Here is a 72089-nt window from a genome sequence, read left to right as displayed (position 1 = left end):
GCACCGCAGCCCCGCCAACACCTCGTCTGCCCTGTGGGGCCACCGCAGCCCCACTAGAACCGCCCTTGCCCTGGGCGACATCCACAATCCCACCAGGAGATGGAGTCACCAAAATGGCAATGACCCAGGTCACCCAAAGTTTACCCCTATATCCCCTGTGAATGCAACCCCCCTCCCCGCCATGCACCCACCAATCACTGCACACTCATACATGTGCCCTGTACATTAATAAAAAAATACCCAATGATTCTACAGCAGAATATGGTTTAATACTACAGATCTAAAGCACAAGGAGCATTTATATTCTAATACGTGTAGACATGTCATCATATAGTTCTAGGCACCAGTGGGAAATAAAATAGTTTGTGGGTGAAGTATTGGCAAAAGGTGGGAAAAATATAAGTGAAAGTAGGGAGGGTTTTTTAGCCCTTTCCTTAAATACAAAATGCATGCATAAATGTATAACTTCGTTCCCCAGTACGCTTGTCTTTTTATGGAAGCATATATTGAATTAGCATAGTTTGTCTTTATGTAAATGTGGTAGTTCATTGCACTCGTACATAAGATCTTCCTTTACATTCAGCAGGTTATATATTGGCAACAAAAAAGAATTTCACTCTAGCAGCGTTTTTCTGATCTCGTTTATGCATATATCAGAAGATTATGACTGCACACATCTAAAAGGCTGGTGGCAAGAGACACTACATATTTTATAAAAGTAGTTATGCTTCAATTATTTTTCGGGCATCATTTCCATTTAAACAGCTGTGACTGCTTTGTAAATACCCTGGCATAATCTCGAGTTGCTGTTATAAAAAAAAAACTGTGAAATTATGATATGCCCTTTCTGGATTCATGAAATAGCCCTTCATTGTTATATTTATGACTGACTGAGCGTAATGTGGTGAAGAAGTTCAGCTTGCATTTTGGCATCTGTTTCTGGCATTGCAAAGGTCACTTCTCCTTGTTTTGGATTATTTCACATGCCAGCTCTGGTAAAACAGACCTAGTGTAAATGCCATACATGTACACACACACTCCCTTACCCGTACATATACACTAACTATCCTTTACCTATACAGACACTCACTCCTGCCTTCTGCATTGACATCAACTAAATGCCGCCCTCCACAGTCTCAAATTCAACCTTCCACAACCTCCACTAACACACACAAAAATACAAACACACAGCAACACTCACACTAACACACACAGACCTAGACACTTACATTACCAGACACTCACGGCAACATGCCCACATACACATGCTAACGTACCCAGACACACACATGATAAGCTACTGAGACACACACATGCTAATGAACCCAGCCTTTTTTATTTACTTTATTTATACATTTACATCATTTATTTCTTTATTACATATTTGTTGGCTGGTCCCACTTTGATTGAGAACATAATTTGGGACTACATCATGTAGCACTTTAAAAAGGAGCTACCTTGGAAACAGCCCTAGTGGGATCCAACATACTGCCCTTTTGCACATACATTTATGTGCAATATATCCTGTAGGTGCAATTTATACCTATCTTCAATGCTGCTGCCTATATACGGTGCCATTGTATTTTAAGATATCATGGAAGTACTGAACATTGTTTTATTGAGGTAAGACTGCCTTTACAAGTTTGTTTGAGTGCATTCTATACCTTACACTATTATACTGTTTTATTTGCACGAGTGCCCCATTCTTTTTCTGCTGTTTGGATTGGACATTGGAGCGTTTCAAAGTGGGTTGCAGCTGTGTCTGTTTTGGCAAGTATGCATAAATAATGATATCATCTATTCCATAATAAATAATTTTACCAATAATACTATATTCACTATTTGTTGCCAGGGGGTCTGCAGGTGAAATGGCGGCAGTATGTCATGCATGGTATTTGTTTCTGTTATTATCTGTTATTTTATCCATATATCCATTCTAGATGTATAAGTAGCAAGTGTGTTATCAATTGAAAGAAGAATCAAGGTAACAGGGCTGGTCTTTAATATGAGGCAAAAGGGGTAGCTACTCTGGGCTGAGGCTTATCCTAAGGGACCATGGCATCTGTCCTTTCAACAGCCATCGTAGAATGGAGGTGGAGGTATGTGCAGCCCAATCTTACCTGAGTGTGAGGAAGTGGCGTGGACCCCTCCATTTACAGTCCCCTTCCCAATCAGTGTACCATATGCCTGTTGATAGTGAGTACTGGGTATAATGTAGGGTGACCTCAATATAATAAACTGCAAAAAAAGGTACACATTTCTTAATGAATGAATAAAATATATATTGGTGTAAATACATTCTTGAAAATAATTGTTTGCTCGATTATAAGACGAGGTTTTTTTCAGAGCAAATGCTCTGAAAAATACCCCTCGTCTTCTAATCGGGGTCGTCTTCTAATCAGACCTCAAATAGAGGTCTGATTAGGAGACTAAGATCCAGATCCCCCGCACCGCTGCAGGGGACCTGGATCCTCCTGTCGTCGCCGCCCCCCCCCCCCAATTTAACGCCCCCCCACACACACACACACACTTACCGGTGCTTCCGGAGGTGAAGTTGGCAGCGGGGGTTTGTATGCGTCCGTCGCAAATACCTTCCCCGACTGTCAGAGATCGGAGTTCCCCGCACCGGTGCGGGGAACTCTGATCTCTGACAGCCGGGGAAGGTATTTGCGACGGACGCATACAAACCCCCGCTGCCAACTCCACCTCCTTCCGGCTGCCGCGGAATGAGACGTCAACCCGCTGCCCGGCAATACAGCAGGAAATTGGAAGCACCGGTAAGTGTGTGTGTGTGTGTGTGTGTGTGTGTAGGGCATTTCTGGAATGCCTTATACCCCTATATGCCACTCTGGCACTTAGGGGGTTAAAAGGCATATTATGGGGCAGAGTGGCATATAGGGAGGTATAAGGCATTTCAGGAGGCAGAGTGGCGTTAAGGGGGCATTTAATAGAGCACTCTGCCTCCTGAAATGCCTTATACCTCCCTATATGCCACTCTGCCCCATAATATGCCTTTTAACCCCCTAAATGCCAGAGTGGCATATAGGGGTATAAGGCATTTCTGGAGGCAGAGTGCTCTATACAATGCCTTTTAACTCCCTTAATGCCACTCTGCCTCCTGGAATGCCTTATACCTCCCTATATGCCACTCTGCCCCATAATATGCATTTTAACCCCCTAAATGCCAGAATGGGATATAGGGGTATAAGGCATTTCTGGAGGCAGAGTGGCATATAGGGGGTCAAAAGGCATACCATGGGGCACAGTGGCATATAGAGGGTTAAAAGGCATATCATGGGCCACAGTGCCATATTGGTGTGGCAAGCCTGGGGGCAGATGTGCGTAACTGGGGGACAGGTTGGAAAATACAAGAAATAAAAACAAAAAAAAAATCTTTTTCTCAATCATAGCTTTTATTAAAAAAAATTGTTTACATGAATTAACATTTACTGGTAAAACTTTTTTCCTTTAGGGTCGTCTTATATTCAGGCTTTTTCTTTTTTTCCTAAGTTAATATTCAGATTTTGGGGGGTCGTCTTATAATCAGGGTCGTCTTATAATCGAGCAAATACGGTACTAACAATATAGCAAGTTCTAAATATAATCTATCTTCCAATTCCCAACCTTGTTTCAAAAAGCAGGATCTCATTGGTAACCATGTCCCAAAGAAAAACACCTTTCCATTGCCAACCTTGTCCAAAAAACAGCTTTCTATTGCCAACCTTGTCCCCTGAGAGCTTCCTGGTACTAACTGTAACCAAAACAGCTTCCCAGTGCCAACTTTGTCCCAAAAAACAGCTTCCAAGTGCCAACTGTCCCCAGTTTGCCAGCTTACTTGGCTCACGGTCCCTCCACACAGCCTGTCATTTAGTTGTTTTTATGGCTCCCACTGCTTCACCAACGCCACCGATGAAGATTATTGAGTGGATGGGCTCAATCCTATTTTTTTGTAGGGACCTAAACTTTATGTCCGTCTGAAAGTGAATTAACCCCATCGGCTCAATAATTTTCAATGTAGAGCCCCAGTCGAGAGCTGCCATTGAGGCTGCCCTATTGCGGGACTGTTCCAGGCAATCCAGGACATGTGGTCACCCTAGTATGATGTATACCAAGCTTTACCAGGATTTTTTTATGTGACTTTGTAACCTCTTTTATATGATACATTTAAAAGAGTAATTATGTATTAAATGTACATCATTTCATTTCTAAAGATATTTTTGCTGCTTCTGTATATTATTATTGTAACTTATTGTAAGTTATATAGAACACTGGGATGCACTTATACCCACCAACAATTTTAAGGCAATAGAAAATACATTAAAAGGGGAACACTTGGGAGCTTCCTTCATGCTTAGGTAAGACTGGGCAAGAGGTTACCCAAGGAGAAAGCTTTCAAGGTGTGAATTTTATTGGCTGAGTAGAATCAGGGTGCAATTTTCATGACAACTTAGCTCTCTTATTGAAGTATAAGAAGAACATGACTGAAAAAGAGACCTAACTTGGCTTGAAAGCTTGCACTATTAATTCTACTCAGCCTATTAACGTATCATCCTGGCCGTTTGTTTCTTGTATTCTAGGTATATGCACTAGTACCAAACAATGAGTTTATCTAAAGTGTATATAGCTTCATTTTTTTTCAGTCAATGTAATAATTTTTGGAAATATTTAGTTATAAGCAAGATACTAGTTGAGGTCTGTGTCAGAAAAAAGGGACACCTCAGTGTCCAAGGGAGCCCCGTTACCAATGAGTGCTTATATACTTTGTAAGTACGCTGAATGTGTATCAGCTGAGCAGCACAAATATGCCCCTTAAATATTTACAGCGAAGTTAAAACCTGCATACTCATGCTTTGTGTCTTCATTTTCTCTTATCTCTGTGTGCGCTATATTCACAATCAAGTCATACAATATTTAATGTAATATGTCATTTGCAGAGAGGAGAGAATACTTAAGTCTGCAAAAAAAAAAAAGAAGACGGACTGGCCATCTGGCAAAATGGGCAAATGCCCAGTGGGCACATGGCCGATTTAGCTGCACCCTTACCATTATTGCCACCCAAACTGCAGATCTGGTCTTTTAGTTTGCTGGATTCAAAGTATGAGCTCGTATGTAAACATATGGTGACCGCACACATGTCATTTATAGGCTGCTGTCCTTAAAGGGTCAGGGCCATTTTGTGCTGAACGCAAAAAAGGAAAAGTGAGTGAGAGTTAAAGCAGTGAGTTGAAGCTGATGCAAACTGCAGGTTTAATGAAAACACCACTTAGAGCATTGGAGTCTCCATCTCCTCCCTTCTAATTCTCCTCCAGTAGCAAAGAAAAATCCAGATAAGGTTAAAGCCATCAACATATCTAGTTCAAGGATACCATAAGACTGTTCAGCTGCAAATAAGTTTTATCACATGGTCATTTCGGACAACATGGGGATATGGACAGAATAGCAACCACCTAAGGTGACCTAGACATTGCATATCCATATCACACCTGTGAGTGTTACAACTGGCAGTTTTTACTCATGATGTCCTCAAAACAGATGGTTTATATTCCAACACACTCTATAACATAGGTATCTAACTAAAATGTGTGCAGATAGATGTATGTATGCTTTAGTCTCATGTTATATTGCAATGACCCATTATGTTTTGTCTTTTTACTTGCTGTCTGCTTCACTATATTTTCAGTCTACAATGTCTGTATCATCTAGCAGATTTAACCTTGAAAGAAAATGAATCTGCCATGTGTTTGTGTGTGCTGTATTGATTTTTGCTTTCAGATGGCAATGTTCATGCATTACTGCATCTAATAAGCCTTCTATGTGTACCACTGTAACTAAATTGAAGGTTTAGCAAGACATTTGATGGACTGCACAGCTCTTAAAAACAAGCACAAAAATACTTTGCTTTAAAAAGTTCACAAAATATCAATATTTAATTATTTTTGACATGTATTGATCAATGTGTCCAATAAAAACAATCATACGGAGCAATTATGTGAGCCTAATAAATCAGATGTTAAAAAATAAAATGTATTGGAAATAATATTTTAAAGTATCAGTGTTTTTTTTTTCTAGGAACAAACCTCCTTTCCGTGCTCTAACTCGTTTTTAATTGATTTACATTATTTCTAAGCGATCAATAATTTGCAGCAGAGCAGCCCTCCGCAAACATATTATTATTTTTCAGTTTTAATCCAGCTATGCATATGCACGGTGTGACCAGCGCTAAACTCCACTAGGGGGCGCTCCGGTGACAGAGAAAATATCCACAGACTACAATCGCAGTGTAATAGTGTAACAAGCTCATACTTACAGAACGCAGTTATCGCATCTTCTATGCCTCGTTTACCCAGAACGCTGTAGAACTGCTTTTAAAAAACAGCATACTGACGATAAACGATGGGATCTGGAATCTACTTCGGACTTCTAATTACCTAATTAATCCGATCTTATTTCCCGATTGTTTATGGCTCTGGTTTTCATGGCGTATTGCTGAAAAAATATAGGTGAAAAGCTACAAAGAGATCCTAATTCATGGGAAGGAGTACAGAGGGATTTCTTCCAGATTCTGATTAAGATTGTGATTAAGTGCTGGAGAGTGTTGGAAAGGAGCTGCCAGATGACGATGGTGCAAAGTGCCCATCTCTCAGAGGAAGCAAAGTCAGTTGATGTCTGGAAGGAGCCCTGACTCACCACAATGCAGCTGGCAGAGGCTAAGTGCCTGTGGCCCCATAGGCAATAACTACACCTGACTGAGGACCTGCTCTCAAATGAACGAAGCATGGGTACGTCTGCTTAGACACACACAACTCCACTTAAACACATGTAAACCTGCACATACATGCAGAACATAAACACATAGCTGTTCACAGACATGATTATATATGCACCAACACATACATGTAAACCAAAAATCACTAGTACATATACATATTAAATTAATTGTGCATTGTATGTGTATAGGGAAATGCAACAACAGACATGACACACACACATATATATATATATATATATATATATATATATATATACATACAAATAGATAACTAGGTAGCTAGATAGATAAAGATGATAAGACATTTGTTAATTACAAATCATGCATAATAGATCATGCATCTTGTAATATGGGGAGTAGGACAATCCTTGGAGTCCAACAGGGCATTAGATGCATGTAACCCCTCTGGAACTCATAGGATCAATTCTATTTAAATTGATTTGTGTGCATGTGTGTGTACTATGTTTTGTATAACCCTGAAAATGACATGTAGGCTTTTATTTGTAGGTGTCAACCCTTATCGGTATCTAAGTGGATCTGCTGTATTTGTGCTAATAGCTCTGTTGGTTTTCATGGTAATGCTGTCATCTGCTGAACGCGGGTGCCCTACAGGATGTAGGTGTGATGGCAAAATGTTTTATTGTGAATCTCAGAAACTGCAGGAAATCCCATCAGCTTTATCTCCTGGCTGCATAGGTTTATCTCTCCGATACAACAGTCTGCACATCCTGAAGTATAATCAATTTAAAGGTCTTAATCAGCTCACTTGGTTGTACATAGACCACAACCATATTAGCGATATTGATGAGAATGCTTTTAATGGAATTCGCAGGCTGAAAGAATTGGTTCTGAGTTCTAACAGGATCTCCCACATCTTAAACAATACCTTCAGACCTGTAACTAACCTAAGGAACTTGGATTTATCTTACAACATCATGCAGACATTGAGACCTGGGCAGTTTAAAGGCTTGAGAAAACTACAGAGTTTGCACCTGAGGTCAAATTTACTGAGGACAGTCCCTGTGAGGATATTCCAAGATTGCAGAAACCTAGAACTTTTGGATTTAGGATATAACAGGATCAGAAGTTTGGCCAGAAATGTGTTTACGGGCATGATCAGATTAAAAGAACTCCACTTAGAACACAACCACTTCTCTAAACTCAACCTAGCTCTTTTCCCAAGGCTGGTGAGTCTTCAGAATCTTTATTTACAGTGGAACAGAATCAGCTTCATAGGACTGACCATGTCATGGACCTGGACCTCTTTACAACGGCTGGATTTGTCTGGCAATGAGATAGAAGCCTTCAGTGGACCAATTGTATTTCAATGTGTGCCAAACCTACAGCGTCTCAACCTGGATTCCAACAAACTCAGCTTCATAGGTCAAGAAATCCTGGACACTTGGATATCTCTCACAGATATAGGTCTTGCAGGAAATATTTGGGAGTGCAGCAGGAATATATGTTCCCTGGTAAATTGGTTGAAAAATTTTAAAGGCTTGAGAGATAACACAATTCTCTGTGCTGGCCCGAAAGATCTCCAGGGGGAAAATGTGATTCAGGCAGTCAGAACCTATAATATTTGCAGTAAGGGTATTACAGAAAGCAGAGAACTGAAAAACAGTGTACGAATTCCAACCATAAAACACAAAAGTGTCAGAACTAAACATGAGAGCAACAGTTCAATGCCACCACCAACTGTTGGAATGACAGGATCTGTTTTTGAGAGCAGTGGGGATTCAGAGATTGTCTCTTTACATAAAATCATAGCAGGCACTGTAGCCCTGGTCTTGTCAGTGCTAGTGATATTCTTGGTGATCTATGTTTCATGGAGAAGATCTCCAGTAGGTATAAGACATCTGCAACAGGGGTCTCTTCTAAAAAATCAAAGACACTCTAAAAGGTCACCCATAACTCAAATGCCTTCGTCCTCGCAGGAATTTTACGTAGACTACAAACCTGCAAACAGAGAAGCTTGTGAAATGGTTATAAATGGTGCACTGCCCTGTACATTCACTAAATCAGGTTCCCGGGAATGTGAGGTGTAACATATTAAAATAAAATGTTTTTAAAGCTCCGAATCATTATTTTCTTCTTTTATTAAACACATATGACGACTAATATTTTCCTTGCTCCTTTTGTAAAACACTGTAGAGTAAATATACATCCTGAAATCTATAATCTTTTTACATTTCTTAATCACATTACTGAGGTCTCTGCCCTGATTTGATTTCAGATAAGTGTTTTGTGTGCTAGTAATTTCAGAAACATATTGTCTAGCAATATGTCAGTGTTATAACCAGCTATATCCTTGATTTAGGCTTGTTTTATTGCTCTTTATATTCTACTGATTTTAACACTGTTATAAATAAATACAGTATTATTATCTTTTATTTATATAGCACCAGCCAAGCACGGACTGGCCATCTGGCACACCTGGCAAATGCTCGGTATGCCGGTGGCCATCAGTGCCACACGGTCACCCGATCTTCCACTCCAGCTGCAGTGTGCAGGCGATGACCGGATATGCCCGGCCGCATTCTATGCAGGCATAAAAATGTTGCATGCCGTTAGCGATTAGCCGCACTTATGTTTTCAGGGAGCCGCTGGCCTTAAAGTGCCAGGTCACGAGTCTGGCCCTAGTGCCAACAATCTACACCGTGCTATCTTATTGTTTCTAGTGTGTGTATGTTGTTTTGAGCAGTTAGTGTTAATGATTTGTATTTGTGCCTTGGCAATTCGATTGTGTAAGTTGGATTTTAGCGTGCATTCCAGATGTATCATTAAATCACGTCTATTATTTCAAATAGTAATGAATCCCTTTACCCTTTCCATAGATAATGAGTTAACTCCTGTATAGAGTTATACCGTATATAGTTGTAGCATGTTAGCTGTAAAAATAGAGCAAATTTGGTAAATATGATACCTTTATTGGCTAACTGAAGTATAATAAATTGCAAGCTTTCAAGACTATGTAGGTCTCTTCTTTAGGAGTATCACACATTTGTAGCAGAAATTGCTCATATATTTTAAACAGTAACATACAGACAGTCACAGCAATAGACAAAGATTGTGAATCAAGATAACATTTATGTAGTGATTTGTTGTTAATTTGTTAATGTGAAATGTAGCATTTGGCACCAGCAGTTTCTTTTGGTTTTGTAGACTGCCCTAGACTGAGTCATTGCCATAAGTTCTTTATCATAATTAGAGGCGTCAAATTTTAGCATTTAGCGTTTGAATTTCTATATCTTCCTTCTTCTTTGTGTCTAGAGATACCCCATTAAGATTAAGACCCTCAGATCTCTGAAACTATGTCCATTTTGGCAGAAGTGGCCTCCTACAGGAGTCTGTGTCTTTTTCCTGTTCACATTATGTCTATGTATACCACAACCTTTATGACAGGAGACGGGGAGGTGTCGTTTGTTGTTGGTCTGTCTATGGCGCCCCTCGCTACCAGTTGTTTTAAGTTTGAGGGTTGTCTGCAACAGATCAACGAGGGAGTAGAAATCCACCAAGGGGATCCAATTATTCCTCCGTGGTTCTTTGTATTTCAGGAGTTCTCCCCTCTGTAGGTTTGGTGCTCTTTTTAGTTAACCATCTGCCAATTTAGTATTATATCCATTAACAATAAAGTCATTCCTTAGGTCTTTTAGTTATTCAGCTCTGTCTCTATGGTGAGAGCAAATGTGGCTGTATTTTATGGCCTGGCTGTAGATTATAGATTTTGTGTGTGTTGCGGATGGAAGCTGTTGCTGTTGAGGTTGCTGGGCCTGTCTGTTGGTTTGCGGTATAGGGAGGTTTGAGTGGTGGTGTTGTTTTGGACCCACTGGTGTGGGTACAGGAATAACTGAGTTGCAGTTTCCTTGGAGAGTAAAAGTAGTTTTGTGGGACCATATGGGTTCTTTGCTGACTGTCTAGATGATTAGAATGTTGTCTATATAGCAAAGGCACATTAGAGGTTCGGGATCACAGGAAGCCAGGAATTGTTCCCTGGTTTTGCCATGAATAGCTTAGCATATTGTGGTGCCACACGTGTTCCCATAGCTGTGCCCATAAACTGTCAGCATAAATCCTGTCCGAATTAAAAGTAGTTGTGTGTGAGCATGAACTCCATGAATTTTATGGAGATCATCCTCCTCTGCTCTGTTGCAAACAACCTCCAATTTAAAGCAACTGGTTCTAAAGAGTGCCATAGACAGACCAACAATGAACAGCACCTCCCATTGTCTCCAAAAAAGATGCGAAACCCGCACACACACATATACAACGACACTATACCAATGCCACATGCAGGATTAAACCGTAAAATTAATGGTATCATCTCATATGAGGTGTATTGTGAATCAGGGTTCTGTTTTAATGGATTAGAATTGTGTGAATATAGATCATTAAGAATTAATTCTAGATAAATAGATTCGTTTTCATTTTTACAGGTATATGGGGCCAGAGCTACATCTAAAAATTCCAAAAAATTCCATCAAAGGATTGGAGAAAAGGTTATGTTTTAATAGGGGCCATATTGTTATGTCACTAATGGGATAAAAAAACCTGAAAACGTAAATGCAATACGTAATACGTTTCAATATAAACTTGAAAAGTACCGTATTTGCTTGATTATAAGACAAACCTGATTATCAGACGACCCCCCAAAATCTGAATATTAATTTAGGAAAAAAAGAATCCCTCGTCTTATAATCGAGTAAATACGGTATTACTCGAACTATAATCATACCTGGGAACTCTGCAGGTGAAACCTCGCTTCTTTGAGTCTCTGGAGAAACTCTGGGTAGCTGGGAGCAGCGTTGAGGTGTGCCCCACTCCCCACTTCCCCTCCAACCATGGACAGTTTTTCTGTCCGATGACACAGGACTGCCCACTGATGTAAGAAGACATCCCACCGACGTCAACGGGACCACCTGACTACATTTCAGAGCCTGGCTGTTCCCAGGTATGTACATGATATGCGCCAGTTGGGGAGACCAGTGATCTCTTTTTTAACCAGTCCATTGAGCAGTGGTGCTACAGGGACTGTAATTGACCAACAGAGTGATTGGCTCCCTGTTATGCAGCAAAAGGACTGCCACACCTGGAGGTGCCACCCTAGGCCAAGGAGGGGGAATGACATAGGATGGGGGCAATACCTCTCCAAGTGTGTGTGTGTTTCTACAGGATTCCAATTTGACTTTTAAGTTTGATTTTTTTCTTTTATCCTACTCAAGTTCAAAATAGTTTCTTTTTGTATCATTGATTTAGTTTGTTGCAGTTTTTTTTTATTATGAAGGAGCTCACAAGCCACCTCACAACTTTTTTTTTCAACTCGCAATGGGGACTCGCATAAAGCGATTAATCTGTGAGTTACTTTTTTCACCGTTTTCCAATTTTTTTTGTAAAGTTGACGTTACTGAATTTGAGTCAGGAGAGTTTGTGGCTGCAAACTTGCCTTTTTTTAGCCAACGCCCACGAACTTGCAGTTTATTCGCGTTTAAAAGTCTATGAAGTAAAATGAAAACACATTGCAAAGCCAAGTCGATGGATCTAGCATTTAAGATTCAGAGACTGTTCATGTACCGGCACATTTTGATCAATCAGCTGCTCAGTCGGTTTGATTCATCCATCTGTGAACATATACTGACATCCTTAAAAACTGACATTCAACGGGTATTTGACAACAGGATTGAGAAACACTGCCCTAAGGCAATAAACTTTTTCCCAGCTATAAATTGCAATCTAGTTCAGTAACCAAAGCATAGGTGACTGAATTTGCTCTTTTTTTGTAGATCTTTAGGATAACTGAGCAACCAGCACAGCAAACAGTTCTGATGGATTTTTAGGATTTGTTTAATTAGCGTGAAATTAATCTACTTTGCTTGCCACACTACTTCTTGGTATTAATTAATTATAAATTAATTAAAGCTGTCCCATGACGGTGGAAGGAATGTTGTAGGGCAAGATAGGTAAGCCTGTTATAAAAAAATATTGCAGTAACTTAATTAGAATTGCCCTTAATGTGAAACATTTTATCGTTAACACATGTGAGGTTATACAAGCCAAGAAGCAAGCTTGCACTATGTATATTTCATAAGAATAATGCGTTAAAGTACATCTACATGATAACCTTAAAATAATGGAGGGGCCCTCATTCTATTTTTTCCTTTCTGCTTGATGATAGAAGACTTAGCCCTGGGCAGCAGGTCCTGTTTTGCCCTTCCTTGAAGAGACACTCCAGCCATCACATGGACTTTGACGTATATGATAGCTGACTGGTCACTTTAAAATTCTATCATGTCCTCCCTTCAAATGAATAAGGGAATTCTGCAGAATCCCTCAATAAGCATTTGCTCCTTTTCCCACCGCAGCCATTTTCTATAGAGGACACATTTCCTGATGCAGAACATGTTTGCTACCAGTCTACGAAGACCTCCATGATCATGCGTGATCCCATAGTCTTTAATGAGAATGCATTCATGGCAGTCTCATTAACGTGACACACGGTGGAGGCCCAGCGCTACAGCTATGGAGCTGCAGCTTCTACTAAATGTAAGTAATTCCTTTTAGGCAATTGCAAACAATGCATATTAAAGTACTTAGACATTCTTTGTTTCAAAGATACAAACGTATCACTTTAAACACGGTTCTGTAAAATGGTGTAAAAATGAGCTCTAATTTTAAAGAGATGCAACTGTGGAAATATAATTTTAGGTACAAATCCAATTCTTGGAATAAAAGTTGTTTCATATTTCTACTAATAAATATTTTCTGGGTCTGTATGAAGTGCTCTGTGATTGGCAGGGAACCTTACCCAATCCTCTGTAGGCTTCATTGATTGTTGCTGGGATCAATGTTTCTTCTGAGGAATATACATTTTTTGGTGCTTTCCTCTACAGCTATTTAGGGGTTTGCTTTGAGCAGACATAAATCGACTACACCCAAACCAGGCAAAGGATTTATAACCACTTACTTTAATTCTGACAATATTAATATGGAACAGAATTGTTAAACGCTTTTTTGAAAAAACTATGCAAATGCAATTTTACGTGTATGGTTTTAGAGGATTATATATGTTCTTTACATAGCTTCTTGTATTATGATTGGTCTGAAATACCTATATAAATTGATTGTAGAATGATTTATTGCACCAGATAAAATTATTCTCTATTGGCAATAACACTTTATATCCCAACTGATCTGACTGAATAAGATCCTTTCCTCTAACAGCTTAATATATATATTAGATTCCGGGAACTGTCGTGGATGTCTTTTCTTTTTTGTGTCTCAGATTATCTGTCTATGGATTCTCAGTCATCAGTTTACTGGTCGGTCCACGCTTTGGCTTTTTAGTTTATTGGTCCTTTCTATTTTTGTTTATGCCTCGCTACCTAGTGATATTTCTGTCTCTATCTATCTATCTATCTATGTATCTATCTATCTATCTGTCATCTACCTATCTATCTATCTATCTATCTATCTGTCATCTACCTATCAATCTATCTATCTATCTGTCTATCTATCTATCTGTCATCTATCTATTTGTGTATCTATCTGTCATCTATCTATCTCTCTATCTATCTGTCTATCTATCTGTCATCTATCTATCTGTCATCTATCTATCTATCTATCTATCTATCTATCTATCTATGTATCTATCTACTTATCTGTGTCCCAAAACAGAGTTGCTCTATGATTGTTAGTTTTTATATCTGTTTTATTTCCTTTGTGTAATACTCAGTCCTTGAGGGCCATGATTACAGGAATCATCTTGTTGGCCTGTCACTGACATTATGTATCACTGATCAGCTGTAGTGTGTTCCTGAAAATGCAGTCGGTTTGAGACAGTCAAGGACTGTTTATTTTTAAACGTTTTATGGAGAAGTCTTTTTACACAAACATGAGTGTGAAATGTCAAAAAATTAGAGTTTGTAGCAGCCAATTTGCATATTCACAAATGCCAACAGACATTTACTCTTTCATAAATTAACGCTTGACTTGGATGCAAGTTGAAAACAATCTGGCAACTTGTAGTTGCATTAATCCTGTGTGTTTGTGAGGGGGATCTGATACAATAGAAGCGCTCGCCTATGCACTGCCTAGTGGGATGGGGGTATAATAAATAAATCATAGTCCATACATTGCCTCTTCCTTTGTCCCACATCCTGTGCCATGTTTGCATTAACCCCTTGGAGATGCATGTTGCCTAGTCCTGTCCCTTAAGTGTGGTATTAAAAAAAATCAGGAAAAAAGACCTGCCTACTCTAAAGCCCACAGGTAAGTGGGGATGAGATCCAGCTAAAAACTGTCCACCACATTAATCAATTCTCTGTTTATTAGACAATTACATATTATCAAATTTACAGCCAATAAGGTCATACAGAGATCAGGTGGCATTATAATTGTCATACATGTAAAAAGGAAACAAAGGTTTGCCAGGAGATATACATCCACAACCATACAGCAGATGTGAAACATCAATATATGTAAATAACTCCAAGGTATTACAAGAGTAAAACTGTATACCACCTTAACACCCAAGGAGTGCCACCTGTAAAAAATCCCACTTATATTTAAGGCCAAGCAGTGTGGATCAACAAAGCACTTGAGTCATCATATATAGGTGCTTTAAAAACCCACTCCACAAATAAATCAAACCAATATGTGATTGCAGGACATACTACAAAGACCATTGGGAGGGGGCTTATACACCGATCACCCATAACATCAGGGTCGGCTCAAGGCAAAATGCCACCCCCCCCTTATCTACCCTTCCTCTCCCTCCGTCCCTGCCGCCCCCCCCCCCTTGTCCCTTACCTTTCAGCAGTCCTGCGGTGAGTCTCCCTGTTCGGCACTCGTGCTACAAGCCGGCACCGAGACCGAACAGGGAGACTCGCCGCAGAGGAGAGAGACAGGGGCCCCGAGCGGGTACTGACAGCTTGGTAAGCAAAAACCACTCGGCGCCCCTTTCTCTTTCGCTTTAAAAAAAAAAAAAAAGGGCTTGGGGCGGCGAAGTGCCGCCCCTTCAAAAGTGCTGCCCTGTCATTATGACCACTGACGGGTAAAGTGAATATGACTGATAATCTTGTTAACATGGTACCTGTCTGTGGGTGACATATTAGGCAGCAAGTGAACATTTCGTCCTCAAAGTTGATGTGTTAGAAGCAGGAAAAATGTGTAAGGATCTGAGCAACTTTGACAAGGACCCAAATTGTGATGGCTAGACGAGTGGGTCAGAGCATCTCAAAAACTGCAGCTTTTGTTTTGTGTGGAATTCCCGGTCTGCATGGGTTGTCCAAGGGAGGAACCGGTGACATGGTCATGGATGGCTTTGTAAAGACTACTGTGGCTACCCCCAGCAGGATATCATCTCATCACTTGCTGAGGGGATTATCTCTGGCAGACAGCCAGGATCTGCAACCAGGGAGTGGCCGCCATTGTTTTAGTTTAATGTTGAATAAATCAGTCTAATCCCCCCCCTGTTCCACCACTACAGACATTTACCCCGGCCAAACCTTGGAACTGATTTTGGCCAGTAATAGATAGTGGAGGTTGGGACCCTATTGTGTTAATCCCTTTACTGCCCTTGTTGTCTCTGGGAGGCAGATTAAGGGGGCGGTTTGTATCCCAGCCATGTGTGTCTAAAATAAAGTAGTGTTCATTTTGGTTTTACCCTACACTGAGTCTCGGCTAGTGACTGGGAAACTGGGAAAGAGGGTGTTGTCCCAGGCTAAGAGAGAACAAGTCAGTGCAGGAAGTCGGTCGGACTAGCCAGCTCCGTGACAGATAGGTTACGAAACATTTTTCACCACCTAACCATTTGGTTTCTGGAGAATGGTATTTCTGTCATGATATCATGTAGTTATAACCATAGTGTGCCTCAAACTAGACATCTGTGAAAAGCTGAACTTGTCATGAAAAATACATAGGATAGATCGATAGTTGTTCATCGGGTTTGTACCCTAAATCTAACTATAGCAAAACTAGAAATATTAGAAAAACATGGCATCCAACCAACAAGCTCTACAACTGCCATCGGCATATATTTGTATATTAAGCACATTGTCAGAATTGGTAATTGCAGCTACTGGATTCGACGTGTCTTTTTTCACTCTGACTACACGCACAATAAAAATAACGAGACAGATGGAAAGGTGGAAGACTGACATTTATAAAGCTTCCTCTACTTTTATGTTTTTGTTCCCTTTAGAAATTGTGATACATGTCTGGGGACATAAAACTTCCGCAAACAATTCTTTACTCTTTCTGAATTCCTTAAAACAAAAATGTCAGTATTTATTTCTTCTCATCAAAGAAATTGAACTGAAAATGTGTTACTGCCATCATGTGGCAATGATGAGTATCAACCAAAACATTTCATATTAAAAGGATAAAAAAAAACAATTATTTGTAACCTGAAAAAAACAAAATCGATACACCTTAAAATATGTTTGCGGTAATGCCATTAACTTTTATCATGTGACAGAATATTATTCTGATTGGCTGCATTTTTGGAATATTATAAAGCATGTGTAACTTTTTTAAATAGTGCAGAAATTTAGTATTAATGTGCGAAGAAGGCAACTAAGATGATTGGAACTGCACCCACAATGTTCCTATATGCTAATGAAATGTATTGAGTTTACAACTGCATTCTGATTAGAAAGTCTTATCACCATTCAGCTTCGCTATATGTGAAATACACCATTATTTATTTATACGTATAGAAATGTATAGACTTCTTCAGACTTGTGCTCACTAAACAGATATCCTAAATCGCAGAGTCGTGACTAGGGCTCTTGGAGCTTGGGGCAGAGTTGGAGGTTCTGCCCCGGGCTCTTCTTCTGGAAACTGAACAAAGCAGAAGGGGGTGCAGAAGCATTGCCAGTGGGCAGCTCAAGAGCACCACTAACCTTGTGGTTCATGGGCCAGTCTACCTCTCTTACCAATAGTTATGGCCTGCTACATGGCGTGACGGGTACCCACTTTGCGACTATATATAACTGACAGATGCCCAACGGAGACAGTTCTTGCCCAGAACTTCTTGGGCACTGGATGTGTAGCATGCAGGAACATCACACTTTCGCTTATTGTTTATGCGCAATTTTAAATGTGTCTGGTTTTTATTAAAAGCAATTACAAAAACAAAATATAGAGAAAAAGCACATCAAACATAATGGCTGCATTTTCCATACAATCTGATAACATTTTACAGAGAGGGCACCATTACGATGCTGTAAAATCTTCCGTTTCACAGTCTGACCTGCAACGGTTTTACAAACTGTTTAGCACTGGCAGCATTTAATTTGGCAAATATCCCAGACTGTTACTATAATAACCTCAAAGTGGTGAAAAATCGAAACAGCGCTGAGATTCAATCAGTGTAAACATCATGGTAATCTCCTATTTCTGTATAATAACCTTAACACTGTGATGTACAGCGAGGAGCAAAGGGCTGTGGTTCTGAGCAGCAACAAACAGATACAAAGGACAGATCTCCCCGATACTGTTGTTAGATCAATTAGGGATTGATTCATAAACTGGTTGGCTAAGCCTACTAACATAACACCCTAGCTATCCCCTTTTCTCCATCCCTTTCATAGATTACCTGGGAGACAACGAAAATGTCTTAATTTAAAACTTAAACTCTTTAAATCTTATTGATAAATTAGGGAAGCAGCCAAGGTAAGTATCAAGTGGATGACACTCGGCTTTTTCTTTTAGAAAACTTTACTCGCATAGGTTGGCCAATGACTGAATAAACTTGCTGTGCCAAGTCGTCTTAATAGAAGCGAGTCTTAATCTGAAATACTTGCCAATATGTTAAAATACTCTGGATCTCAATAATTACTCGCACTTTGTAACCTAAATGTCACCGGTTAAAGCGGAGATCACAGACTAATTTGATATGAACCATCACAATGCATTTATATCGGTGTTCTCCAGTCTATTCCTACCACACGGTGCTGGACTGATACAGTTAACAGCATGATAATTGAGAGTGAAATAGGTCTCCTTCAAGTTTAATAGTGCGAGGGTTAAACTATTCTTGTAAAATGTTTTTTTCTGAACTATCACCATAGCATCCACGTCGATTAAATATAATACCTTTTTAAAAATTTTGCACTAGAATGGCTTATTAACCCCTCAACCTGAAGGGGACATACCAAGACATTTTGGTCTAATCCTCTGTGGACTCAACAGAAGGTTAATTTACCCCAATGTATTGAGCCAATGTGTATATAAATCATAACTAATTAAACACTTACAAGGATTTTTTTTAACTCAAAAAAGTGGTTCTTTCCATATCAATGTTTGAGCCTCCACCAGAGACTTTTATCTGGTGGAGACTGAAATGTTGATATGGAGTAAATCCCTTTTTTACATTTTGAAAATGCACGTGAGTGCTTACTTTGTTATGAAGGGGGCCGAGGCCAGGGTTACGGAAGACGGGTCAGCGAGTAGAGGAGCCAAAATCAGGACACCAGAGAAGTAGCAGGAAGGTCAGACAATCCGGAGTCAGCAACAGAAGAGAAGAGCACAGCAGCTCTAAAGGAATCAGAACAACTGAGCAATGAGCAAAGCAGGTACCTGCTAGAAAGAGGAGCGCTGAGGTCTGTGACAATTTGCTTGCTAATGTAGAGGAAAGGCTTTCCTCTACATTAGCAAGCAAATGTACCTGTGGCAGCTATCCTAGGTACTAGCTAGGTAACCACCTAGGTTCGCTCATGGATATTCTGAATATTTCTACCAAGGACTGTTTCATTCAATGAATGTGGTTGCAGGCTTTTTATTCAAACAGCCGTAAAGAGGCTGGCTATATGATACATACAAAGAGTTTATTCTGAATAGCTGTAAATTAGAAATGATGTTTGCACCAAGCGTTACTGCTTTCATTAGGACATCTTGTAAAGTGAGTGTTATCATTGTAGCAGTTTTGCCCTTTTCATTGCTGATAGCTCAGTATTAGAATCCAGTAATGAGGCAGAGCTATACTTAATTAGGGGTGTCATATTAACACTGTAATAAGAGTCGCTTGGAAAAAAAACACTAAATGTGGCCTGTTATTTAACCAGCGCAGTGTACATATTTATAGTTTGCATTTTTCATAAGTGTACCTTATTAAAGCTGTAATTTGCCACTTAGACTACAAACTGAATTTCGTGTAGGATCATTGTAATTTGATTTTGAAGTCATTAGAAAGTGATAATACATTTATAGATATGCCGTCACAGATCTGACAATTTATAGGACACAGAGAGAAGGTCTACATTAAAATTTGATTTTCAATAAAAGGAAGATTTTTTTTTTTAATTAAATTGCTGGGATTTCTTTCCTTAAGTGTTTAGAAATGACATGTGGTATCAATTTATATCTTAAAATTGTGCAACAATGACAAAATTTACCATATTTAAGTTGATTATTTTACATATTTTACTAATTGATAACATTTATGGGTACTTGGAAGAGATAAGATGGACTCTCCAATAAAACTGATCAGGGATTCCGTCTACTCAGCCGTACTCAAGTGTGTATATTTTTGTCTGTAGTTAAATAACGTGTTATTATACACCATATTTTGTCTTTTGGACATTGTTTTATTAAGGTTAAGTTGGTCTGTTCAGTAAAACAAAGTTGGATTTTTGTTAAAGGACTGAGATTGGAGAGCCCAGGAATAGAATAAATACATTTACCTTTTATCAGATTGCATGGCAAGTTCCCAGGAGAACACTGCTTGGTAATTTGTATGAACACACAGATGATAAACACAGCTGTAATCAAACTTTATTTTAAAATATTTTCTTAAAAGCATTAAAGTGTATTTAACATAATGTGGAATAGATTTGTGAAATGTTCTATGATATCTTTTTACCATAAGTAATAGATGTACTTAAAGTGAACATGCTGCCCAGTGATAACTGGTTGGCAATCAATACATGAGAAATAGATTGTATGTGGATTTTTCTCTAGACCATACGATTTTATGTGAGTTTTGTTGTGTTGATATATCAAAACTTACTGACTTCACTATGTGCTATGACGGGACACCTAAGTAAGCATCACCTGCAAAAAGGGTTCCCTCTTTAGAAAGGAGAGATATAATGAGAGTTGGGAGATAAGGAACAGATTGAAAATGGGAAGAGATGGGGAGAAAAGAGAGCTAAATATAAAGAAGATAGATGAAGTAAAAGAGGAAGATATGAGATATAGAAAAATATGAGAGATGATGAGAATGGAGATAAACAGGAAGGGGAGAGGAGATAAATAGAAAGGGGGAGGTAAAGAGAAAGGGAAGAAAAGGGAGACAGAAAAACAAGAGAAAAGAGAAAGGGTATGGGGGAAAAGAGAACAAAAGAAGGAGACAAAGAAAGGGCAGAAATGAGAGAGAGGGGAAATGGGGAGAGATAGGGAAAAAGGAGAGATAAATAGAAAGAGGAGGAGATATACAAAGAAGGTGAATGAACAAGGGGAAGAGGAGAGAGACGAAGAGAAAGTGAGTAATGAGAAAGGGGAGAGATGGGGAGAAAGGGCATAGCAACAGTGTGGATGCAAGGCAACTGTAAGACTGAATGTTTATGTGTAGTGGTAAGAGTGAACGTGCATGTGTAATGGTCGTGTGTGTATTCTGACATTTATCCTGTTTTGGCCTAAAGGGTATAGAATAGGTAAATGATGCTCATAAGCCAGACTGAGGGGAGACCTGAGACTCTGAGGAGGTCAATGTGGATGCAATCTGGGTAAGTACTATGGATGCAATTTGGTCCTGAGTCTTGGGGTAAATCTTTATGTGTGCAATCTGGATGCTGGGCAAGTCATAACAACATAGTGATTTAGGTTGAAAAAGACCTAAGTCCATCAAATTCAACCCTGCTTTCTCTTTGGATCAAGAAGCCCTGTTTGTTCTGCTTTTCTGAAAAAACAAACAAACAAAAAAAAACATCCAGACCATTTTTGAAGCCATCCGCGGTATTTGATAGAACCACCTCTCTTGAGCTCCATATATTGGCTCTGAACATATTTATACAATGTTATAATATCCCCTCTAAGTTGTGATTTTTCTAGCTTATTTGGATGCATCTTCTGTAGTCTCTCTCTTCATAACTAAGATCTTCCAATACTTTAAATAATTTTGTAGCACTCCTTTGCACCTTTTTTAAAGACCAGTGTCCAGAGTTACATTGCATATTCAAGGTGAGGTTTAACACTGACTAATAAAGAGGCCTTTGAATCAATACCCTGTTTTATACATGCCAGTATCCTATTGGCCTTTGCAGCTGCTGACTGGCATTGTGCGCTGTTGTTAAGTGTGTTGTCTACAATTATTCCTAAATCCTTCTCCTTAGTAGTTTTTTCCAAGGTGATGCCATTTAAAATATATGTTGCATTGTTATTATTTTTCCCATAACTTTACATTTATCTGTATTTAACTTCATTTGCCACTTCCCACGCTCTGTCTAACGCCACTTAATAACTTGGTCCAGTTTTGCATTCTTTTAACCAATTTCCAATCCAGGCACATATATTTGCTCCTAAGCGTATTTTTGACAATTTGTACACAACAAATAAAATCATTTGCAATGCAACTAAATATTCAACAATATATTTGCATTAGTTAGTTTCATGACTTTTATTTGTTCACATATCATCAATTAAACACCGCAGTTTGAAAGAACACAATTGTTTTTGACCTAATAAAAAGAGACAAGAATTGTCCTTCTGAGCACCTATCCCACCTCTACGATGACAAAGAAACACAAGTGATTGCGAGAGGGATGATAAATTTGTTGATACAGTTTAGATATCACATGATTAGCGTAAGAAAATATGTGAAGAGTTTTCACAGAAAACAGGAAAAAAGTGAAGTATTTAAAATAAACTTTTATATAAAATTATATTAATATTAGTGTATATAATTTACCATTTGACTTAATTCCTTTATTATAAGCATTATACGTTCTTTATTAACTCTGGACAAAGATATGGAGCACAGATCAAAAGACCTATCAGGCTATTTAATCAGGGCGTCCCCGCTATTCTAGATCGACAGATATCTACACAAATGTAGAAAAAAATCCAGCTGAATCATTTTTCCTATCAGCAATACAGAGATTTGATTTCTGTCATTACTGCTGCATAATGGAACAAAAGGCCATCAAAACCAACATATAACATTGGTTTGTATTAAAATTGTTGACAACATTTTGTCTGAGAGGATGTTTTGGTCAGACATAGACCTACAAGTTTACTCATCTTTGCTAGACTGTTGTTAATGCCTTTGGAAGAGTAGCTGAGTAATAAAATATTCAAAGCTACCATCCTAATGGTGGTTCTTCTGAGGCTGAGCAGGACCATTTTAGATGATGTCCAAGGAGCAGTAGTTGTGACCATGATTCGCCCGCTGCCAGCCTTGCTGAAATCTCACATGAAGCTTTGCAGCTGAATCAGGGGAGATGGTTACTTGTGGTGAAAAAAATGTTTCAATTTGAAACTTGTGAATTTACAAGAGCATAATATGCCCCTTGTTTTGCCAACAGCTGGCCGTGAGTCCCTTGTTCAATCACTCTTCCGTTCTGTATTACTGCAATGATGTCCGCGTTCTGGATTGTTGTAAGTCGATGGGCAATAACAACACATGTTCTGCCCTGTCTAGCAAAATCCAGAGCTTTCTGAACTACCTGTAATCAAAGAAAAACAGCAACACAGGTTATACTTTCAATTTACTCTAAAATCTAGCGCATCTTAGGTTTTTATTTGCTAAGACTTGCACCAGAGATATATAGAATGCCTATAATGACTAAAATCATATTTTTTGGTTCAGATATAAATATATATATCTAGCTATCAACGTGTTTGTAAGGTGATCATAGCATTTTCAAATTTCTTTTAGTCTCCTTGAAACACGAAATGTTCTAAAAACATCAGAATAAGCTCATTATGACAAAATGACTGAGAAAGATCCTATATTTGTTGAATTTGCCATATCAGCTAGAGCTATCACCGAGTAGAACCTTACAAGCTTTTCTTGGGAAAAAAACAGAAATCTGGACTATGTAGCATATGCAGATATTATATGCAAATGTCAAAATTTGCATATAATATTGCAATATATATAATATATATAATATATAATATTGCAAATTGCTCTACAGCAAAACAATTGAGCCAGATTTTCAATTAAGTAAGCTAGGTAGGTGACTGGAGTGCCACGTTAATAGCGGTGTGATGGGAGACAAAACGATAAGCTTATTGTTAACACTGCCACTGTCTATGCCTCACGTATCTTGAACTAGCGTCATTTTATTCAATATCTCCGCCATGGGGAAACACGGACACCTGTGGTCTTTATGCCTAAAGGCACCTGGAATATAAATCTGCCTATGATATTAAATAGATTGTAACAATTTCAATGGAAAGATAAACTTGTTTATAAGCACGCATGTATGGCAACTACTACCTGAATAGTATACATACATTTGTTAAGTTTAATATTGAAAATACCACTCATTTTTTGAAAATAATTTGAGATTTTATTCCTATAATAATTATTGGTTATTTTTTTTTCTTTTTATGGCTAGTCTTCAGAGTTACGCGAGCTTTTCAGCCATCCAAATGAAATCTATATCGGGTCTAAATCCATTAGCAAACATTAGAGCCTCTTTTTTGGGAGAAAGCCGAGTAAAATAAAAAATAAAAAATCACCTTTCCAGAGGTGACAAATTGGTGTTTAGATCAGCCTAATTGCTAATAAAATATATCCTGGTATAACCCCTGTATTTCTCAAGAATATCACTGTAACAGTTTTATACAAAAAGGTAAAAGTCTGGTTTGTAGAATTCTATAAATATGGTTTCATGCTGATTGAGATAGCTGTATTACTGAGTATACTGTATTATAGAGCGAGCGGTTGGGAGGTTTACCCTGCCCCATAATACTAAGAATATGTGAATTATTATGCAGTTGGACACTGGTGTCACACACCCCAACCATATGATGGAAGCTCTGACATATAGCCTAGCAATACAATAGGAAAACCATTGGATCACAACAAAATGCTACTAGCGACTCAAACACTTCAAATCTGAGAAGCCCAGAGAACAATTTCATCTATGCCCTGTTTGTCAGCCCTACATTGGTTGCTGTTAATATGCTCCTAATTGATAACTATATATATACCCCATATAACATGAGTAAGAACAAAAAATTTATTCTACATGGAACTATATAATATCTGGGTGTAAAACAGGAACAGATGAAGTAAACTGTGCACATAGTTGGCTTGGTATGAGTTACTTATGCATGTATTCATTCTGTTAAAATAATAACATTTATTGATTAAGTGCCATTAAATGTCATTCTTAATAGTGAACTCGGATTTCCCGCTAATGAAAACGGCAAGGTTATCATTGTTTAGAATTGATACTATGCTGCCGGTTGTACCCAATTGTATGGTAAGTGGTTAGACTTTATTATGTTAAATCGAAATTCCTCTGTAATGAATGAATTGAATGCACAGTTTACTAAAAGCATCTGGCCAAATGATCTAGATGATGCTCATGCTAATAACAAAGGGAGTATTCATTTATTTATGTGCAATGTATATGCCTGACTCTGCTCAATCTATACAAATACCTGCTTCTGAACCAGTATTGGTTTCCTAATTTAAAATGGTGCTGCCACAACCACAAGGGATTCTGGGTAGGCGCATGCAAATAAGGTCAACAATGATCACCTTTTGCCTCTATATCCACTTTATACATGGATCCCTGGAAAGTAATTGACCGCTGTAGACGATCACCACTCATGGACAGCTGTTTCGTCCTTAACGGGACTCGTCAGCATGAGGTTGTGAGACTGGCTTAATACTTGAGGCTTGGCGTAGCACGAGAAATACCGGTCACAAAAGTTATGGTGGGTAAAGGTGGCAGCACCTGTTTCCTGATGTACCAAATGTTACATAAAGCGCAATGATTCGTTCAGGTTTTGGATCTTTGTGAATTTGTATTTTGCTTTCTGTGGCTGCTCCGATCTGTGAAATGCACCCTTGTGTATGTACATACCTTTTCACTTTCTGTGTCGAGGGCAGATGTTGCTTCGTCGAGGAGCAAAACTTTTGGTTGTCGAACCAGTGCACGTGCAATTGCAATTCTTTGCTTCTGTCCTCCTGAAAGCTGAGCACCCTTATCTCCAACCCGTGTGTTATATTTCTAGATGAAGTTGGAAAAAATTTAATCAATTTACAAATAGGACCTGTTTAGCTTCCCAGATTTCTTCATCTGGTTTTCTTCCCTCACCCATGACTTCCCAAATTCTGTTAACCTCACTTTTATCTAGATGATCATGATAGTATTGTGTATCCTTAAGTCCCCTTAGGCTAACAACTGGGCTTTTATCTACATGATCATGATAGCCTAAGGGGACTTAAGGATACACAACTGGGTTGTGTTTGATCAATGATGTAATACATTTTTTATAAACCCCACTTTACTTTACAAACCCTTCTTTCTGTTACAATTCTTTTTTTGTGTCCTTGCCTGCTGCTCAATAGCCTCTGGCACGAATCTGTTTGAAACTATTCTATACTGGGAACTAAGTATTCAGAAGCGTTATAATGTGTAAAAAATAAAATATATATTTACATTAGGTAAATTTTCAATGAATGTATGGATGTTTGCCGCTTTTGCAGCATTTTCAATTTCTTCCTGAGTCACGTTTCCTCTGGTGCTTCCATACTGAATATTTTCTGCAATGCTGCAGTCAAAAAGCATGGGTTCCTGTGATACAATTCCCATTTGGGATCTCAGCCACTTCAAATTCAACAATTTAGTGTCTATGCCATCTGCAAACTGAAACCGAGAACAAACACATTGTTTTAAGAGAAATATTGGAAACAAATTACGATAGCTTGGCTTGCATATGGATTAGAACATCTGCTAAACAGATTTTGTTTTCAAATAAAATAACAGTAGTTTGTAAATTCAGCCTGAATCACGGAAACAAAGACAATTATTAATTCACAAGAACCCACCGGAAGACATTTACCTTACTTCCTGGTGGCCAGCATTCTTAACCATTTCATTTATTATTTCATTCAAAGAAACGGGGTTAATCACTAAAAATGTTATCTTGCCTAAGTCACTTTGTATTACGATGAATTTCTCCTATGTGTAAGACATATTTAAATTGATGAAACATCTTCATTTTCAAAAGCCAACTTATTGCTTTCCTCACAGTGCATATTGAAGTCAGTGAGATGGAAAGGTTAGTCTTGGCTCAAGGTTTAGTAAATAATCCTCCAGCGTGATCATTTTTGTAGTAAGCAGAGAACTTGAAGTCTTACCACTTGCCCCGCCAGTGGGTCGTAAAATCGCTCCAATAGCTGAACCGATGTACTCTTTCCGCAGCCACTACTACCAACCAACGCCAACGTCTGTCCTTTGGAAACTTTCACATTTAGACCTTGAAGCACTGTAACCTTTGGTCTTGTAGGATACACAAATCTAACATCCTTGAATTCAAGATTTCCTTCAAATGTGCTCTGCGACAATCATAAAATATAATATATTAAGCAAAACGTACATTTAAAAATATATATATTTTCCTACATTAAACAAATAACTATGTATCCAGCAACTTTATACCATAGCCAGTGGTAAGTCTAGTGTACCAAGATTAAAAACCATAGAGAAAAGCACATTTTCCATCAAAAAAACAATGGGTCATTTTGTTATTATGTTCTCTACTTAACACTCATGCTCTCCTCCCTCAGCAATGTTTTGTTTGACTGATACAATTTTAGATCAATAAAAATATATATATATATTAATAAATAGTAGTCATGAATAAAACAAAATGAATCCTTTTTGTTTTGGTTTACCAAAATATCGCCATCCTCGCTGTAGCTGTCAATTTGTGGCGTTCTGTCCAAAAGCTTCATAATACGCTTGGCGCTTACTCTTGCTTTTCCAAAATCAGGAGCTAGAGAGGTAGACTGCCCCACGTTCATAGCAGCAAAAATAACTGCAGAGAACACTCTAGAACCAGACAACGCAATTAATGTAACGATCAGAAGAAAAAACAAAAGTATATATGCATTCCATATAACGATCAAAGCACAATTACCACAATCATATGACTCTGGGTTTAGGGACCGCCCATTGTCCTTAAGGGGTTAAACTTTACTACATAATCAATTTGGGTTTAAAATGACTTGAGCTCATATATACATAAACATGTTATATATTTGATGCAATAATTAAAGCACTTACATGAACACATTCTCAAATCCCATGTAGCAGTGAGCGATCAGCCAAGCCCCAAACCGAAATACTGCTGCGTTTACAAAGAAGTTAATTGACTGAGAGATCCCATACGTAATTCCATAGATGAGAGCCTTCGACAAAGCATCTCTGGTGTACAAAGAAAAGGTAAAGAAATGAAAAACAATGTCGGTAAAACATGAGTAAACATTTAAGCATCCTGCCCATGTCTTTAATCACTCCTGACACTTTCTTAGGTTATGGGCATAAAAACTACCTTTATATTTTAAGTATATTTAAGACTCAGGATAAATCTTCATTTTACAGAAGTCCCTGCATGGAAATATAAAGTTTAATCATCCCACACATCTAGTCTCTAAAGGTCAATGCATTCTTAGAGGGTCACTTATTTTGTGGTTGACCTTTGCTTCTTGTATAACTTTTTTTTTCTCTCTAATATAACTTATAAAAGTAATTTTGTTAGCAGTCAGATTTTAGGGTTTCTAAACATCTATGTATTTTTTTGCTGATCTTAAGTGTATGTGACATGAATCTTCTCAACTGAAACCATCCCTCTCCGAAAATAGAAAGCAAATGTTAACCCGCCTAAAAAAAACATAATAATTTAGGTATTATATTCCAAAGCAGGTTATTGGTTAACATTCCAGCGGAGCATTAAAAGAAAATATCACTTGTTACATTTAGTTTGCTAAAATAATCAAATGTTACTTGCCTGTAGGGTCCTTCTAAACTTGCATCGTATTTTTCATAAAATGCATCTTCTCTGGTAAGTGATACAACTGTTCTTATATTTTCCACTGCTTCAGTAGAAATCTACAATCAAAATGAAGGATGACAATATGTAAGAAGTATATATATTAAGAAGTAAAAACAAATAATAAAAAAAATATATATATATATACTGTAAATACTAGTGCTTTTAATAAATTCTTCAGTTTCCTGTCACTGAATATTATGTTAATATGGTTAACCATTTGCGGGTTATACAAAATCACAGAAATCTGGCTTTGTTTGTTGGAACGTTGATAACATCTGGGCATGACTGGGTTTATCCAGCTGGTAGCCGCACAGTGCAGCACCTGATCTTCCGCTGGTAATTATCAGGCAAGTATGAGGCACTGTTGGCCAGCAGCCAACTGGTCATTTGCCCAGTACAATCTTTTGGTAATCCCATAGCACTCCCTTAACTTGTGCGTGGTCACTTATGATTTTAGAGAACTTACTCTTCCGGCTTCTTCTAAAGATTTTTGATCCTTTGATGCATGGCCAGCCATGGACTTCATTCTAATAAAGTTTGCACCGATCAAAAATGGTATGCAGGCCAGAATAAGAAGTGTCAATTGCCAGCCGTGCACAAATGCAATTATAATGGCTGCTAGCAGAGTGCAAATTGTCATAGTGATCAATCCCAAGCGGCTGCCTGTCGCCTAAAAAAAAAAAAAAGACAAAAAGGGAGGTTATTTGAAGTAAACAAAACATCTTGCAAACATTTTAAAAAGGCAGCAACTTGTGTATGCGACCCCAAGATGTTCATCAAAGTGCATTGAATGATAAAAATGCACAAACACTAAGCAATTATGGGCTTTAAATACTCACAATTGTATCATGTAGTGTTATAATGTTACATTGTTAATCTGCCATCACAGTTATGTCTGTATTTAGTGTATTTATCATTAAATTATTGTCTCCTCTATTGTAGTCTCACATAGTGTGGTGTATGCGTTTCTGCAAAAACACTATCTTACCCCTTTAACTTGAGATGCATCTGTGGCAAGTCTTGTAAGTAAAACACCAACTGCATTAGCATGATCGTCAAAGAATCCAATCTCCTAAAATATATACAAATACATTTTGCATTAAGTTGTGATAATAAGTACCAATTCTGATAAACAGTTTTTTTTATATATATTCGCTAAGTGGATCAAACATTGAAAATAAAACAAATGTAATTTTTAAACACAAAGCTTTAAAGAAAAAAGGCAATGCATAGTTGGTTGAGTGGTCATGTGGTCTGCCAAGTGTCATTGTTAAAACTCCTCCTTCCCCTCGGTGTTCGAGGACCACCATAAAGCACCTGCTTCAAGCCTTAAGTAATTTAGTTGTTGAGAATATGCCAAGCTCTCATGTTGGTAAAAATAAAGTATTGTGATCTACCCCAGGTTTCAGGGTCAGTTTCTTCTTTCTCTGATCAGGGGAGCAGTATTTGATCATGTCAACCCCTCAACCAACTTCCAACCAGCTAAAGGTTGTCTGGGCATTGCTCATTCACAAAAGCAACCACACAAAAGAGGAATAGTAGCCTGGGAAGTTCACAGGTATGTATATGATATGATTGCTTTTTAATCAATTTTATTTTTGGCTAATTGCAAGTATAGCTGTTCTGCATTCATATATATCAAATATTTTATTAGAAAGCTTTATCCATACCTGTCTCAGAAGGGCCTTAAATGACATAGATCTCAACCTCATGGTTAGATTTTCCCCAGATATTCCAAAAGCGAAACCCTAGAAAGGCAAATAAATATATATTTCTGTGGGTAGTACACATTTTTAAATTTTAGCAATTTATTATCTTCATCAACAAAATTCTTATAACAATTTTATCAATGCAATGATTATAAAATATGCAGTTAAAATTGAACATATGATAAAGTGATACATACCATGACAACATATACTATAAGACTGATCACTCCCAGTACAAAAAACATTAGGGATAATAATATGGTTTTTTGACTTCTTTTGTCCAGATCATTTTCACTAAAAGCCTTAAATAGGAGATACAAAAATATTATCAATAAATGCAAAAAATAATGAATTAAAAAGGAAATGATACTCATCTAAAACAATATGGCTTGATTGGATTTATACAGGGTACATGGTATGGCATAGAAATGATAACATGACTTAAACAGTCTACAAGGATCAAAAACTTCAAGATGATTGTTTGTGCGTAAATCCACTAAGGGTGAGTTTGGAGATCCGCACAGGTGATCCTACCATGTTGGCAAACCAGGTTCTACTTTGTTAGCAAGCAAATCCATGGGGCACTAGAGAGATCGTATGCCTAAAATACCAGGGAAAAGCTTGCCGGTGAGACCAATTGTGTCACCTTGCTGACATTGGGAGTGGAATACAGACATTTTAATGTCTTAGGTTACCCCCCATCTTTCCCAGAGCTAACATGTTAAACAATTGCAATACATCCATGCTTTAACCACAATCTTACCCCAATGACTTTTCCAAAAATCACAGCAAATGTTGGGTAGATGCCACCACATACAGCTGCAGCTATAACACCGATGATAATATAGAATGCCTCTGGGGAATTCAAGGCAAAGATTCTACTGAGAGGTACATCGGGTATATCTTCTTCAACCTGTACAGAAAATATGAGGCATCAGTTGTTACGCTAACTTTGCAGATACAGGATTCTACATCGTTAGGCAAAATTAGTTAATTTGTCAAAGAAAATACAATTTTAACATATTTGTTTTTTTACTTGTTACCCACGTATGACTGCATTTTTTTTATATTTAAGTTTATATATTTGAGAACTTTGAATTAGCCATTACCAAGAAAAATCCATTATGTTAAATTAATTTTATAGTTGTGTATTTGAAAAGCGCATACTTGTTTACCTCTTTTGGTTTAGCTGTACGAGCTTTGGACTTTGATTTCTTTTTTGAAGACCTTTTGCTTTTTCTTTTGATAGATTGTCCACGCAAACTGTTGTTTCTTATCGTCTCAACTGTAAATTCAGGTACATCTGGGACAATTTCTTGCAAAATATTGACTTTGTCATCATCATAATCAAATTCTTCTCCATCCTCCTCCTCCTCATCACCATCCTCTTCATTCTCCTCATCCTCTTTATTTTCTCCATGATTCTAGAATAGAAAAAGATTCTTTTTTTAAAGTAATTTGTACTATAAAAATGTATAATTGCTGTAAATTCAAATGATGGGCATGGTTACTAAACCCTATTTTGGTTCCTGTCTTTGGCCACCTACCAGGTGTTTTCATTGGTTACTTTGGGGTATCAGTGGTTAAAAAAAAAAAAAAAAAAAAAAAAAAAAAAAGATGACACTATAGCTTGCCGCCAAAACATTAAAAAACTATATTCCTATTCTTCAATATTATTTTGTTTACATAGTGCCACTAGATTCAGTAGAAGTGAACTAAGTTTACTTTCCATATTTGTGTCACGTTGATAAAGCTTATATGTCATGATGTGAGATGATGTGGAGGTCAGATAACCACGTGTGTCCCTGTACATAACAAATATAAAAATGAAGTTTGTGCTCAAATCATACTATAATTACCTGCAGCATTACTAGGGAATAGTAAACTCCTTGCTTGTTCATAAGATCATTGTGTGATCCTTGTTCCACTACAACTCCATTATAGAACCCAGCGATGACATCAGCTGTCCTTATGGTGGACAGGCGGTGAGCTATTACAATAGTGGTGCGGCCAGATCTAGCCTTTAGGAGAAAGAAGAGTAACATTAGATCTTATGATTTGTCTTAAAAGATTCAAATCCAAGATTTGGCTAACAAGATAACGACACTATATACATGATTGAAATAGATTTAGATACTGGTAGTGAAGAAAGGGATTTACCTTATCAAGGGCTGCTTGGACAATAGATTCACTTTGTGTATCTAGAGCAGATGTTGCTTCATCGAGTAGAAGAATCTTTGGGTTCCGAACAAGCGCACGCGCTATAGCTATTCTCTGCTTCTGTCCCCCACTAAGTTGGGCTCCTCTTTCACCTACCATTGTGTCAAAAGTCTGAAACACAGAAATAAATCAGATTGATCCACCATCACCAGAGGTAATGTACAGTATGTACTATTAATACAGTAAACAGATGTATTAACCATCTCATAACAAACTTGTAAATTATATATATATATAAGTTAGTAGTAAGTTAGCCCTGCATTTATACAGAGGGAGGAACTGCTCTTCAGATGATGAACACATATTATAAAAGCAATTCATGCAATGCATGTTCTAGAATAAGGTTTTTACTAAGATTTACTAGTTTTAGGTGAGTTGTACCAAACTGAAAATGTTATCTCATTGACTTATGATGGCCAATTCCAAACAGTTTTCTTATGTGAATGGCTGAGACGGTCCTCTGTATCCATACAGTTAAATCTGTAAGACTGTGACTCCAGCTTTTAACTGTGCTCTATTTACGGCCAACTGTGCTCTATTTGCAGCAGAAAATCACCCGGGTTGGTACTAAATAATATATTTACAGGTCAGTGAGATGAAGAGTTTCCCCTCTGCTGAACTCAACTGCAGAATAAATTCCTCTATCCTCATGTTTTAATTCACATTTTCACTACTGCGTTCACTGTGTTAAAAAAACTATGGATGGGGACTACAGAAAATACCTTGAAGACAAAATTTAACCCCTTAAGGACAATGGGCGATCCCAAAACCCATTGAAAACAATGCATTTGGACGGGCTTTGTCATTAAGGGGTTAATCTGCAAGGTTACAATTGAAAGGTTCTATGCTATACCATAATCATATTCAGTTAAAGCTAATTGCTCCCGTTACCAATGTTTTTAACACAATGTATTACACGGTCCCTGGGCTGCAGTTGTGTTACTGTTAAGATTAAAGATGTTTTGTTGTAATTAGTATTAGCTAAACAGTAATTTACAGCAGATAAGGAGAGGAGTTACCTCTCAAAGCTTATCAGGTTTCAGGCATTATTTGATGGTGACACTTGATAAAGAAGTGAACTAGTTCTTAAGCTTATTAAATGTAAAAGGCTGGGACTCTCATACAAAAGGGATGTAATTAATTACTGCCACACTAATCCATTTCATATTGGAACAACCGAGCTAACAAAGTCAGCACAATGTCATTTCACATGGTACCACACTATAGCTGCAGTTGTAGAAACAAAAGTTTGCAGGACTAGAAATAGACTGAAAGTGTCTTACATCTGGTAATTTCGATATAAAATCATAGGCATTTGCTTCTTTTGATGCTTTTTCAATTTCATCATCCGTGACATCTTCTCTTCCGTAACGGATATTTTCTTTGATTGTTGTTCCAAACAATATAGGCTCCTGGCTTACCACGCCTATGTTCTCTCTTAACCATTTCACGTTGAGTGTTCTGATGTCATGGCCGTCCACAGTAACCTTAACAAAATAGCATGGATTATTGCTCTGCCATCATGTTTAGCAGCTGTAAAGTACACCGACAACAACAATTATGTACTGCAAAGGGGACCATCACACTAATGACTATATTTCTGCATCCATGCCATGAACACATTAGCTTTGGTGATGTCTTCTGTTGTCAGTCGTAGCCTTGGAACTTTGCAGGAAGTGCTTATCATATCTGGGTCTCTGTACGGATTGTCTCACATAAATTCCTATGGCTACATTAGCACTTTCCAAGACATTACTGAAACGTAGTAATGTACAATTTGACGCCTGATAAGAATCATTCAGCCCATTTAGTCTGCCCATTTTCCCTCATGTAAGACTCTTAATCGGCCCTTGGTCTTGTCATAGACTGGGTGATCAGGACCCTGGTGTCTTGCTGCTCAATGGGCCTGTTACAAGGGAGTTGTTTGATCCCTAACAAGCCCATTAACACTATGGAGGCTGTGCCAACTCAGCACAGCCTCCATAGATTGCATTAATCCACCTTAAAAAAAATAGAGCTCCAGGATATGATGTCATATTCAGGTGCTTTGAGTCTTGAAGGCAACCTGCTGCTTAGGTCGGCCTAGGACAATACAGAAGATACTAAATACCTGTGAGGCATCACACAACTCAAATCAATGTTTTGGTGATATCGTGACATTTCAAAATCTATAGACCTAGACTTTCAAAACGTAATTGGTGGAATAACATGAGCAAATAAAATATTCTGCTGACTAGTAAAAAGAAAAAGAAAAGACATAGTGAAGTGAGCTGAAAACTCGGCCACTTGTGATTTCAGGAATAGAACACTGCACAAAATCTGCACTAATAAGGCAGAAATCTACTAACTTTATTAGTTGACTAATTCAGTTTGTATTTAAGTATAACGATGACTAAAGGAAAAAAAGGATACTGACATACTATAAAAGACAATCTAATTTTAGACAATGCTGTTAACTGTGGGGAAATGCAGACTTCAAATGGCTTTTGATTTGCGTCTGCTAGCTACAAATAGATAAATTCCTACAGAAAGTGCTGGGAGAAATATACAATTACTGTAACATGTTTCTACAAGAAATGCTTGAGTTTCTCTTCTGTACCCATTAAGACACAGAACATTGCACCGTTCTGAAATAAATCTGACATGGGGAAAAAAATAGATAAACTCACTTAACTCTTTCAGAACCTGAAGTGCACGTCAAACGTGCCAAGGGACCCAACAAAGAGTCCCTTTGCTTTCTGTTACAGTTTACAAATGCAACTAAGAGTACATTCATGTTATGCTCCTTAAAAAGAAAACGCATACCTCTCCTACAAGTGGATCATAGAATCTTTGCAATAACTGAATTGTTGTACTTTTTCCACAGCCACTGGATCCAACAAGAGCGATGGTCTTTCCAGCTTCCACCTTAAGATTCAGACCTTTTAGAATCTAAAAACAAAGAAAATATCTACGTTACTTAATACCTGGAAATGGGCCAGTAAAAAGCTCCATATAGAATAAAGTCAGAGAAAACTGCTGACTAATGTCATTGTTACCCCATACACCATGACCAAGAGTGACCAACCATACAATCTTCCCCATGCTATCTCACTGGCCCTTTCTATGATAGCAAGGATCACAATAAACACTATCATTGCATTTGGCTGGGGATTGCTTTCTGTATAGTTTCTTTTTGTTTGGTTGTTTGTTTTTCACAGAAAGCATTGTAAACAACAGTTTATAAAAGCATATCTTTCACTTACCGGGATATCTGGTCTAGTTGGATAGGAAAAATGTATATTTTTAAATTCAATCGATCCAACCAGTCTTTCTAGCTTATAACCTTCTTCGGAACTACTGTCTATTGGACGATGCTGAAAAAAACATTGCATTCATTACATCTGAAGGTGGGACCTCTGAGGTACTTAAAGCTTTTGTGACTCTATAGCTTACTCAATGACAACTGGTCCACTAAAAGCACCAACGTCGCTGGATCAATATATAAATATAATTTTTGCGTTGACATGCGGCAATCTCTAGATTAGTTCCAAACTCATTTAACATACTCTTGAAAGGTAACACAAGCATCAAGCACATGTGCAGAGGAGTTTAAAGACATGGAACATGTAAACCTTTCAATTGAATGGTTTTTTTTTTGTTTTTTTCTTTTTACATTTTATGGTTTTTGTCCCCTAATACGTAGTTTTGATACATTTGTAGGAAACCTTGCAGAAAAGTATCACGTCTCAACTCAAATAACTCACTAAAAGGTGTTTTGACAGAAGCCCACGTTCTTTCTTTTTTTGGACTGAGGTTTTATCATTTAAGACTATTTACTTCCCTGGGCTTCATGCTTAAAATGTTTCAATATTAATAATTGGCATTCTGTTAACCACATCTAGAGACCAAAAATACTTTCACAAACTAAACCTTTTTAATACAAATCCCACCACAAGGCAACCTAGGCTATTGACTGTGGCTCATGGCAAGCATAGAACAAGAGTGCAAGGAGACCTTAATTAAAGTATCTAAGCATCTAACATGATATGTATTTGGCTCTGTCTTCTTTGTAGAACTGTGCCATATTAAGACTTTAATAATTCCTTTACTGAAACTATAATATGTAACAAAAAGCTAAATGCAGAAGCTGAGCTCCCAAGGCAAATATAGGTGTTGACAGACCACGCTCCTAGTATGTAATAATTTAATTTCAAATCCACCAATAGCTTAACTGGTAAAGATTTACTATCATCATAGTGTGGTAAAGTCCCTTAATACCCATAAATCCTATCTGGTCGTGGTTACAAACAAAACAGAAACAACTCTGAGAAAGGTTGCCTTTTTCCTGTACATAATAGAACATAAAACCTTTTCTGGATCAAAAGCAAAGTAACCATACCTGATTGATAATTTTAAACACTTCATAGGCAGCACCACGAGCATTAGCAATGCTTTCGAGATTTGGCGCTGCTTGGCCAAGAGAAAAGGTACCAATTAGAACAGAGAAAAATACCTGTAAGAAATAAAAAAAAATAGAATTGTTTACTCTTACCCTGTGCTATACATATAGTGTATGTGCGTTGATGCATGCACACAAAACTGTTTTATGAAGTTACCTAGTCACAGAATAAACCAATATGGGCCTTGATGCTGAAATATCTATGTGTCTTTCCACCATCCTCTTCTGTTGCCTTTATTCCCCATTACACCGTGAAATACTGCTCTTTACTTCATAGACACACACAATGTGCTCCTCACTACCATTAAGCCTCCCCTATCAACAATCATGGACCTGTAGGTCAATGTCTTGCACATAGTTTGTAAGTATTGATCCTCTTCATAATGCCGGTGGTGTTTATCCCGTAGCATTTTGTTACTAGTCATATGACTGGCTGCTAAAATGTTATTCTTGGCTAAATGCACACAGTACCCAGCACCACAACCTTTGTACTGCCAATACTAATTAGGAAAAGGTTATACTTACGATTAAGACTTTGCCAATAGAATAAGTGTCCTTTTCATCCAAGGTCAGTTTTGTGCCATACCAAAAAGCCAGTGCATAAGCACCAAAGATGAAAAACTGTGAGACTCCCATTGATATATTTGTTGTTATTGATTTCTTAATGCCAACCCTTTTGGCATCTTCTAGATTGGCATTGTACCTGTAGAGGATGAAACATACTTAAAGTTTACATGTGGACGTACTAGCGTACATGCTGAGCATACTGCTTGTATACACAGAAACATTGTTTATTGGAACACTTAAAAGTTCTCTCTTTTATATGTTGACACACTGTTTTAATTAACTAAAAATCTAATATATTCACTTTAGATTTATTTCCGTAAAACGGATGAATAGTTTAAGCAACATACTTAGCCAATGCCTTTTCTTGTCCATTGAAGGCGACCACAGTCCGTATTGCGGTGAGAATTTCCTCTGCCACAGCACCAGCTTTTGCATATGCTGATAATTCTTTTGTTGTAAATGTTGCAAGAAGCTGTTAAATATATGATTAATAATTTAATTGGGGTTATAAATGTCTTATTTGGCACTACTGCAAATAAAGGAAATGCTTATAAATGTTTCTGTATGAGTCAAGCCTCATCACAATTTAAATACACATCCAAGGTCCATGTAAGGCCCTTTCAGGGGCAGCGCAAATAAAAGGATAGAACTCATTTGCCTGCAAGCCAAATTATCTGGCCAAATAATATTTTCATAGAGGGATTAAGCAAAATGAAAACATGATGGAATGCAAAAATGATCCCGTAATTATATAAATCCTACATGACAACACTGGCAGATGCTTCCTCTTTTATAGGGAAGGATATTCATAGGTACACATAGATCAGGAATTATGCTGATGGCTAAATAATAAAAGGATGTTCTATATCTATAACCAATAATTACATTATTTTGAGTTTCCTGCTAGAGCAGGAAATCTAGAATAGATTTTTTTTAACGAAGTAAACATGGTAAATGCTTATTTTGCATTTTTTTGCTAATTTACTAATATTAGTAATATTACCTTGGACCACACCATTGCAGATGCTGCAAGTAGAGGACTCACTGACAAAATTACCAGTGTCAGCTTCCAGCCATTTATAAATCCTATAACGATTCCAGCTATAAAGGTAGATAAATATTGGGCAAATATGCAGATCTTGTCTCCAAGTCCCTCGTGGATGGTGTTGATATCCCTAAAAAAAAAACAGAAAATAATCATGCAAACTTATGATAGCTATTGGGTGTTCGGTATTTTTCCATATTGCCATATTTTTCTGCAATGTGTAATTCTCTAAACGTTTACCACCTGGTATATTACTTAACCAAGTGTGATTAATCGATTCCATTCTATGAGCTTATAGAACTCACTTACTGCAGACTTATGTTTTATATATTGTTTGAAGCATCTTTAAATGATGTGCACCGGGGAAAAAAATGTTAGTGTGGTGACGCTATTTGGATTGCGCAACATTTATCTGTGTTATCTTACATGGCTAAATAGACCTTAGAAACTCAATGTGACATGATCCTGCACCATGAGTGGCCCCACATGATACAGAGAGAGGAGAGCCAGAAGCAGCAGGGTCATGTAACGTGAAGTCATATGAGGCCCACAATATGAGGTGCACCACGAGACTACTACTAGACGCACACCACTACACTACTAGTGGCACCACTTGATACAAGGAGGGGAGCCACAGGCAGCAAGCGACAGCTGAAGTCTAGGCTAAGGTAAATAAATAACCAGCTATTTCTGAAACATTAAAAAAAAATTAGTACAATAATGTATAACTGCCTGCTTTTTACAGCTGCTAAGGCTATCAAAAGTTTTTACTCTTTTAGTGTTAGGGCTCAGGACATTTTTTCACCTTGAGAGACCAGGCTGATTTTGTCGTAGTCTAGTTATAGTTTAGGTGACAGCGCACAATGTAATGCAAAAAGGTATTGGGCTCTAGCCCCAGGTCACTTTGGAACCAAACAATGGCCCTTCAGACTACTAATTGTAAACTAGTCAAGTGTTCTCCATGCAATAAATTCTTACTCTGTCAGTCTAGTGTTCAGCGTTCCGATCTGATTTGAATCAAACCAAGCCATCTCCTGATGAAGCACAGCCTTGAAGAACTTTTGGCGAATCCTGTGTGATTGTCTTGTGGCAGCTAATAAAAATGTCCAGACTTGAATGAGGGATAAGACAAACACAGCACATCCAATGGCAACATAGTAGTAAGAATACCTGGAGGAGAATACAAAGGTTTCAAAAGGTAAACTATTTGATTTGGACAAGCCTATATTAAGTTATATTTCACATTAAAAGCATAATCCTTGTTGGCAACATGGATCATCATTTTTGTTAAACACTGGAAACATTGAATTACTCAGTGTATGTGCCATTAATTGTATAAAAATGAAGTGTGCATGTTCACTAACTGCAAGGTTGCTTAAGTCCTATTATTTTTTTTTCCAAATGTAAGATTTGCAAAATTGGCCCTCCCTATTTAGGAAAAAAATGTTACCATGTTCAACACTATGCAGCCGAATCAGCAGTCACTCATGCAAAGGTACTAAGTGCCGCTGATTTATCAGCAGGTAGCCACCATGTAGGTGAACTACTGCTTGGATTTTAGTAAGGCAAACTCAGTATCTATCCCCTGAGACCAAGGTTTAGACTTGGCGGCCCATTTAGAAATCACACAACTTACTTATGACACATAAGTGGTTAGTGGCTATTTTACTGTCCCTTTGGACTGTTTACCATATTGCAGTTGATTATTTCTCTTTGATACAGCAATTATATCCTTGAACTTCTTACATGAGTTTGCAGGTCAAGTTACTATAAAACGATTTCCTCTATTATTAATCCATCTGTTTGTTCAATGGTTTTGCCATAAATGTAACTTAGAGTCATATATTGTCTTACTTTGTCATTTCTGCTTCAATGTCTATAGACCCGCTAAAGGCACAATCAGTTTGGTTGGTGGTATTTGCACCTAAAAGTAAATGATACGTTTTTAAAAATCACTGACAATGGTTGTTGCCGTAGACACTGAAAACTTCTAAAAAGTGTCTGCTTTTGCACAATTTAAAAAAACATAGTGACAGATTCTCTAAGATTGACGTGGTAGAAAGGAAAAATGGTGAAATCTTTACATTTTAAAATTATGATAGTAATAAAAATGTGATACTTACCACTCTGAACAAAGGCATCTGTCATTTGTCCAAATACTATTATCATGATTGGCAGCCCCGTTCCACAAGCCAACGCACAGAGAAGGCCAATGACTATTAGAATAATATCCCACGTATCAGCAAAAGCCAGCTATAAAAAAAGAAGGAAAAACAATAGCGCTCAAAAGTGGTGTTAATTTCACATCTTTACTGCCCTTACTGCAAATGTTAATAAATACATAATAATTTTCTGCTTTTACATATGAAACCTTTTTTCACCTGAATGTGACCAATCTTGATTAATGTTTGCATTAACCCTTTATGCTTGCATTAACCCTTAATATTAGCATGTTTTTGTAATATAAAGAAGTTCAATTTATTGTCTCCTCACCCACAATAATTATTACTTTTTGGATATTTTTGCTGGACCGTTTACATGTTGTTAATATTGTTATGCTAAATCTGTATCCTGTTATCAAAGTAAATCTTAATATGATTAAAATGAGAGTATACTGATATGCAAATGTATAAACTTTCAATATGCAAATGTTGTTTAAGGTCTAATGCTATTAAACATTACCATCCCTGGATTTGTTTATAGCCGTATCAGGGAGTTGAGAGATATCTCAGGATGTCTTGGTCTATAAGAACAGATTTAATTAATTATATCTGACTTAAGTACCCTTGATCTCTGGGCCAGGCCCCCATCTAATTTACCTTAACCCAATAACGAGAGACACCAGAAACTTGGGTTGAAAAGGCCACAGCCAATTTTATTTATTAACCAAGCCATTGCCACGCAACCTTAGACCTGACACCTCATTGCGTTAACAGGGCAAAGACTACCAAACTAAACACATAAATATTATAAATAACATAAATAAACATAAATAATTAACATCCATAAAGCCTACAAGGCAAACGGGGAACCACCACCACACAGGGAAGGATATACCAAGATGCCCAAACCTGAGCCTCCCAGCACCCCCTACCGGGAACCTCCCACCAAATACTCTCTCCCAGAACATTCACACCCCTAGAGGCCTTGTAAGATACCCACCTCGCTGTGACAGCATAAATACCCCAACCTAACACAATAAACAGGGAGGGATGGCGGGACAAACAACACAAGGTAAGGTGACTACAAAATGTCCCTCAGCCTCGTGTCACAACCCCTTAAATAAACGACCCCCTAAACCCCACCCCCAACCTACCAAAATTGGTACCGAAGCCTAGCCCTAGCATCATTACCACTGTTTGTCCATATAGAGTTTTCAAGACATGTTCATTCATATTTTGGATCACCATAATGATTTCACTTCACATACCTAATACATTTTACTAATGCACAATTACCAGTTCCCAACACAATGGTCCTTTCCCAGGAGAAATACGAGCTATAACTAACTTGAGTCACACCATTGGAACACTACATCTAGGTGGCTGGCATCTACAAGTGAAAGACCACATTCTCGGGCTAACAGTATAGAAGACATGTTTTCCTAATCTACATCTCAGTGTTTGTTTTATAATGAATACTTACCAGTTGAACCATCCCAACCATGGATTTCTTCTCTTTGTCCTTTATGTCAGTGTTTTCACTGTAAATCAATACATCAACAGATTTTATTTCTGTTTAACCATTCATTTAAACCCAAACACATAAAGTTACATACAGTTACTACTTTTCACCTGCAGCACTGGCTTATATGTTTAAAGTGAGGTCACATGGAAAAATATTTTTTCAACCCAACAGTAAAATACAGTGCAATATACAGTAACATAGGTACAGGGCTGCTGCAAGGATTTTTGTCACGCTAGGCAAAAACTCATCTTGCTGCCCATTGGCTCCACCCCTTGGGGTGGAGTCATATGAGCACATCATACACATTACATCCGCGTTGACCGCACCTACATTGCAGGCATAGATCACAGGTCGCACACCCCAAAGGCTAGCCCTGCCCAGCTCCCAGATTGCACACATATGACATCATGTGTTGGCATCAGCAAAGCAGTGATGATGTCTGGTTGGAGGGAGATGCTCCTCCAGCGGATTTGGGTGGGAGCGCCTCCAATGCAGCGGACTGGACTGCCCTTCCAGTCTACCGCAGAGGAGGCGCCCCCACGTAGATCTGAGCCCTAGGCCAGTGTCTATGTTGCTTATAGGTTAACTCCGGTCCTGCATATATAAGTATTGAAAGCATTTGTGCTTTTATCATTTTGTTCCAGAATTCCAACATTTATCTATCATTGCTGTCAGTCATGTGATAGTGTGGGTGACTTTCTCTGCACAATTAACTCACTGAGCTGATGCTTTATGGCAATGGTAATAAAGAACATTCCTATATAAACTTCCATTAATGAAAATGTCTGGCTGGGTGATTTGAATCATTGTATTGATTACCACAGGCAGTATGATATCATATTTTAGGGCAGCATTAGTTTTCTTTTCAAGCCACTGTTTTTTTTGGGGGGAGGGGGTTGTTTGCTGCTCCCACACCAGCAATGTAGACTATAAAATAGTAGCTAGAAGGCCACAGAACCCCTGGGAATTTTACTCGTATTTAATATAAGGACTTTTACTTAATGTCAGGAAGATTACTTTTACTGAGAGGGTGGTGGATAAGCAGAACAGCCTCCCAGCAGAAGTGATAAAGAGGCTTTAATACAGACAGGTAGTTTAAACATGGGATAGGTACGTGGCTCCTGAATCTAATATCAAGGGCTGATTAAGGTTTGAGCCTTTACAGCAGATAAAACAGACAGACAAGGTGGGCTGATTGGCTCTGTTCTGATTTTTGTTTTATGTGTCCATAACCAGATTATCAAATCTACCTAACAGAGAATAATTAATATGCAAATGACAATTAACCATTTCAGTGTCTGTAAGGAAAGCTATGCATTAATTTACCTCTACAGGCAAGCAAGGATTATATTTAAATTTAGGGCACCTTCTTTTGCAGGCCCTGTGCACCCTACACCCCCATCTGTCACTTTCGTCTCTGCAGCTGCACACTCTTTCAGACACTTTCTGAGGCTACCATTAATTCTTTTGTCTTACTGTCCCTGGTAAATGCAATATACCTTGTAGATTTTTTTTCTGTAACAATTTTTTGTGGGTCACCTGTGAATTGAATTAGATTGTTACTTAAAATCATTGCAATCATGTCCTGAAATAACGAAGTGTGTCCTGAAATAACGAAGTGTGTCCTAAAATAACTTTACAAGAAATGTTAAAATATTCAAAATATTGTTTATGCTCTTCAGATTGAGGTGTAGCATAGGGTGTGCCGGTTTGATAAGACTTTATGCATATCATAAATCCACAACGAATGTGTTCATTTCACAAGATGGAAGAAAAATTAGGTTGCATAAACTATTTTAATGTAGGTTTTAATCACGTCGTCTTCCTAAAATATATTTAATCGGAACAACAGAGATTTTTTAATTACACAAGGTTTTCCTGAAATCACATAGAAATGTTACAAAAAACAGTGACATTTTCTGATTCTATGTCTATGTCTGATTCTATGTCTAGTAATGGTAGGGTAAATCCAAGAGAAAAAAGAAATGAGAGCACTTGGTATAGTTGAATAATATAATAATGTGATACTCTATGTATTAACACATTTTGTGTTGGCTAAGTACCCCATGCATGTTCATTTGTAAAATTCAGGTAGCTGACACTACTCTAATGCATATATTCTTCCGACTGTGAAAAGGTCAATATGGCAACCCTAGGATACATATGTATATCAAGGCATGGTTGTACTTTCATGGGGCTAAAGGAGCAGCCGCACCGGGTACTGCAAGGAGAAGAACGCACTTAAGCTGCCCAACAACAATTATCTTGTGTCTCATTCCGCCTCGGGAAGCACATGTGATGTTAGTGCATGGTGGGGCCTCTGCCCCAGGCACCAAAAGCCTTAGTTATGGCTCTGTATCACGGCCAATGGCTGTTCTATTTTTACAGAGTCTGGTTGTACATACCTAGCCTGTGGCAGCACTCTGAAGAACCTAATAGCCCGCCTGGATCTGCTCTATATTATAGAATTATATTATATAAGTATTCCAAACAAGGGTATGATAATTAATGAGTAAGTTTGTGTCTTGTTAAGATAATGTTTTAATTGCATGAGAAAAATACATTTAAATGATTTTGTAATGTGCTTCTTTGTTCTGGAATAACCTATTGTAATAATGACGATATGTAGGTGTTGCTGCTTACCAACGCTCCACAGTTCCATTTTGGTTTTTGTCAGGCTCAAAAGCAGGGTTATCATATCCATTCTGGTGTGGGTCATCTGGAACAACCAAATGTCAACAATATATCAGTGACTGAAAGATCTGTTATCCATCATTCACCAGTAAACCATGTGACAGATGTATGAGTGTGAACGGGTTAAATCCTACCAGCTCTCAGGCCATCGGATCACCCTCCCCACAGAGCACAGTTTACCCAATTGCCCCAACGGCAGTGGCTGCTTGGATGCCTTTCTTGGCAACTGGTTCTACAATGTGGTCTGGTTAGATTTCCACATAACTTTAAGGATTCTTAATCATTTGTAAGATTTCTGTACAACGGAAAAGCTTAAACTAAATATCCTTCACAATTCATATAAAACTTACCAGAAATGTATTTATTCTTTGGGGGATCTTCTAAATCTTCTTTAACAGCCATGTCTGACTCTTTGACCACCTGTATGGAAAGACACAACAAGCTCAATGAGATAAGTTTTAGGTAATACGTTGTACATCTGTGTCACATAAGGCTTCCTAATTGCATGTTGAATACATTTTCTGCAATTATTGTGTCTATTAAGGCTGTAGAACACTCTGTATGATTTACTCAAAACCTACAAACCTTCTTCATTCTTACATCAAATGTTGTAGGTCTCAACAGGTCCCAGGAGCTGCCAGCACTTCAGAACTGAATGCACCGTTGCCCAGTGCCCCCGTGAACATTTAAATAAATAGGGTGAAGGAGATATATTAAGGATCCTTGTAGTTTTAATATAATTAATTCTTCTTGATTAACAGGCAATTTGACCTTGTCAATAACATTTCCTCCCCGGCACTTGGCACAATTATGCAAAATTAAAACATTAAAATATAATGCACATATATAATATGGCATTTTTGAGGTGCAAAGAATATGTTGGCAGCATCTGTTATTAACCAATTAGCAATGAAAACAGCAAATTAGGCATATTATGAATATTTTTTGCCTTCAGAAAACATGAACATACTGTTTTAGCACAAAATGATTTCCAGAACACATTGTACCTTAGCCTCGCTCCACATGAGTATTTAATGTCTATGTTTATACATATCTAAATATGCTCCCGAAACCCTGTCCTATTCTGTTTGAAGATTTGTGCCCACTGCCTAAAGCCTTGTATTTGTTATTAATTGTAATTTCACATATCACCACCAGGATGCTTAGAGTTACATTAGAACTAAAGGTAGTGTTTACCTCCTGATTGGATCTGAATGTACTATTGCTTTTTGGATACTAAATTGTTAGATGGGACAATATATTACTGAGCTACTTGGGCTGGACTTGCCCCAGCCAAATGGTATCAGACCTCTTTTCTCTTTTTATGAATGGGGGCAATCTGTACTTTGTAAAACATCATAAAAGTTGTGAGATCTTAATAATGGTGGGATTGATACATACACTATATGGAAAAAAAGTATTGGACACCTGACCATTACACCAAGGAGGTCCATAAAAACATGGTTGGATGAGTTTGGTGTGGAAGATCTTGACTGGCCTGCACAGAGGCCTGACCTCAACCTCGTCTAACACCTTTGGGATGAACCGGAACGTTGATTGCAAGGCAGGCTTCCTCGTCCAACATCATTGCCTGACCTCACAAATGCTCTACTGGATGAATGTGGAAATTTCCCACAGAAACACTCCAAAATCTTGTGGAAAGCCATCTCAAAACAGTGGAAGGTGTTATAGCAGCAAAGGGGGGACCAACTACATATAAATTTCTATGAATTTAGAATGCTATCTCATAAAACTCCCTGTTGGTGTAATGATCAGGTGCCCCAATCCTTTTGTCCATATAGCGTATATCCTTTTGAAAAAGAGAGACTGTGGACAATATCACATTTAATGTAATTATTATACTTGACATTGTTAGGTTATATACCTTTCAATATATCTATTATAGTATATTTTAGCACTGGTTTCATAACACAAAATAAAGTATTTTTTGTTGCTCTAAGAGGATTTTAGGAAACAGCCTTTGATTATATCATTGGGGTGCTCTGAGATTTGTTTGTACTAATTGAGTTGTGCCAATGCAAGGATGCAGGGTGCTAGGGTAGTGACATCATCATATATTTCAATGAAAAGATCTCCCCACTCCCTCAAAAATCCATGTATTACAGATGTTAGAGTCAAAGGGCTGGCAATGATACAACTTATGTGGTATTCAACTATTTATTATTTATAATAATGCAACCGCAATCAGTACAGTTATGGAACTGTGCCCACAGACATCTCAGAAATGTTTACACTCATAACTCATATGACCACAACCAAAATAATCCTGCATAATTCAATGGGAGAGAAATGTAAAGCTGAGTGCCCCCCCAATACAGCAAACACACGCATACTCATTCTAAAGCACACATTCACTCACTTTATGGAGAGCCACATGGCGCACACTGACACGGGGTGCTGTAACTTTACATAACCTGACCCCACTGAGCCTCAGGTCCCCCTGCTCCCCAGGTCATCCTGATCCTGTACACCCCTTGAAGGATCGATGCTTCATCATGCAATATCATTAGTTTATGATAAAAGTAGTATTAAGAGCCCTCTTGCACACAAAAAATGAAAACACATTTTCACTAAACACACCGGTGTCTTCCGACCTGCTGCCTCTCCCTCTCCAGTTCTGTATAGTATCTTGTCAAGTTACGCAACTCATACATCGCAGATTATAATTATATGTGTTGTTGCGTGGTCCATGTAAATGACGTGCACACGTTAAAAGTACATTCAGTCCAGGTATATGCCTGTTTGGGAAACTTCACAGTTGTGGGTAATTAAAAACCTAATCCTAACCCTTCGGGCATTGAGCATGATTTGTAAATGTATCCACTAAGACAAAATATTAATGGAGCTCTTTAGAATACTAAGCAAAAAACGTAGCGGATCTGTCACTTTATTCTTTCTGCTGAAGGTTTAATCACATAAAAACACAGCTTCTATGGAAACAACCGATCACTGCCTTTTTTAACGTCACAGGACAATTGCGTTTCCGACAGAAATTCTGAATAAAATTTGACATGATTAAATCATTTTTTTGAGAAAGGTTTGAGTATTCAACAGTACTCAAATAGAGTCGCCCGCAAGGCCCTTTAACTCCTGACGGCAAACCTATGGATTTCCGCTCCCGTTAACCCCTGCGATGCTGCGTAGATAAGGTAGGCTAGATGGGGAAGGGACCAGGGAGATACTTCATGTTGTGTGTCTTCGGCTTCGTATACGTTTTGCCGGCACCATGTTCGTATGTGTGGTATTCGGGCTGAACAACGAAATTGCACCCTTCGTGTTCGTTTTCATGTTTGCACGAGTACGAACGGTCAAGTCTAATTATCACCATCACTCCCTCTACCCCTCCACATTGGCTAAACTCATTTACCACCTTAAACTGCTGTGACCTGCACCTTATCATCTCTATCGTTCTCCTTAACCCCTGTACTGATGCCCTCACTTAGATGGTTAGTATTGCTTTTGACTTGACTAGCGAGGAAGGTTGATCCTCTCAAAATGTCATCCTTAAAATGAAATATTATTATTATTAGGTATTATTCTACATTGCAGTACTGATTTTTTCAATGTTCTATACACTTAATACACGTATGCAATGATGTTTCCAAATTAGAGGCTCACATATAGCTATATCCATGGGAGCTATGATCCTTGTATCAGGATCTGCATGGGTATCCTTCCCCATTAAGTTATTGCTCCCTATTTGTTAATTTGCTTAATTATCTTGTTTCATCCTGCAGCCTTTTTATGGGTTGAGTAAGAGGAAAGGACTTCATTTCAGGGCAGAAAATAACTACATATACTAGTTTTGCTATCTTTTTGCCACCATCCTCAGCTTCCTTGGGGTAACCTAATCATATCCTTTTACATTAAATAGCTCCAAAACAATCTATTGGTAAAACTAAAACTGCACCTTCCATATGGAATAATTACCCTTTTACTTTTATATTAGATATTGACAAATATTGATATCGCTAAGGTCAAATTGGGTCCCGGAATGGCTTAATTCTGAACCGTGCTTCCAGCGGGAAATGATTGCCTGTGCATGCGTCTGCCAGATCCCTACAACATGTACTCATTTATTTGAGGTGTGCAAAGTATTTAGATGTTAATTAATTAATTAAAATCTATCTGAATTCTCTGTGCAACTTGATTACAAGATGTACGTTTCCTTTATATTGACGACAATTGTGGGTTGGGTCATGCAAATAAAATGCACATTAAACAGCGCATCAAATAATAAATCATATTTCATTACAGTATGCAAAACTAATTTACATAAAAGGATAATTATACAGATATCAATCTACTGGAATATATCCAGTGGAATTTTAGTATATTACTACTATTACTTATTACTATATTAGTGTCTTCACAATACAGCAATATTACATTCTTTTATCATGCCACAAGTAAGACATATGTCCATTCTGTTATGGTTGATCTTATTTCTTAATAAAATATTTCATAATTACCGTATTTAGATTTTTTTTTTTGCATATGACATGGAATCCCATAACACGGGAAAAAACACTGTTTTCTGAACTCTATTTTAATGACTTTTTTTTACCACATAGCAGTACCATCAAGGATATTTTAAGCTATTTGAAAGGATACCACAAATGGATGACTTATTCTAGTTTATCATTACGGGAGCAATATTATCTGAATTACATTTCAGCACATTCTCAATTCTAGCCAATTTCTTAATTACCCTTATTATAAAATGCAGTTAAGTCATATGTTACTGCAAACACGTGATTTTTAGGTGCTGGCAAAGATTACATTACATTTATTTACATATCAAGATCCCCTAGTGGATCTTGGCTTATATACTTTGACACCCGGAGAGTGTTATTTAAGGGTTGCAGCTGTGTATCCAACACACGAAAAGAAAGGAAAGTTCTAATTTATCATTATCTTATCTTTTTTCTCCTTATACTGGTCTTCATCTCTCATTCACCTTTAGATATCAATTTATTTATATATCGCCAGCAGATTCCATCAAATTCTGTTAGTAGAATATTTTTAAATCACAAACAATAACAAACTGGTGCAAAAGGAGAAAAAAACTGCTTTTACACTCTAGTTGGTGGTTGGAGGGAAAAGTAAAACACCAGGAGAGGACCGCTAGGATTGGGACCAGTTGGTTGAGTCATGATGATCTGTAGAGGTTGTTGGTCATTCAGATGGCTTGATTAGGATTAAAATAAGAACATGCCAAGTCAGAGATGACCCAAATTAGACAGATCTCTTGAGAAGAGAGAGATGTCCCCCAGCTGATCTTGACATCCATTTTTCAAAATGCAAATGTAAAAACTGAGGTAAAATGTATATAGGGTTGAATGACAAGATTCTCTAGCTATGAGTATAAAACCATAATATGCAGGTGCGCATACTTAAAGTGCCTGGACATACAGTTTTTAGGTGATAGGGGGCACTCAACAGGTCGAACAGCAGCTGGGTGGGGCAAAGACATAATTTGTGTATTTTATAGATTCTAATTTTACTACGGCTATGATATGTGGTTCAGATCATTCAACTATACACAAATTACCAACATACCCTATGTGGAATTTAATACTGGCCACTTGTGAAGTGTAAATGATGTAGGCCAGTCTTGGGCCAAGTAGTATAAGCAGTTCTGTAAATATGCTAATGCTTAATGTCTATAGAGTTAATTATTTTAAAAAAATTAAAATAAATCTTAGCTACCAGCATCCTAGATCATGCTTAAAAAAAAGGTATTCAAGTGAACCTTGACAGCAAAACGTTACATTCAAGTTGGCTATGTGCAAGCCACAGAGGCAAATCTAACCATTTGGCGCAACAATAAAACAGCCCAAAATGCATTTAGAGTTATGCACTGTCCTGCCCTTCCATTTATATTTTTCATTACGTAAAAAATAAAGCCCACAAATAAGAACATAAGGGATCCATTTATCATGTAAAAGCTGCCTAAAGCCCATATTACACAGGACACCCTGGTGGTACTAATGGGAATTGCAAAAAACATCTTCAGTTAGTAGTATCAAATCAGAACAAAACCAGTGGTCAAGAACATCTAGTAAGGACTCCTCTTGCTCATTCTGTACATCCTCTTGGCTAAGCCCTCAGAAATGTCAAATAGTACTGCTCCTCTTCAGAAGGACATGCAGGACATGGCCTAGACCAAAATACAGAGCTGCCTGTCTTCCCCTGCTTGCACACTACATGTTAAAAAGTAAAAAGAACGGTTTTAACTAATCTCATTATCATCGTCCATTGTGCTTGCACCTTACAGTAATTCATACACAAGTCAGTTTTTAATAAATCCACTGGCCTGTTTTCACTTTCAAGGCTGTACTTTGGCAAACAGAGTTTCCTTATCATAGCCAAAAGCTAAATAAGTTATCCACAAATTTTTTTCTTTGTATAAGAGTTTCTGAATTTTTCCACAATGGGTTCATTAGAATTATTGTACATGAATGAACTGCTGGTTATTTGCATATGTCCTGAAGTAATTTAAGGAAGTATTATGATGGGAACAGTTACGTTTAGCAAGATATAGCACTCTCACGCTATTTAATATACATTATCCTTCAGGGCATTATGCAAGGTTTTAAATATTTTGTTGATGTTGGCATAACTTAACTTATTTTTATATTTAATGTTTGTGTAGACGGCTGTAAACGTTTCCACAGCAAGTCAAGTGAGTACACATTATACCAGTGATACTTGCGATATAAATTCTGAAAGTAAATGCATTTGGTTGATTTGTTTTGACATTTTACGGGTATTTTCTTTGGCTATTTGAAGGCGTTTGAAGGGTGGACCGCAGGTTATAAAATGTTGCATGGTGGATTATAAAGCACGATGACATAATCCTAATGAAGCAACCTGCATATTCTGTGATTCCAGATGGAAGTAGGGTTATATAGGGTGAACATACCTTCCTTTACAAGGGGCAATGATGTTTACAATTTGCTTGTCCAGCAGCACTTGGTATTAGCACATCATTTGCGAGAAGGTATTAACACTACCAATGCATTCTGCCCCCTAGTGGCTGGGATCTAACTGAACCCAGTAGCATCTAATCATCCCACCAGAACCATAGGCTCCTTGACAAGAGTAGCTCTTACTATATCTCACACTAAACAATCAACTTTTAAAATAATTAGCTTCTCTGATAGACTTATATTAGATTTCCACTTAAAAAGCAATAAAAAAAATCAACTGTTTGTTGTGCTTAAGTTTTGATGGAACATCTGAAAACATTTACAATAGGATTATATCTATTAAACTAAATACATATATACAAATACCCAGGAAGGGTTTACATTTGTCAACATTTCCAATACTTCCAACAAAAACAGAAAAAAAACATCTGAAAATGTATTTTTTAAAGTAATATCTATGACAATACGTTGTCTTGATAATAATCTGAGACGACCAAATTCAGCCACAGTAACATTCACGTTTCTATCCTGCTCATTAGAAAATGTTTTTATAATAGCAATGTAATCCACAAATATAATATGATATTGGCAGAGGGCTGGAGTAGAAGACCAATCTGCTGTTCTTTAAATCTTTAACCCTTTGAAAGCCAAGTCTGTGCATATATGTATACTATGGGTAAAGGTGTCTTAAACTTATTTTCTTAAAATCTTCACCTCCTAATTTCTTATCCATGTTGTATATTGTAGGGCAGAGATAAACTAAGTCGTAAACAGGTGTATAAGATGATTTTCAATATGTTTAATACATTTCAACAAAAGCTGTTTTGGAGATAAACACATCAATCTGATTTGGTGAGTAATTAATTCTACACTATGACTTTCGTCTAGAATCAGTCTCTGCTTGGATATATTATATTCTTTCACTTATTATTGACAAATTGTGTCTGGCTATATATATATATTATATATACTTAACTACACACTAAAATTTGTAATAAGTATTGTCATGCCCTTAAATTATAGCAATAATTACTTACAATGAATCAGTAGAAACATAACAATTACAACTTCCAAATATTGCACTATTACAACCACGTAGTGGCAATATTGAGCCTGGGAGTAATTCTACTCTAGTGACCCAGTAATGAATCAAATTTAAAACATTTGACAACCAACACCCTGAAAGTGTACCATCCAGTTTAAAATACATTTACAGAATAGGAATGAAAAGAAAGCCTATGAAAGAAGGATAGGAAGACCCAAGTTAGTTTATGCTGCTGAAGCCTTTTTACCCCAGTCACACTAGTGGCTATATACAGAGGTGCAGCTAAAGCACACAACGATTCTGGTAGTTGCCCAAAAACTTTAAATAAGAGCAGTGGAGGCAGCTGTTGCTGCTACCCTTTTCTAATAAATAGTTAACAAGCAATACATGGATTTAAGTTTATAAAATACACAAAAAGCATAAAAAATTTAACATATAAACTGTGACAAAAAGCATAAAAAAAATTGAACATATAAACTGTTACTGGCTGTAAAGGCGAGAACTTGGAAAGTAAAAGCTAGTGAGTCAACTTAATACTATAAAATAACAGGATTTTTGTCTATACAGATCTTAAGCTTTTAAATCTATCTGATTTAAAGATTTCAGTTTTCCAAAGAAATGGTGGGGATTTTTTTGCATTTAATACAACTTTGTGGTATACAATGTATTCCACATTTTACACACCATTTTAAACCTCAAATCTCACAACCTACAATGGTATATTAAAATAAATGGAAAAATGATATACCATCTTAATATACAAACTTGAATCTTTTACCATCACGTTGAGTGATCCAATAGATCCCTGTCATTCTTTGTATAAATTACAAAATGTAAAATATAATCTCACCGTTTATGTAAAAATCTTATCCTGATCCAGAGATGGATGCGTCCCTTCCTTTGTAGATCAAGATTACTTAACACAGTGTGCACCTCGCTTATATAGCTCTAGAATGGTCAAGTCGTCTGACCTGTTTCCAGGCAATCACATTCTGAAGCAGGTGAAAAGTCATTCCACTTGCAATATTAGCATCATCCTATGCCTCGCCTATTCTCCCTGTAGAACTGGTTTTTAGAAAATTATGAGAATGTTATCAGCAACTTTGAAAGTTTATATGCTGAGATTTTGCATTGTCATTGCAAAAACGAAGATGCATATCCCTGTATTGGGTTTTATTTTCTTAAGTATTGTACAAGCAACAACTATGAAAGAAAATGACACCATCTTTACCTTTAACAAACAAATTTTATTTCTAGGAAATGATCACGCATTTTTTTGTAATGTGTTACTTTTGAAAAAATGTTTGTTTTGCACCAACGTGCTTTGTGTTCAGCTGTCCCCCTTTTATATCTGTAATAACCAATTAGTTTAATATTAAAAAGGGAAATATATGAAAGTTTACCTATTTCATTATTTCTAACAACATTCATATTTATGTAAAAGCTCCACAGGAGAAACGTAAGGTGATGAAATGTATTATAAAGTATTTAAAGTTAAGTAATATCTTGTATATTAGAACTGATTTAGGTTAAATTAGTTTGTTCTTTCTAACACAGTTCCTGCATTGCTGCTGGTTGGATATTCACATTTCACATACAGTTCAAAGGGGTCGCATCTGTCATATTAAACATTTATTAGTAAAGCAGACTTTTGACACATAATTTAAAAATCTAAAAACAATATTTTTTTGCCGATAACAATACAATTTTTGGAAATAAATTCTTTATTTTTTTAATGTATCTACAAACATACTTCCCAAATGTTAAGAGTATCCAAAGCCTGCAAAAAAGAAATATGAAACGTTACAAACTAAGTCAGGATGCACAGCAGCCCACAGAGAATCAAATAATACAAGTAGTTGTTTAACTTGGGGTGTTTATTAAGTATGCTTTCTGATGGATTCATTTTAAATGAAAGATAGTCTGGACAATGCATCACATTTAAAAAAATAAATAAAAATAAATGATACTTTCACCTACAAGTTGTCATTAATATAGATAAGATGACCCTAAAATGTTTTGTTTTATTCATCTTGCCTGCCATCCACTGCTGTTTCCACAATTCTTTTTCCTCAACTTCATTCACTTCTTTAAATAGGACAATTTACTGTCATGATAACTGCCTGTCTGGAAATGAAAGGGTTAATATGTATAAGTGAGAAACAGGCGCAAAAGAAAAAAACGGCAAATGAGACATGAACACTTAGGAGCAAATCCAGTCGCAATGCAATTGTTTTAAAAAAATGTGATCTATTTTGCATATATCGTGATCATTTAAATATTTATTAATAATTACTGTTACGGAGATGTATATGTAACATTTTCGAAAAAGTGTCACAAGTTATGCTGAATAACTGTGACAAGTAGAATTGTAGTTATTTGGTGAAAAGTCTTATTATAAAATATAATAAAAGGAAGGCATAATACCTGTTTGTACCTCTGCCAGTCTACGCCCAAGGTTTGCTGGTTAACTGTATTTGATTCTGCTACAGGGCAAATGCCATTCTACGAGTTGAAGTCAGTTTATGTTGATGCACAACCTTTTGTAAGTGTAACCTAAGGTTATCTCAGTTGATCTCCTTCCAAATAAGGAGCATTCTGGCAGACACTACTTTTACATTGTTTGCAGGGTAAACCTGATTCACCGTTAAGAAACAATGATAGCCGTCTATGAATTAGGATAAGCTTCATAGAAAAGCTGCTTCTTGTCTCTACATACGAATAGATTTCATCAAGGCGACTGAATTCAGGTGACTTAGCTGGCCAAAAAAACAATGTCAAAAGCATTTCCAAGTCCAGTTCAATAGAGGATTCCATGCATACATGCATATGCAGATAAAGGTCAATTATTTTGTGCATGAGAGTGCATGCCCATAAATGTAAGGAAGTACAATGAGTATCACAAATACTCATTGTTAAGAGATAACAATACCTTTTTTTAAAAAAAAAATATTTGAATAGAATACTGCTTTTTGATGTTTAGGTTAGATTTAGGACTCTAAGTCATACATGCCTTTATTTATAAAAAAAAATATTCTTTGGCAAAACCCCATATGCAGACAAAATAATCAGAAGCTTCCATTGCTTTCCATGGCATTTGTATCACAAATGTTCAGGAATTTTTGGTGCACAGTAACTGGACTAATTTTGGTGCAGGGAAGAAGATTAGCTGGTAACCTTAACTTCCTATGGGCAATATTAACAGTATAAACATGACCCCAGCACCTAAAATAACTCTCCAAAAGCACTTCAGGACATTCATAGTGCCCAACGCATTCACAATGACTCCTAATAAAGGTCCAGCCAATTTCTAGCTGGTGCTCATTTGTTCTGCTCGCACAATGTCCATCTTGAGTAATACTTCCCCTACTTCTGAAATGTCCTCTTTCTCTTGTTCCTAATCAGACTTTAATATTCTTATTGATACCATGTCACAGAACAATCTGGAATGACAGTCTCTGGCTCCCCAAAATATTGCGAGTGTCTCACTTTCCTTCAGTTGACATTCATATAAAATGTGTTAAATAAAAATATTAGTTGTAGTATGACACCAGTTGTACCACCAGGCCTACCACCACCAGGTTATCTTTTACATCAACAAGAAAAATTCCAGTTCCAAGTTTATGCTACTGCTGTGCTATAAACAAATGATCTGACTCATAAGGGGTACAGCAAAGGAGACAGGGATGAAATTAATAATATGGAACTATTTCACTGTTGATACATAGGCTACTAATATGGCAATATAATATATATATCTACGAGGAAGGGGAGGGGCTCATGTCTGATTTCGATGGGGCCCTAAAGTGGAGTTGCCAGGAAGTTTCTTCAGTTTTGTCCTCCTTTTCACTAATATTTTAGACTATGGGAAAAATCTTATTTGTGCTGTTTTCTTGTAACAATGGCCTAGTAAGTAACAGTTTGTATGCCCTATCTGGTAGCAGTGTACAGTCTGGTAGCCAGTGTACCTTAAGGTATATTGTCCTGTTAGGCAGCTCAAAATAGACCTCACCTTTTCCAATTATATTCTAAAGTATGGGAAAACAATGAGTTTTTCCAGTGTGCTCCAGTCTTCACTGAAATCTCAGAGTGAATCAGGGACACAGGTATGTCGTGGGAAGTGGAGTAGTCGTAGTCTATGTGGGCTGGCATTCAACCAGCCTTGCTCTGAATGAAGGCTATTTAAGGGCAGGAGAGTGACAAATCTACAAAGTAGGTTGGTGAATGTGGACATCTGACAGTGATACACATTACTTTCATGCCAGACACAAGAGGGACGGTCAGCTTGAGGTTCTATCGGAATGTTTTTTTATTCATTTTTTTTATTTTCAGAGACGAAAACAAATTAAAATTTGTTTTCACAGACCATCAGGTATAAATTGTATTTCTCGACACACAGCCAAATGTAGAATCCATTTAGGTATTTGGGTGTCTACTGGCTGTTTTTCAGTTTCTTCCAATTTGGAACCGACTAGGCAACATGACTGACAAGGGTGCAAACAGATAGAAAAGCTGCGTGTGGCAACAGGATATTCATCATTTTCTAGCCAATTAGCCAATAAACCACGCTGGGTGGCACAAAGAATAGAAATCTGAATCTCTGACAGAATTTCCACCGTTGATGAATTAAGAATATTCTTTCCAACTTCTGAAAACATTCTCTGTCCAGTTTGACAATGCCTTCCAGCCCTGCTTATATTGATGAAGAGACTTAACAAACTGGACTGACACCACAGAAGTAATTAAAAGTAACGCGAGTTATAATTAGCTAACTAATCACTGGATCGTTGTCTCTATATTTAGAAGGGAAAAATCACTGGCATTCTTGTGCATCTAGGTTACTTTAACAACGAACACAACCATGAAAGCTGAGGCAAGCTTTGTGCATTCATATCCAAAGAACATTACTGCCGTGAAAGAAAGGGAATACATCTAGTTTTCAAGATGGTTAAGCTCATCTTTAGCAGAGTATTACTCATCAGCTCCAAAGACATGACACACTAATAAACACAAGGGGTAGAAAATTCATTTTTCCTCATAAAAAGACTTCACGTAAACCATTCCCAAAATTGAAAAATGAAAAATCTCTTCTCTAGTTCAGAGGTGGTTTGAGAAATGCATCAAATTCCATCAAATACAAGATTGGACAAATTAAGAGAAATGTATCATCAAGTTCATCTTCTGAAAAATGCTATAGGCATAACTTAAGACAGACAAAACCTAAATAAAACATTTTCTTGACGTAAAGCATTTTTTAACAGCTAGAGAAGTTTTCTAGAAATAAAGTTGAATGGCACGTACAGCTTAACAAAGAAAACTAGTTTCATGTATTTCCCTATTGCCCACTGCCCTTCAAACTCATATTATGGTATCAACCAAAGTTGCCTTAAGGCAACGTTTGCTTGCTTGCTCCACTTTCTGTATAATGTTTTAAAGTTTTAGATTTTGAAACAATACAGGACCATTTATAAAGATCTGTTTCTCAGCCTTTTGATAACCACACGTGAATTTTGTTTTGAGTTTGTGTCTTACATTTTTCCTACTTTTTTAAATCTACCCTGAAAATGAATCTTACTTAAATTAGGAGTAAAAAGCCACAGGAAAGGATGTTGTTAGGAAGTATACTGAACTATGTTGGAAACGAATAATGTGCCTGGGAAAAAAAAAAACTTGCTCTTTTGTTAATTTTGTAAAAGTTTTGCAGAGCTTATGTAGTGTTTACCAATAATATCTGGACTGGTAAACGTACTTTAATAGTACTGGACCCAACATATTTTGTTATGAACTGCAACTCCAATAACTTTAATATTCATTCCAGTGATCTTTCCATATTTTTTTCCATGTTTATTACTCTGATCCTCTTGAAAAAGGTTTTTGAAAAAATACTTCTTATCTTATGACTAAATGTTAAAATTGTCTTGTTCTGGTTGCGCAACCATATGCAATATTTCATAAATAACGTCTTATGCAATATTTCATAATTGGAAATGATTGCATTGTACAGATTATGTAGGACACAGAAAGTTGAACAAACTTTAGTTTCCTTGTGTTAGCATTCAGAACATTCTGTAGAAGAAGCACTCAAGATATGAACACTTCTGAGATACACACAATAGAAAGTGTTCCTGGCTAGGTTACGTTGCATAACAAAACACCTAAATAGTATAATCTCCATTGTAACTAGAGCCAATGTAAAGTCATTGATGGGACGTGTTTAAGACACATACTCCAGTAGACTCTTTCTTAGCCTCTGCTGGGTGTCCTGCCTATCCTCAAAAATACTGTTTGATCCCTATCTGGGATATGCAACATTTGTGGCTGGTATTGGGCAGCCATGTTCTAAAACAGATTGAAAAAGCTTCAATGGCTTGAGCTATTGGGTCAATCATGTTATTGATGCCTATTATATAAATGACATAGTCACAATAAGTAAGCCGACATCGGGTTCAGCTGAGCTGACTCAAACTCATCCGCAAGTTCACTTGGGTCATAATGAGCAACAATACAATACACCTACCTACTATGCACAAGATAGTTCTGATGATCCTGGAAGCAAAACTAAAGTAACTTCAAGATGCCAGACAACAAATATCACACGCAATGTGATATCAGGATATATTTTCAAACAGGGAAATACACTATTTTAGTAGATATTTACAGAATTAAAGAATCAACATCTGAAGAGCCCCCTTTTGGTTGCCTGTGCACTATCATTTCTGATGAAGAATGTGTCGGTTTCACATATTAGTGTAACATTAATACAGATGTATTATGGAAAAAGTACCAACTGCTTAATTGTGTCTTCCTCAATTTTTTTTTTTATGTGAATCACTCTAAAACCCTTCCATGGCCTCTCTCCCCTATCTCTAAACCCACAGCAACATTCAGAACATAAGAAAACATTTTTTAGATTTTATCCACATTCTTCAAATGTTTAAAACAAAAAAATGTTGTTTCATTTAATCAAATGTATTATTTAGATTTGAGCTTATTTAACGCGTTAGCTACATTGCAGGCTTCCAATAAGAAATGACAGTGGTACACTTAATTCTGGTAATCTGACCACGTTATATAAATAAAACCTGGTTAGTCAGTTGAACCAGGTAGATGCACATGCCCAGGTGTATACACCCTATCCTCAATGCATTTCATAGATAGTGGCTCAGAAGAGCAATGATCCCATTGGCATGCTGTACATATCTATAGCATATAAGCCCGTCATACTGGTTTAGACTCTGCAACGTGTCAGGATCAATCTACAGTTTTCTTTGCGAAAGCTATTTTACAAAATTAGGCCAACTATTAATTTTATTTATATACATATGGAAAAGGCCAGATGATCCCCAACATTTTGCAACACATAGAAACAGAGAAAGTTACAACAGGTAAGAACCATTCAGCCCATCCAGTCCGCCCAGCCTTCCAAAATTGGCCCCAGATTAAATTTTGCAAGCAGTTCAGACCTCTAATAGCATTTATATTTGAAAAGTAGGCCACAGTGTACAGAACTTAACTCTTCCTAAACTAAACAGCTTATTGTTTATTGGCATGTATGTATGGTCACATTTATATTGAACCATGTACAGCAATCATTCTAGGTATAAATGTTTTATGAAAGATGAAAATTCCAGTGCTGATATTATATATCAGTTAACGACAAAAAAAAAACAAACAAAGGGCCCAAGAGGGTTAAGGCAGTGCTCGAAAATAATGATGGCCACACAAAATATTGGCACTTCAGGCCCAATTTGGACATTTCCACTTAGGGGTCGACTCAGTTTTGTTACCAAGGTGTTAGACATTAATGGCTGTATGTTGAGTTATTTTGAGGGGACAGCAAATTTACACTGTTATACAGGCTGTACACTCACTACTTTGCATTGTAGCAGAGTGTCATTTCTTCAGTGCTGTCACATGAAAAGATATAATAAAATATTTACAAAAATGTGAGGGGTGTACTCACTTTTGTGAGATACTGTATATCTTCAATCTGCTTTCTTCGTCCCCATCTCAGCACATATAACACGACAGGAACTTCGGCCAAATTCTCCAATCTGGGGAGAGGATGTCATTTTGCCCTCAAGTGAACTGAGGGCAATATGGCGCCCTTGTGGTGACATCATCTTCCCCAATTGGAGCATGTCACCACAAGCACCACCATTTCAGTGGAAACTCCAGCCAGGTTATGTCCACGGAGAAGCAGAAGAAAATATTGGATTGAATATTAAAGATAGAATTTAAAAGAGAGAAGAAAAGGGTGAAGATAGAAGATGAAGAAGATGAGTGTGAGTGGTGGACCCATGAATTTCGGATGAAAATCCTAAATTTTTTGCTTTGTTTTCGTCCGATTTGTGGAGGGCCTTGTAGATTTGCAATTCGTACGAATCCAAATGCACAAGTCTAGTATAACTGGCATAATTACCGTATTTGCTCTATTAATCCCCCAAAATCTAAATATTAATTTATGAAAAAAAGAAAAAGCCTGAATATAAGATGACCCTATAGGAAAAACGTTTTACCAGTAAATGTTAATTCATGTAAACTATGATAAAAGCTATGATTGAGAAAAATATTTTGTTTTCATTTCCTTTTTTTTCAACCTGCCCCCCCAGTTATGCGCATCTGCCCCCAGGCTTTCCACTCTGCCCCAGAAATGCCTTATACCCCCTATATGCCACTGTGCCTCATGATATGCCTTTTGACCCCCTATGTGCCACTCTGCCTCCAGAATTGCCTTATACCCCTATATGCCACTCTGGCATTTAGGGGGTTAAAAGGCATATTATGGGGCAGACTGGCATATAGGGAGGTATAAGGCATTTCAGGAGTCAGAGTGGGGTATAGAGGGTTAAAAGGCATTTCTGGAGTGGCATTAAGGGGGTTAAAAGGCATTTGACAGAGCACTCTGCCTCCAGAAATGCCTTATGCCCCCCATTTAACACTCCCCCTTCTCTCTTCCAAACTTACCGGAGCTTCTGAGTCCCCGGTGCGTAGTCCTGGCGATTGGCGTAGACAACTTCTGCTGCGTCCATCGCGCAGAGATCACGGGGAACTCTGAAGGTCTGGGCAATGGACGCAGACAACCCCCGCTGCTAACCGCACCTCCTCCCGGCTGCAGCGGAAGTTGTCTATGCGAATCGCGTAGAGCTCTACACGCTGCCCGGACTAAACGCTGGGGACTCAGAAGTACCGGTAAATTGGGGGGAGGAGAGACAGGAGGATCCAGGTCCCCTGCATTGCTGCGGGGGATCTGGATCTTAGTCTCATAGTCAGACCTAGTTGAGGTCTGATTATAAGATGACCTCGATTATAAAACGAGGGGTATTTTTCAGAGCATTTAATCTGGAAAAAACCTCATTTTATAATCCAGCAAATACGGTAATAGGAATTTTTTTAAATAGTATAATTTACTAGGAAAATATTTAAAGAACTTGCTCCTAAATTATTTTTGAAATTGAAAAAAAAGCCCTTAAATAAGTCAATCAATTATTAAGTGAAAAGGGGAAAAAAGATGTCTGCAGCAATCCCATTAAAACAATAAAACAAACTATAGTTGTTTAATTTCTCCACCTCACCCTGTACATTTTCTCCACTACACTCCTTAATACATTATAATAGATAGATGAACTTCAATCTAACACTACTACTCTACTATCTCCCATCAGTCTGTGGCTGCGCTATTGACAAGTTAAAACGGTATGAGCACACTTATATTTATGTCTCTTTAAACTGAATAATAAGAGGTTTATAGCTTGCATCTGTTGTTTTAACACATAAGTTACCAACATGCCTTTATCACACTATTAACCCCTTCAGGACCGGCGTTTGCGTACTGCGTCTTCCCTTGAAGACCGCAGTTTTTTTTAAATATTTTAATTCCGTGCTCGTAATTCGCTTCAAAGCGATCACGTGCACGGAATTGAGGGGGAGTGGCTGCTACGGATCGCTGGGGACACCCAGCAGTCAGTAGCAGCCGCCCCTCGCGATCCCAGCGTTCATAGCGACGTTGGATCGCGCATCATCGATGACGTACCTGGTACGCCCCGGTCTGGCAGTGACCTATGACCAGGAAGTACCAGATACGTCACGGTCTTGAAGGGGTTAAACCTTTCACACCACAATTCTCTTCCAGGCACTTCAATATGTAGTTTCCCGTCTGTCATTAAATGGGTGACAGACATATCACTGTTTGTATGCCATGCACTAGAATAATTACATTTCATTAATTAGGATATGTAGTTTATGGTATCTGTCTGGACTTCATTTATTGTGATAAATGCCTTACTGTTTCTTTTTATATAAAAACTACATTATAGTTAATTAGACAATATGGTAGCGGCACCAGGGTTATATTTATCATAAATGATACATTGAATAACTTTCCTCTCCAACCTGCTCTTTCAACAGCCGTGACTGAAAATTCGAATTATTCTGGCTTCTGTATTTGCAAAGTACGCCTGTGAATTCCATTTACCCATTTATCACTGTTTTATACTAAACTAATTGATATGCATTTCACTAGCTATATAAGACTCTCTCTGTTTTCTGGATAGGAAGATTTTTATTTCATGCTAATGTAAATGTAAATGTGTAAAAATTCAACCAATATAGGGATGCTTATATAATTTGCAAGATCAAATCATGACACAACATGCACAATTGTACACATACAAAAAATTAAACACATAGGAACACCTAAGATATTGATGGTAATATCCACAAATATAAAGTATTTTCCAAAGAATAAGGGAACATCATTCTACTGCTTATTCCAGTGTTTTAGCCCATCAGCCTATAGCACAGAGAACTTTCTGAAACAAAGCTTAATTACAATACATCATATTTAACATTTTATATTATAGGAATGAAAACTAACTTACACGAATCAGTAACATTATAAGCCCCATTTGTATGCTCATGAGGTACTATCAAACTCAACAAAAGGAACACAATTTAAAAGCTGAAAAATGTAGTTCTTCATTTTACAGGTCCAGAACTACTATTATATTATCTGATGCTTTTTTAATTTACTGTCCAGCAGTAGCATACCTAGTGGAGGGCGGGGGCGGTCCGCCCCGGGTGCCGCTCGTCACAGGGGTGCCACGGGCTAGGGTGACCACATGTCCCGGATCCCCGGCAGCCTTGTCACTTTTTTTTTTTTTTTAACACGGAGGAGTCTCCTTCGCAAGGCCTCTAACTCCGTCGTGGTGCCGGCATGTCATGCTGAGCGCCGAAATATGACATCATGCTCCCACACTACAAAGGGGGAGAGGGTAGATAGTGGGGAGGGAGGGGGGTAGAGAGTGAGGAGGGAGAGGGGGGTAGATAGGGAGGAGGGAGGGGATGGGGGTATATAGTGAGGAGGGGGGAGGGGTAGATAGTGAAGTGGGAGGGGGGTAGATAGTGAGGAGGGAGGGGGTAGATAGTGAAGTGGGAGGGGTAGATAGTGAGGAGGGAGGGGGTAGATAGTGAAGAGGGAGGGGGTAGATAGTGAGGAGGGAGGGGGTAGATAGTGAGAAGGGAGGGAGAAGGGGTAGATAGTGAGAAGGGGTAGAAAAGGGGGAAAGGTAGATAGTGAGAATACGTGAGAGAATGAATTAATGTGTGGATGAATTGTCTGAATGAGGGAGATAATGAGTTTGTGAGAATGCATTAATGAATGTGTAAATTTGTGTAAATGAGAGAGAATAAATGATTGTGTGAATTATGTGAATTAAAGTGTTAATTAGTGAGCGACTGTTAAAGTGTTTGTGTGTATGATAGATGTATAATTGATTTGTGTAAAGGCAAAGATGGCACAAGCAGGATGTTTGAGCCTTGGGGACCAAGATGACACAAGCAGGGTGTTTATGGGACAAAGATGGCACAGGCCGGGCTGTTTGGGGACAAAGTTGACTCATGCTGGGCTGTTTGGGGACAAAGATGGTAAATCATATGTGTGTAATCTGGGTGCTGGTCAGGTTCTATGTGGGCAGTGTGGACGCCAGAGCTGGCTTTGGGTTGTGCAACCTATCGTCTATGCCTGTAGTTTTATCTCTTGCTATGTTTCCATACGTTATTATTGTATACCTGCAAATACGGGATTTGTATGTCTGATTCTATGCCTCCAGTGCTGAGTTCACATGTGAACAAGAATAATAATAACAATATATATATGTATCTATATATATGATTGCTAACAGCAATCACACTCCTATCATGCCAAGTCAGCTAGTACATGCTGGAATCTGGGTATGCCTGGGCATGATAGGAGTGTGATTGCTGTTAACAATTATATATATATATATATATATATATATATATATATAGTATATTAATATTGTTATTGAATTGTCCTATAAAAGTGTGAGATTTTTTTTATGGTGGGGGGTCATATTTGGTTTCGGACAGGTAAATGCTGGATTTTCGGTTTCAGTCCAGAATTTTCGTTTCGGTGCATCCCTAAGCCAGACAATGAAGTGGTAGGCCTACACCACATCAATGTTTGGGTTAGTATGTAGTAATAGGAGTTATGCTGCACTATTATCAGTGTCTGGCTCAATGTATAGTGATAGGGATTACGCTGTACCACCCTCAATGTCTACCTCGGTATATAGTGTTAGGTGTTATGCTGTAGCCCCGTCAATATCGGCCTCACTATATAGTGATAGGTGTTATGCTGTACCCCGATCAATGTCTGCCTTAGTATATAGTGATAGGTGTAATGCTGTACCACCGTCAATGTCTGCCTCAGTATATAATGAGAACAGTAATGTTGTACCACCTTCAATATCTGCGCCAGTATATAACGATAGAAGCTATGCAGTTTTAAAGTGTTTGGGGGGGGCCACATACAGGATCCGCCCCAGGTGCCAAATACTCTAGGTACGCCCCTGCTGTCCATTTTTCAGCTTTTTTGAACTTGTGTTGATGATAATCCCAAAACCAATTTGGCCTTCCCAACATTAGAATATTCCTCAAATCTACCACTCTAGTTTTACTAAGTAAAGGTGTAGACAGACGCCTCCTATGTCAGCAAGTGTAATACCAAAAAGTTATATAGGCAACATCTTTTGGGCTGAACATGTTTTGTGCTTGCTGACATAATTTGAAAAATATCACGCCAAGGGCAGTTATACAATTAGGAGTTAAAAGGAACCCTATCTCTTATGTTGAGGACATCACCTGGACTGATAAAAAATTCCTGTCTTCCTTCTCTCTGTTTTGTAGTTAGTTGGAGAGTGATACCGTGTTAGCCATGGAAAACCAGGAAACAAGTGATACCTTTATTAGGTAACAAATGCAAAATATTATTATTATTATTATATTATATTGCAAGCTTCAATTTAGTTTTTTTTCAGGCATATTACACATTTTTTAAAAGAAAGTCTAGTGAAGTTTCAATTGAGGTATGAGCACAAGGCCAGCCTTAGGTGTTCAGACACCCTGTGCAGGCCACCCTTGTGTCTCCTGGAATTCAGATTACCACACAATTTGCAATACAAATAGGTTAGGGTTTTAGCGCTGATAAGCATTGAATACATTCATGCTGGCTCAAAGCATTGTGCTGCAAATCTCTCACTAAAAACAAAAATAGAGAAACTATATGGGGCTCCATTTCAGGTATAGATAAACAGGTTAACTGAATAATACATACAAACCCTATAAAAATACAACTAAATAAGACATGCAAGATCAGTATAGCAGGTGTAGATCAACTGCATAACACATACAAACCCTCAGGGATAGATCAACTAAATAACAAGTGGAAACAACATTGCAGATATAGAGCAACTGAATAACACACAAACCCAGCCTTGCAGGTATAAGTCAACTGAAAAATCACATGCAAACTCAGCATTGAAGGTATGTTTCAAATAAATAATGCATGTTAACCCTAAATTGGAGGCATAGATCACAGGTGGCACACCACAAAGGACAGCACTGGCACCCAAATTGCACAAACACCCTTATTGCCAACAAAAGACTTGCCCAAGGACCAAGATTGCATCCATAGGACTTCCCCAGAACCCAGATCGCACACATTGGGACTTGCCCCGGCACCCAAAGTGCACCCACAGGACTTGCCCCACCACCTAGAGTGCACCCATAGGACTTGTCCCAGCAGCCAGATTACACGCATAAGGACTTTCCCCAGCATCCAGAGTGCACCCACAGGATTTGCGCCAGCAGCCAGATTACATGCATAAGGACTTGCCCCAGCACCCAGATAGCACCTACAAGACTTGCCCAGCACCCAGATTGTGACCACACTGGTTTCCTCTCTGAGTCTCAAGCTTCCGGTCAGCCAGGACACCTTTTAGTCAGGGCTCCTCTTAGTCTGGATGAGCATTAGTCTTAGTCTGCATGAGCATTAACGTTCATCTTATGCTAGCTGGCATTGTTATGATTCACTGAATCATAAAAAACACCAGCTAAATAGGTTTACTCTCATGATTGCTGTCACCCAGGAGCACACATCGCAGAAGTTCTTCGTCCTGAATCACCTAGGAAGGGGTTGAGCTACACAATATGAGGACAGTCACTTTGATGATCCCAACAGTGTGGTGGCTCTGGTATTGGCATTTGTAAAAGACACTGAGTATAGGTGTCTCTGCTTTGCGGTTCTGGATTTGTGAATTTAGCATCTCGTCTGCCCTGCCCCTAGTTGCGTGTCATGGGCGCACCCCGTGCTATGAATCACAGATGTGCCCCCAGCAGTATCTCCAACAGAACATCGGGCTTCAGGTACAGGCCGCCTAGAGACCTTGCACCGGCTGGCAGTTCCCAGTAGTGTTACATGAATGACATCTAAAAGGTTACAAAATATCTCCAAGATGGTTTACTCTGTGAACCAGTCAATGAACCATCTAGTAGTTTACACTGGAAAAAGTTTAAATAGTTGAATTTTCTGTTGTTTCCAAGCAGACTTGTAGACTATCATATTGGCAATTTACGATTTAAGACCTTTGCTCTTATGTTCAGATTAATTTGCAAATACCTTCAGGAAACATATGGTAGTTAAAACAAATTAAGACACTATTGGTACAAAAATCTACAAAATCATAAGGAGGACAATAATCATTTGAGCCCTGTGCCTGAAAAGAAATCACCCATAATGCTAGCAGTGTGACAGATGAGCTTGAGCATGAGTTTACCTGTTAAGCAGGTCAAGGCTATGAAAGTTATGGCTAAAATTAAAATACACAGGCCATTAATACAAACATACATTTTGTCTGTCTGCATCTACTAGACATCTGATTCTAAGTCACAAGTATAGAAAAACAATGTGCTTAAGCTAATAACTCACAAACAATGATATTCTTTCATGTCTTTTATTGAACATACCCATTAATCATTCACAGTTCTGGTGGAAAAAAATAAGCGAACCATTGGATTTAATAACTGGTTGAACCTCCTTTGGCAGCAATAAGCACTTCCTGTATCTGCAGATCAAACCTGCACAACGTTCAAGTCTTGGACCAGTCTTGCTTATAGAACTGCTTAAGCTCAGCCTTATACATAGGGTGTCTGGTGTGGGTTAAAGTGTGGGCTCTGACTGGGCCATTCCAAGAGTTAGATTTTATGTTATCAACCTTTCTGTAGTAGATTTACTTTGATGCTTTAAAGCAGGCATGTCCAAACTTTTTTCGAAGAGTGCCAGATTTGATGAAGTGAACATGTGCGAGGGCCGACCATTTTGCCCGACATTCTTTGAACCATTAAAATTAAATGCAAATTAACTATTTTATGCAAAGTTTATTAAAAACGGCATACTTTTCATTTTGTGACTTGGATGACAAATCTAAACAGGTGTTACATCACTCTGCCTTTAATATCAAAAAACAGGAAGCTGAAATATGTCAGGAACATTGTAAAGTACATTACACAAAGTAATAAAGGTTCTCTGTTAACTTTTAAGTTCAAAAAATGTTAACAGGAACATAACACCAAGTATACATGTGTTCAAATATATTTATAACTGATTTAGACCAACTGACATTAACTGAGATTTTACAAAAAAAAAAAAACTTGCCTGCAGTAATGTGAAGGGTGAAACTGAGATCTGGACTGCAGCACATAGACTAGGTAATCAGATAATGGAATTATAGCACAGTCACGGACAGTCAGGGATTAATGAAGGGTATGACAGCTTGCTACCCCAGATTCCTATATGCTCCCGTGTCTGCTTTATACATGTATCCTGATACATGTCTGCCTGTCAGTGTGTTGTCTGTGCAGTTACTGCTCCATGTCAAGGTGTTTGGTAAGCAGAAGTTTTTTTCTTCTTCGATAGCCCTTAATGGTCGCCCTTGTGGCTGTGTGTGGAGGCGCAGGAAAACTCAAATCTCGCGACGTCCGAGATCTCGCGAGATTTGGGCTTTCATTCTCCCTGCGCCGGCTGATGACATCAAGTCCAGCGACAAGAGATCCCTGGAGTCCTGAGCGGCGCTCGGGGACTCACTGGGGGGCCGTAAGATCTATATTTGGGCAACTTATCTGTGGGCCTTATCAGTCCGGAACGCGGGCCGCAATTGGCCTGCGGGCCGGACTTTGGTCATGCCTGCTTTAAAGGATCATTGCCCTGCTGCATTACACAACTTCTACTGAACTTCAGCTGTGTGATACCTTGATAAACTGGGAAGTTCATTATCCCCTTGATGATTTCCAGGCCCCAAGGCAGCAAAGTAGCCCTACTTCATGATGCTCCCTCCACCATACTTTACCATTGGAATGGTGCTTTCATGTAGGCATGTGGTGCCCTCTTTTACTCCATATATAGTGCTGCATGTTCTTTCCAAACCATTCAACCTTAGTTTTATCAGTCCAAAACATATATTACCAGTAGTGTTGTGGAGTGCCAAGGTGCTCTTTGGCAAACTTCAGACGAACAGCGATGTTAAATTGGAGGGAAGCGGCTTTCTCTGTGGTGTCCTGCCATGGACTCTATGCCTGTCCAATGTTTTGCATATGGTAGACTCATGAACAGAAATCTTAACCAGCTTTATTGATTCCTTCAAGCCTTTGGCTATTATCCTAGGTATGTGTGTGTGAGCATGTATGTCTATATGGGTGTGAGCGCATATGTGTGAGTACAGATGTGTATGTGTGTTTGTGAGCATGTATGTGTATGTGTAAGTGTGTGTGATTATGGATGTTTGAAAGTCTGTGTAAGATTGTGCATGTGTGTGCGTGTGGAAATGGATGTGTAAATGTTTGTGTGTGAGCAACTGAGCATAGATATGTAAATATTTGGGTGCAAGTGTGAGTGTTAGTGAGCACGTGTGTTTGTGTGTGTTACACTTTAAAACAGCATAACTACTATCATTATATCCTGAGGCAGACATCACAGTGAAACATCATAACTACCATCACTATACACTGAGCCAGACATGATGGTGGTACAACATAACTGCTATCATTATATACTGAGAGTAGGGTGACCACATCAGCTATGTTTTCCAGGACACATATAATTTTTACATATTGTTGACTAGACCTGATAAAGTGCTGCCCTGCAGTATGGATAATGTATGATCAACTAATTGGTTCCCCTCAATGAGTCTATACATCCCACATACTGCAGGGCAATATTTTATCTGGGATGCTCATCAATATGGAAAACATGGCCGATGATAAAATGCATTTATTTAAATTATTATATTATTTATATTATATATGGGTGTTAAGATATGAATTTACCAACAGAGAAAGTAGCATTTTAATTCCAAAAAACAAAGGAACATGATACCATGGTGTATGATTATAAATTGGAAATACCAAGCGATATGTCCTTTTGGGTTTTGTAATTTAGCAACTGATTTTCAATATGTGCCTAGAAGTGAATAATCAGCAGTATATGTATGGACTGTGAATATATTTATCCACTAGCAATACCCTACATAAGTGAGAATAAAATCACACTATAATATACATTGATTTCATATTAGTAGAGTGCATAAAACCGTCTAGATAACTTACGTAAAAAGTGTGTGCCTTAATAATAATTTGAATAGAATTTCAACACTTTTGTTTAGGCCCAAGGGGGAAAGAATGGTATGCAGGCCCGGACTGGACATCTGGCACAACGGAAAACAAAAAACCTAAGGCCACACATATTCATCCATCATCCACACCTATGTCATCAGGAGGCAGCTGGCCTTAAAGTGCCTAGGCCACCTCATGATCGACAGTCTGGCCTTGTTGGTATATCAAAGGCACCAAGGACAAACTGTAATTCCTTTAAGGTAATATGAAAAAAGTAATAAGCAAGCATATACAGGCATAGTATTTGTGTACAGTCAATAGTTTAATTAGTACACCCGAGACAAACAACAAAATTGCACTGACATGAAATGTAATAAGAAGAAGCAACAGTGCACATAAAAATTGGTTCTGCAGTAGCTTTATATTGTGGGCTTTTATTCTAAACACAATATATTTATGTTTATTTAAAAAAAAACAGGTTGTGGAAATGAGATAAGCTAGGTATGTCTTTCAAGTATGTAGGACTTCATCGTGGTGACCAGCAATATGTAAATTATAGGACAATAGGTAGTATCACAGGTAATGCTGATTCTCCCTGTCCTTGATTTCGTTGGCGAAACTGAAATCAATAGACTTTTCTATGGTTATATTGATTTGTAGATACGTGGAGTAATGGTTTTGTGTTGATCATGCCTATGAAGTACGCTTATGAATAATATCATTACATTGAGAGTTTATAATGAAATGAGTAATGAAATGCTCATTGAAATATCTACAATGCTGTAGTAATTCATTACAACAATGCAAATTCTTCACATATAAACTATATATTTTTTTGCATCTCACTTGCTGACACCTTTTCCTCATTTTTTCTATTTTCTTCTTTTTATCTTTTACATTTTCTAACTTCTATTTTGTTCCCCCTGTACACATATATATACATACATATAAACTTACATGCATATA

General features: G+C 37.8%; 2 protein-coding genes across 2 annotated transcripts; one reads left to right on the top strand and one right to left on the bottom strand.

The window, feature by feature from the left end:
* Positions 1-6501: 6501 nt before the first annotated feature.
* On the top strand, positions 6502-8846 carry LRRTM3 (leucine rich repeat transmembrane neuronal 3). Its single transcript, XM_053451062.1, has 2 exons — positions 6502-6779; positions 7277-8846. Exons 1-2 carry the CDS (start codon positions 6776-6778, stop codon positions 8815-8817), a joined length of 1545 nt encoding a protein of 514 aa, XP_053307037.1. The 5' UTR covers positions 6502-6775; the 3' UTR covers positions 8818-8846.
* A 14224-nt stretch (positions 8847-23070) lies between these two features.
* Positions 23071-54118, bottom strand: LOC128469243 (ATP-dependent translocase ABCB1-like). Its single transcript, XM_053451072.1, has 29 exons — positions 54007-54118; positions 45506-45575; positions 45105-45180; positions 42420-42477; positions 40859-41027; positions 40629-40698; positions 39753-39944; positions 38733-38904; positions 38077-38201; positions 37688-37865; positions 37103-37216; positions 35967-36077; positions 35527-35652; positions 34005-34208; positions 32662-32832; positions 32361-32522; positions 31677-31925; positions 31265-31414; positions 30699-30803; positions 30463-30540; positions 29781-29864; positions 29259-29462; positions 28748-28848; positions 28024-28164; positions 27633-27789; positions 27096-27293; positions 26395-26601; positions 25816-25962; positions 23071-23433 (listed from the first exon to the last, which is right to left on the bottom strand). Exons 2-29 carry the CDS (start codon positions 45555-45557, stop codon positions 23236-23238), a joined length of 3999 nt encoding a protein of 1332 aa, XP_053307047.1. The 5' UTR covers positions 45558-45575; positions 54007-54118; the 3' UTR covers positions 23071-23235.
* Positions 54119-72089: the final 17971 nt, after the last annotated feature.

The sequence above is a fragment of the Spea bombifrons genome, chromosome 11, assembly GCF_027358695.1.
Source record: "Spea bombifrons isolate aSpeBom1 chromosome 11, aSpeBom1.2.pri, whole genome shotgun sequence".
Classification (NCBI taxonomy): domain Eukaryota; kingdom Metazoa; phylum Chordata; class Amphibia; order Anura; family Pelobatidae; genus Spea; species Spea bombifrons.
Note: the sequence above shows the minus strand (reverse complement) of the source record. Positions and strands in the feature narration are given on the sequence as shown.

What these genes read in the sequence shown, in the direction of transcription:
- LOC128469243 (XM_053451072.1), bottom strand. Translation starts at nt 45,557, where the DNA reads ATGGCTGTTAAAGAAGATTTAGAAGATCCCCCAAAGAATAAATACATT. An exon ending in CAAGAAAAGGCATTGGCTAA is followed by an intron (nt 37,866 to 38,076) that starts GTATGTTGCTTA and finishes CATCCTCTACAG; the next exon opens with GTACAATGCCAATCTAGAAG. An exon ending in ATTCCCTAGTAATGCTGCAG is followed by an intron (nt 31,926 to 32,360) that starts GTAATTATAGTA and finishes TTTCTATTCTAG; the next exon opens with AATCATGGAGAAAATAAAGA.